The sequence below is a fragment of the Sceloporus occidentalis genome, unplaced genomic scaffold (genome assembly GCF_023333645.1).
Source record: "Sceloporus occidentalis isolate IW3139 unplaced genomic scaffold, rSceOcc1.0.p SCAF_148, whole genome shotgun sequence".
NCBI classification, from domain to species: domain Eukaryota; kingdom Metazoa; phylum Chordata; class Lepidosauria; order Squamata; family Phrynosomatidae; genus Sceloporus; species Sceloporus occidentalis.
In genome coordinates, this window is record NW_028317128.1 from 1,719,984 (window position 1) to 1,792,072 (window position 72,089).

The window sequence follows — 72,089 nt, forward strand, 5'->3', positions numbered from 1 at the left end:
ATGGGGTATGATGGGGTAAGATCCGTTTGGTTGGATGGGTGAGGCTGTGTTTATCCTCAGCATGCGCAACAACCATAAATCTAACAAAAAACCACAATGTTCAGAGAGTGAAGCCCACGCCCCGTTGTGTTATCTCCGCCTCCTCCTAGATCGTAAGCTCTTTTGAACAGGACCCTCCTCCGCCTTTCTTTCTGTCCAAATTGTTATGTGAAGCACTGCATGTCACGTCCATTGTACAGCGCTGCGGAATATGATGGTGCTATAACTCGATAAATAATCATCCTTTTTACTTTTCTGATTGTTTCCGGGATCTCAAAGACCTGAAAACACTTTATTTATCCAAAAAATAAATCCACCGTTATCAGAAGTTTACCAAAACACCTGATATTTCTATGTAAAATACCAGCATGTGGTGCACGATCCCGATGGGAGTACATTTCTACAACAGGAGCTGAGGACTCGGCCCGTGAGCTTACAATCTAGCCTTATGGCAGGAATGGTGGGCTCCTGAGGGGCCCGGCACGTGAGCTTACAATCTAAAAGGAATAAAATGGGTAAAGAAGGGGAACTAAATACAGAAGGCAAAGTTCCTTCTCGGACACCAACTTATTAACCATTTGTGTGCCAGCGGAAGGCATGCTGCCCTCTGTCTCCCTCTGCTATATATTTGATCATCGGATCGGCCCCCATCCGGCCCCCGCCTAGTTACCCGCTTCTCCTGCTGTAAAGACTCAAACCTTAATCAGTCGTTGGTCTCGTCTTAGATTCAGGAGCCGTATGTCTATCCCATGCATGTTTAATACCCTCGCTGTATTACCCTCTACCACTTCTGCTGGGAGGCTGTTCCTCTTATCTACCACCCTCTCAGTAGAGTAAAACTTCTTTCCATTCCATTTAAATATTCTTGTGTGTATCTATTTGTTTTCCCCTTTTTAAGGGTCTTTGCAATATCTGAGTGGTGTTTGCACTAAGCATGTAAAATGGGGTAAAATGGTTTGATTTTAATAATTCCCCAGAAAAATTATTAAACCAACCCATCCACCCAATTCCCAAAATTATCCTGAAATAACCAAATCATTTAGGATTCAGACTGTTTTATTTATTTCTCTTCTCTGTAATAATAAAAAAAATATAGATCTTATTTTCAACATAAATCAATGAAAATGTAGTGAAAAATAAGCAAATGAGTTATTTATGTGAAGATTACAATCAAATCTCCACATAAGTAACATTTTTTTTTACTCTCCACTAGAATTTATCGTTTAAACAATTTTATCTTTGTAACAATGACAAAAAAACATCAGTTTTACAGAAAAGGTTCTGTTTTTAGGATATTCTCACCAAACTATATTAAAGCATTTGATAGAACAATTTGCGGTCATTTGTTACAATTTAGGAAATAGTCCCAAAAGATATAGAATTAATTACCATTTTATATCTAGAGCTCCAGTAAAAAGTCAATTCTATTGTTTTCCTTGATAAAAAGCAGATAAATTTATGGAGGGGGCCTGGGGTAATAATTATTACCTAAAACTAGTAAAAATTTATTTCAATTCCCAGAGGCAAAAAACCCCTAAGATTTTATTGCAAACATCTGTACAGTCTTAAGGAAAACAAGACGGTGTATATATATATATACCCTGTATATACCCTGTAAGTGAAATATATACTCACACCTATATGTGTATATATATTATTTTTATTATTATTAAATAATTATTATTTTTTGTTTTTAATATTTTTTTTTTTTATTTTTCTTAATTTTTTTTTCTCTCTATTGTGGAAGAAAATACAAAAAAACTTGGCTAAATTAGGAGTATTTTTTAGTTTTGCTAATAAATATAAAATAAATATAAATATTAAAAAATACATAAAGTATTTTAAAAATGTAAAAAAATGAAAATAAAAATTGTGCCTCCAATATGAATTTGGACATTTTTTGAAGGATTTTGACATTTTTTCTTACAGACAGATAAACTTCATCCAGAACAGCTACACAAACAGCCAGCCATGTGAGAGGGGGGCTTTCTAAATAAATATTTGGGAAGGAAAAATCATTTTTAATTTTTAAATAATAGATTTCCTTTACGTTTTTTTTTTTGCTGTGGGGGAGGGTATATTGCGGAATATTGTAAAGTAAGATTTTTGGGTTGTTTTTTTGTAGAATGAATAAAAAAAATAAGTGATGTTTAAAATCCTGTCTACAATGGAGTTTAAATCCCCCGCAGATTAACACGTGTGAGTTTCTTTTACCCCTGGATTTGTCTAAACAAAGCTAGAACTGGATAGAATTTGTAGCATTTTCTGCTACAAAAAAATGACATTTTATGAGATCAAAATAAAATGTTACAAGACAAGGAAATTAAGTAAACATATAAAACACACGTTTGTTTCACACGGGAAATATTTGCATTTTTTTTTACCAATTTTTACGGTTATATATTTGGATTTCTACATTAAAATAATAATAATAATTTGGAAAAGTATACTTTTTTTAAATTTGGAGTCATATCTACAATTCCAGAAAAGTGCAACATTTTAACAATTGTCTATTTTTTCGGTGGATTTCTTCAGATGTAATACTTTGCACTAGGATTATTTTGAATTTTTTTCCCCCAAATCTCTGCTGTTTTTTTTTCTTCTGATGGTTATTATATTGCAAGGGATGGTTTTACTAAAAAATAGATTTCTCAGCCCTAATAATTCGCTTTATTTGCGTTGATCGATCGCTCGGTATTGGAAGTGTTAATGATAAGATATTATTGCCTGATATCAGGGCAGATGTGGAAAAAAATACCCCTCTCTGTCTGGGGAGCAACATTCTGTGCTTTACCCCAAGACCCCATAAGTACCCCCCCTCGGGGTAATTAGTCCAGGACTGGGCTCTGAGGGCCTGGGGTGAGTTGATAAATGCCCCCTCCCCGCCATGAGAGAGACAGGAGCCCCCCAACCACACCTGCTTTCAGCAGAGACCCCCAGAGTACCCTGTTGCCCTGATACGACAGCTGCAGGGGCATTAACCCCAGCGGTACCCTGGACCTGCTTTAACGTGAAACTGTTCAGTTTTGGTGAAAATCTTTTACTTTTCTTGTCTTAATTCTGAGCTGAAGAGCCGGCAGTGAAGGGGTTAAACATAAATGAGAGCTGAATTCCCCGATTTCCCGGCGTGGAAAGTGTTTTACCCCCACTGTGGGGTTTGCGTGGGCTGACCGTGGGGTTTTGGGGTAGATAAACTGCAGTATATGAGTAGTTTGTATTAATGCCTCTGGTGGGGTATTTCTTGGCTGGTGGGGCCCTCTTAATACCCCCTGACATTGCCCCAGATGACCTGTGTTAATGCCCATGATATGGGGGGCGATTATCCAACTCGCTGCCCCTCACATTAGCGCATAGAGGGCAATGCGGCCGGGCTGGGGCCGGTAATGCCCCATTAGATAATGCCATACACCGCACTGCAGGGGGGTTTATCACCCCGACCCAAGGGCCGACTGGGGGGTATCTGGGGGTAACTGCGGTTTTTGGTTAAATGAACTCAAATTCTACATTTATTCCCATATTATATAATTCTATCCAACCATCATCACACGCACTGTCACGCGTGGATCCATTAACGTAAGAAATACAAAATAAACATAAAATACATTATTTAATCATAGTCATAGTAATAGTAATATAACATTAATAATAATAATAATAATAATAATAATAATGATAATAATAATAATAATAGTTAAACACACCTCACATATGATATATATATATATACAGTATATACTCCCACTACACGCAAAACAATATATAGAGAATATTTGCAGATTCGGGGATAATCAGCCTGGAGGGTATTTAAGGAGTAAAATTAAAATATTTTACATTTATAGCCCCCTTACAGCCTCTCGCCCCAGGAGATAGAGTGCAAGCTTCTGGGGTTATTGGCTGATCTGCAGCAGGTAGGTGGGCTCGGGGCATTATTCTATTCTAATTGCCCCTCAGAATTCAGATCAATGACCCGATTCCTGTATAATCCGGATTTATGGACTCGATCCGGGGAATTACTGAAAAAAAAACCCATTTATGGATTTATTTATTTTCAACACAAACCGGTATGAATTCCCCCTTTTTTGGTAAATACATATTTTTTTCAGCTCAGAGGTTTCGAAGCTTATAGGAAATTATTTTTTTTAAACTCTGAAAAATGTGTAGATTTAGTGATTAACCCTTGGCATCCCAGCATTAAAATTCTGAATGTCATTTTTTCCCGAAATTTATTTCTTATCAGTCAAAAAGACACAAAAAGGAGGGATAATTGTATTTTAAAAGAATATCTGATTTATCGGAATGCGTTCATTTATATAATGTATAGAATGTATATAAGATGAAGATACAGTTTGGGCGTTTTGGGGTTTTTCATTTATTTAAACAGGTAGAAATCCCCGAAATTCGGCAGATCGGTAGATTTCAGGATTTAAGAGAAATCATTATGATGAATGGGAGACTGGGGTTATAAATGTTAATTTAATAAATTCGGACACTTTGTGTCAGTTAATGAATCCAGGGGGTAATAATACTGGGGGGGGGGGGTATCTGGGTGCTGTGCGGGGTATATAATCGGGTAGGGGCAGTATATGGGCAGTATATGGGTAGGTAGATATTTACCCCGCTCGGCCATTCCCTTTCTGTGTACATACATGTGTGTGTATCTGTTTGTATATACATGTGTGTGTATCTGTGTGTAGTTACATGTGTGTGTATCTGTGCGTAGATACATGTATGTGTATCTGTGAGTAGATACATGTGTGTATCTGTGTGTAGATACATGTATGTGTATCTGTGTGTAGATACATGTGTGTGAGTCTGTGTGTGAATCTACCATATGGGATGAGAGATAAATAATAGTTAATCGAGAGTAGTTAGAAAAGGCATTGGATGGGCTTTTGGGAGTAGTTAGGGCATTGGAGGGGGTATTAGGGGTAGTTAGGGCATTAGATAGGTTATTGGGGTAGTTAGGGCATTAGATTGGTTATTAGGGGTAGTTAGCGCATTGGAGGGGGTATTAAGGGGTAGTTAGGGCAGTAGAGGGGGGCAGCTGGTGGCTGTTATTAGTGAAGCCTGGGTTGGAGTATTATGTGAGTTATTCGAGCAGCAGATGGTCCAGAGGGGTATTTAGAGGGGTAGTTAGAGGAGTAGGCCTGTGTTGATGCCCTGGGGCAGTAGAGCTGAGGCGTGCTCTGGGGCGGTCACCGGATAGTCGGGGCAGTCGGATGGTGCCCTGGGGCAGTAGGGCTGAGAGTGATAGGGGTAAACAGGGTGTGTATGGAGCAAATGAAGAATCGGGGGACTTGTAAGTGATTAGAAGCGACCTTTAAAGCCCCAGGGCCAGGGTAATAATGCTGAGAACCTGCCCCGCCGGGGACCCCTAGCACCCAGAAGCCCCGGCACAGGGCAGTCCCTGCAGGCTCTCAGCGTGGAGGGACTTGGTTCCTTTCTGCTTCTCTGAGCTCCCCGGATCACTAAGGGTTAACGATGTGGCCAAGTGCAGGAGCGTTGGATCTGCCCCCTCTGCCGCCTCCTGCTCTCCCCCTATTGGGCTGGGGGGTAAGAGGCTCGGTCTGCCTGCCCCTGTCCTGCTCAGCCTCCCAGCCGTCTGCATCAATCAAAGCCAGCAGGGCAAGAGCCGGGGGTCCCACAAACTGCCTCCCTGCCCCGCGATCCCCCATGTAGGGAGGACTCGTCTTGCTTCGGGGCTCCTGCGCTTTGAGAGGGGGAAGCAGGGGCAGTTGTGGGGGGCAGATCATGAGTGACAGGAGGAGATCGGCAGCGACCCTCAGCTCCCGGGCTCACGCCTTCTCCGTGGAGGCTTTAATCGGGACAAACAAGAAGAGGAAGCTGCGGGACTGGGGCAACAAGGGGCTGGATCTGTCCATGGAGAGCCTGAGCCCCCCCGGGGACCTCGGGGAAGGAGAGGACCTCAACCCCGGTGAGTGCAGGGAATCTGCCCCAGGGCCGGGGCAAACGGCGGGGCCCTCGGGACTCCGTGGCAGTCCGTGTGTGTGACACGGGACGGGGCCGGGACATGCTAGCCACGGGCAGGTGGCATTTGGTGGTAGTTATTGCCCCACTCCCACGCTGCGTGGATCTGTTATAATGGAGCTGGGTACACTGTGCCAGGAACTGCCCCGCACGTCAGGGGCAATTATTCTGTGTTTGGGGTTTCTATATAAATACCCCTTCTTTATGTCCCAACCCCAGACCTGTAATCGCTGTGATAGATACCCACCAGAGAGGGGTACCTAGGAATCCCAGCAAGGCTGCCAATGCCCCTCAGGCAGGGCATGAACACGAGTGGGTGAGTGACATGCCCACGGCACACGCGCGTGACCCGTGTCTGATTTATTGTTTGCGCCGCTGTATGTATATAGCGCTGTATATATTTCTGTATATGCCCTGTCTGTATACTGCCCAGCTGGGCACCCGGGGCACTCGGTTTCTTTACATTCCTATGAACGGTAAGCGCTGTTATTATCATTAATAGTAGTAATAGCAGTATTAGCAGTATTTGTAGTATTAGTAGTTTTTGTAGTATTAGGAGTATTAGGAGTATTTGTAGTATTAGTAGTATTTGTAGTATTAGTAGTTTTTGTAGTATTAGCAGTATTAGTAGTATTAGCAGTATTAGGAGTATTTGTAGTATTAGTAGTATTTGTAGTATTAGTAGTTTTTGTAGTATTAGGAGTATTAGGAGTATTTGTAGTATTAGTAGTATTTGTAGTATTAGTAGTTTTTGTAGTATTAGGAGTATTAGGAGTATTTGTAGTATTAGTAGTATTTGTAGTATTAGTAGTTTTTGTAGTATTGGTAGTTTTTGTAGTAAAATTGTTGGCGTTATTTTGTTATTATAATAATTCTGATTATTAATATTAGTATTATTATTGGTCGTGGTGTTGAAATTATTTTTATTTTGATTATTATTATTATTGCATTTTCTCTCGGCCCGAATCCTTTCGTTTTCGGTCTTGATTCGGGAATCAGCAAAATTATCTGCAAAATACGGCCAATACACTCGTGACAGTGGGCAGGATGGCTTGGTTATGTACTTGGATATATACACGCGTGACCGTGGGGAGGATGGCTCGGTTATTTATTTAGATATATACACGCGTGACCGTGGGCAGGGTGCAGCGTGTTTATTGGGTTTAGCGATTCTTAATGTACAAGGAGCCCGTTATTTCAAAGACTCGGCGGAGGGCGTTATACGGAATATTTACCGTCCGTATTTTATATCGGTTTCTATTAAATTCGCGTGAAAAATAAATCTGTGAAAATAATCCGGTGGGTGAGAGAAAAACCGAAAATTTATGGATTTACCGTACATTAAATGTATATGTGCAAATACACTGTTTCTATATTAATACACTATATATCTAAATACGGCTACATACTCTTTATTATTAAACGATTATGTATACAAATTACTATATATAATATATAAGATATATAAAAATATATGTAGTAATTTGTATATATAAATATATATAGTATATAGCAAAATAAATATATATGTCGTGTATTAATATAGAAATATTTTATAGCAGTTTACATAAATATATAGTGTATAAATATATTAATATTATATAGCGTAGTTATATAGTGTGTATAGTGTATTATATACATTGTATATATCAGTGTATACATTTATAGTGTATTAATTTAGCAATACTATATAGTAGTATATATATTGTGTATTATTATATAAATTGCATATAGCAGTAGATATATATGTATACTATATAGCAGTGCATATATATATATCGTGTATTAATATATTAATATCATATTAATATTATATATATATATAGTGTATTACAGTATTATATAAATACTATAGCAGTATATATATATATATAGTGTATTAATAAATTAAAAATATATAGCAATATATATATATATATATATATATAGTGTGTTATTCTATGAATAGTGTATAGTAGTATATATACTAGTGTGTGTGTGTATATATATATAGTATTCACATATATCAATAGTAAATATATTATATATTTTGGGACACAATGAAACCAAGCAGCTCTCTTACTCAAATATTTAATATTAAAATGTTTTAAAACCCCCATAAAATCCGTGTATCTGCCCCGGGTGGGGTATTCTGCAGTAACTGCCCTGAGGCGGGTAGATGTTAACCCTGTGTGCCGGTGTATTTGGGGGGAGAGGGGTTCTTTCGGGTTGTACAGAATTCTTTGCTTTCACATACAGAAAACACTCGTGGGCCCCATGCTGTGGGCTGCTCGAGGGACAATTCCAGGACAAGTAATATATCCACGGAACTAAATACGTGGCATGTTACACGCGTGGGTGCCGTGTGAGATTATTTGAGTTGATGTCAAATGTATGTTTCATGTGAAAAGTGGGGATAATTCCGCGTGGGAATCTCTGCAATGATAATCTATAGTGCGTGGGTCGGGAATGGCGAGGATAACCGTATCTGTGTTATGGGCCGAGTGGGCCGAGTGGGTGCTCCGTCCGTGTAATAACTGTGTCGGTTCTGATTGTTGGTTGTGTATGTTAGTAGTGATAATTGTGTATATTCTTTACACGCGTGTGTACTATGGGGGTAATTGTATATATATATATATATAGATAGATAGATAATGATGTATTATTATTATTATTATTATTATTATTATTATTATTTATACGGTTATATTATGATGATGATGATGTAATTAGATGTATAGATCGCGGTGTGAGTGACAGCTGTGTATTATGTGTTATCACTGTGTCTGTATTGCGTATTTGTGTATTATGTGTTATCACTGTGTCTGTATTGTGAATTTGTGTGTTATCACTGTGTCTGTGTTGTGTATTTGTGTGTTATGTGTTATCACTGTGTCTGTGTTGTGTATTTGTGTGTTATGTGTTATCACTGTGTTGTGTATTTGTGTGTTATGTGTTATCACTGTGTCTGTATTGTGTATTTGTGTGTTATCACTGTGTCTGTGTTGTGTATTTGTGTGTTATGTGTTATCACTGTGTCTGTATTGTGTATTTGTGTGTTATGTGTTATCACTGTGTCTGTATTTGTGTATTTGTGTGTTTGTGTATGATGAGTGACAGCTGAGTGTGTATGTTGGTTACTTTATAACTGTATCTATATTGTAACTATATAGTAATAAATGTATCATATAGGGACTGCATGCTGTCTGTATTCAGAGACTTCGTGTTATTAACGGATATGAAGAGAAATCAATCAACATCTAACTATATATATATATCTACACCTATATCTAACTATACACACACACACCTATATCTAACTATATACACACACCTATATCTAACTATATACACACACCTATATCTAACTATATACACACACCTATATCTAACTATACACACACACACACACCTATATCTAACTATATACACACCTATATCTAACTATATACACACACCTATATCTAACTATATACACACACCTATATCTAACTATACACACACACACACACCTATATCTAACTATATACACACACCTATATCTAACTATATACACACACCTATATCTAACTATATACACACACCTATATCTAACTATATACACACACACCTATATATAACTATATACACACACCTATATCTAACTATATACACACACCTATATCTAACTATACACACACACACACACCTATATCTAACTATATACACACACCTATATCTAACTATATACACACACCTATATCTAACTATATACACACACCTATATCTAACTATATACACACACACCTATATATAACTATATACACACACCTATATCTAACTATATACACACACCTATATCTAACTATATACACACACCTATATCTAACTATATACACACACCTATATCTAACTATATACACACACCTATATCTAACTATATACACACACACCTATATCTAACTATATACACACACCTATATATAACTATATACACACACCTATATCTAACTATATACACACACCTATATCTAACTATATATATCTACACCTATATCTAACTATATACACACACCTATATCTAACTATATACACACACCTATATCTAACTATACACACACACCTATATCTAACTATATACACACACCTATATCTAACTATATATATCTACACCTATATATAACTATACCCCTTCTGTATAGGGGTATCATGGGATATACAAATGGCATCTAATTCTTTATCATATGAGCTGTGACTGTATAGAAGCAGGGCTTTTAACTGCATACAGGGGCAGAATGATATGGAATGATGTATATGGGGATATTATGGGATGTTTGAGTAGGTCTGGGTATTATGGGATGTATATATTATTTCATAGTGCAGTTACAGATATAGTGTATGTATATATATATATATATATATATATATATATATACTGTATATGTAGGGACCCTGCTTGTTATATGTTGGTATGTAGCAGTCAGTACACGTCCCCAGTTCTGGCTCCCATTATTTCTCGGCTCCTTCGCTTCTTCCTGTCACAGAGAATTTAATGAGAAATACTGGTTTTTATACCAATTCTGCGCCTTTCATGTAATGCATTTTGAACGCATGACAGTTGTGCACACGTATGTATAGTAATGCTGGGAGTCTGTGTATATACACAATAACTGCAAGAACATACGTGTGCAATGTACTTGTGCTTTGAATACACGTGTTTATGGTATCACTATGCAGGGAGCGTGTGCATCAAATACAACCTATTCACCCGGCAGTGTATGTATGTACGGTATATGTATGTACGGTATATGTGTGTACGTTCTGGGTATGTAGGTGTGGTGTATATATGTACGGTGTATGTATGTACGTTCTGGGTATGTAGGTATGGTGTATATATGTACGGTGTATGTATGTATGTACAGTGTATGTATGTACGGTATATGTGTGTACGTTCTGGGTATGTAGGTGTGGTGTATATATGTACGGTGTATGTATGTACGTTCTGGGTATGTAGGTATGGTGTATATATGTATGTACGGTGTATGTATGTATGTTCGGGTTATGTATGTACGGCGGATGTATGTACGGTATATGTGTGTACATTCTGGGTATGTAGGTATGGTGTATATATGTATGTACGGTGTATGTATGTACACCGTACATGTATGTTCGGGTTATGTATGTACGGTATATGTATGTATGTTCTGGCTAGGTATGTACGGTGTATATATGTATGTTGTGTGTTTGTATTTCTGTACACTATATTCTGTACAGCGCTGCGGAGTATGATGGCGCTATATAAACCAATAATAATATTTATTTAGGGCTAATTTTATTTTAACCCTTTACAGTATGCACTATAAAGAAGGTATATAATATCCCAGCAGACATGGTTGGGGTTTGTAGTGATATAGAAAGAAAGTCCCTGCCCCAAGAGCTTACAGTCTATAAACATGCAGCAAAATAAGAGGCACCAAGAGCAGCAAAAAATCCAAATTCAAAACATATAACAGCACACGCATGAACCTGCACACACACACGCGTCCAGGAAGCACATGTATGTAGAGCAGAGCCGCGCTCCAAGTACACGCATGTCGGAGGCAGACGATTGGTTCCCTGCTGCGTGTTCTGTGTGCTGCAGAATCATACATGTATCGATCGCACATCTTCGCGTGTTAGCGAGGTTCTCACGGCCTGGTCAGCGGCTGACCCATCACCGGCGGAAAAACGCCTCCAAACAAATGGCGCCAGCAGATTCCGTGGCGTTGTTACAATAATTATTTCTGGCTCCAGGTGGAGGAGACGGCCCTGACCCTGGGACCTTACAATCTATTTTCCCAATATTTGCCTCCGCGCAGATTTTTGTTGCTGTTCGGAAGAAACAAGAGATTTTTTAAAAATGTATTGCAATATCTCTAGAGCGTCAGCTCACAAGCCAAGCCCTTGCTACCCAATGTATCTTCTCATCGCAGTCTCTCAGTTCTAGTTCTGTCAAAGCCTTTGACTGTAGGGACTGTAAGAAGCGCTGTGGGACTTGCTGCTGCTATATAAATAAATGATTAATAATAATAATAATAATAAAATAATAATAAAGAAAGCAACACCTTCTAGATTGTAAGCTCACAAGCCGAGCCCTCGTTACCCAATGCATCGGCTCATCTTACTCCGTCAATTGAAGTTCTGTCAGATCCTTTGAATGTAGGGACTGTAAGAAGTGCTGCGGGAATTGTTGGCATTATAGAAATAAAAAATAATAATCGTAATAATAACAGTGACAATAATAACAGCAATAAGCGTAATAATAATAATAGTGATAATAATACAAATAATAATAGTGATGATAATAATAACAGTACTAATAGTAATAATAATGGTGATAATTACAGTAATAATAATAGTAATAATAATAATGTTGATAATTATACTAGTAATAATAGCAATAATAACAGTAATAAGCGTAATAATAATAGTGATAATAATACAAATAATAATAGTAATAAAAATGGTGATGATGATAACAACAGTAATAATAGTAATAATTATGGTGATAATGTTGATAATTATAGTAATAATAATAGTGATAATAATAGTAATAATAATGATAATAATGTTGATAATTATAGTGATAATAATAGTAATAATAATGATAATAATGTTGATAATTATAGTGATAATAATAGTAATAATAATGATATATTGTATACATGCAGCAGGGTCCGCACTCGGCACGCTGGGGTTTTCCCGGTTTGGAAGATTTTTATTTTTAGCGGGAAGACAGAAGTAATTGTAACATTAACCCCGTCCGTATTCAACCGGCTGCCGGGTTACTCCCCTCCTCGAAAAGAGTTTTTGGAACGGTCCGATTACCGCGACCTGCCTGAAAATAATTCGCAATATCCCAATATCGCCATTTTATTCACCAAACGATAAAGAATGAAGATTCCTCCTTATTTATACAGAAAGGGATTTAACAGAACACAGGAGGGGAGAAACGTAACGAGACGAGGCCGGAAACCAACACCGGGGGGTCGGAGGCTGACGTGGGACTGAGAGGATGGTGGATAAGTGGAGCAGCCTCCCAGCAGAGGTGGTAGAGGGTAATACAGTGAGGGAACAGACATACGGCTCCTGAATCTTATTCTTGGAAGGCTATCGATTTTCACGCTATTTTTATTGAAAAATGTTATTCCAGCGCAGAAACGCACGCCGCGGGGTCGTCCCCAGAAAAGTTCCAAGGAGTCTTAAGATGTTTGTAATGCCGCCGAGCGACCAAAATAGACGCGGCGTCGAGACCTCAGATGGCCCTTCCTCAGAACCCAAGGAAACCTCAGAGGTCTCGCAGTCGTACGCGGCTCCTACGTCTCTCTCTCCGAGCGTCGCAGATAATGCGAAAATACAAAGAAATAAAGTGACCAAAAACAGCGCAAAATGTAGATTTTATTTTTTTTACTGTTTATTTATTGGAAAACATTTTTTTTTCTTTTGCAACTTTATTCATAACGCACAATGTGAACAGGATGAGGCATTAATGAAGCGCTGCCTAAATTGTTGGCGCTATAGAAATAAAAGATAATCATAATAATAATAATAATATTAATAATAATGAATTCATCGGCACTTCCTGCAATTAAATGAAATAAAAAAAAAGTTTATTACAAAAAATGAAAGGAATATTCCGGGGCCGCGACTCGCCGCTTGTGACGCACGTTATTCGTTGGCATAAAATGTTGTATACATTTTTTATTAAATTATCAGTTATTAATAGCAATATTTTGATATCACAAATATTAAATGAGGTGGTAGAAGGGGATTTAAACATGCATGGAGTAGACATATGGCTCCTAGATATAGAGAGGTTGGCGGATTAGTGGAACAGCCTCCCAGCAGAGGTGGTAGAGGGTAATACAGTGAGGGGATTAAACATGCATGGGATAGACATCCGGCTCCTGAATCTAAGACGAAACCGACGACTGATTAAGGTTTGAGTCGTTACAGCAGGAGAAACGGGCGACTAGACGGGGGCCGGATGGGGCCGATCTGCCGGCGGGTTCTGGGTTTAAATAACCCAAGAATTCTCTGCTTTCAATAAACCCCAACCCCCCCCAAAAAAATGTTTTACTCTGAAGAAAAAACTGCTTAAAAATACAACTTTTCTCACTTAAACAATCAGTAAAACTTTTAACCTGTTATTGGATCATTTTGGGTTCTTTTCCTCTTTATTTTATCTATAAATACATATTTATTATGCATTGTGGACGCCGCCGTAGTTGAGTTCTCCATTGGCTGAGAGTGTTCGGTGGAGTCATCCTCAGCCGCCCTGCCCCCGCTCTGTGCGGTCTCCACCCCAGAAAATTAAAAAATGAATTAACTTAAAAATGAAAAAATATAGAAACGCAGAAAAATTGATATTTTATATTCTCACAATGCGAATAATAGAGGCTCCCAGAGACATTATTATTATTATTACTATTATTATTACTATTATTATTACTTTTATTAATGATCTATAATTATTATTATTACTATTATTATTACTTTTATTAATGGTCTATAATTATTATTATTACTATTATTATTACTTTTATTAATGGTCTATAATTATTATTATTACTATTATTATTACTTTTATTAATGGTCTATAATTATTATTTCTTTTTTTATTATTTATAATAATTCTTATAATTCTTCTGATATAAAACATCGGAAATATTTTTTTGCATTTTCAAGCTATTTTTATATTAGAATGTATTCCAGCTCAGAAATGTACGTCGCAGGATTGTTGGCAAAGAAGTCTTGAGATGTTTGTGAGGCGGCTTAGAGACCTCAGAGGTCCTCCCTTCAGATGCAGAGGTCTCGGACTCGTATTCCAGAGCAGAGATCATTATCGCTATTCCGGGGGTCGATCGGATGAACCTGAGTTGTTTCCGACGCGTTTCCCCGTGATATTCCCATCTGGAATATTTCTGGGCCCCCGGGGGCCATGGCCTGCGATGGGTTAATGGGAGAACCCGGAACACGCACCCCGTCCGCACTCTTCCCTGATAACCGCTCTCCATCCCCGCTCCACATGAACTCCCCGCTCTGATGTCTGCCGGGAGCCGGCAGCGCTTTCTGGAAATATAGAAATGCGTTTCAACCCCCCCCCAATTCCGGGCCGTTCAGCGCCTGCCCCCCCCTTCTGCTGGCCATTGGGATATGACGTCATATCCTGCGCTCCACTTTTTGGGGGGGGTGCCCATTGTGCGATGGGGCTGCGGGGAGCCGGATCGCCCCCAACATTTTCTCCTATATTTTTAAATGCATTAAGAAGATAAATCCCTATAAATATTAACCATTTCATCTACCTTTATGTACCCGCCATCCCTACCTAATCGTGAAGCCCCCCGGAGATCAGAACGTGGCACATAATCCCGTAACTATGGATACCGTCAGCCGCAAAAGGCGTCTTTATTTGCAGTGATACTCCGGCCCTTAGGGTCCAAAGTCTGGAATCCCGATTGCAGCGAACCCCGGATTTACTGCGGGGGAGTAATGGGGGCTAACGGACCCCCGCAGAGCGTTACGTGAGATTCCCCTGTGAGAGTCCTGTGATTCGTGCAGCCGGCTCGGCAGCAGATAAATAACGCACCTGTTCGCTGCTCCGCCGACCCGCCGCTGGCGTCTTTCCAGTTCACCAAACTGGGCAGAGAGAGGAGACCAATCCAGCTGGACACGGAGCGGACGGCGGCCGCTGGTCTTCAAGCTCATGCTAAGAGATGTCCTTAAAGTCGGATAAGCTTTATTGAGAGGGCAGCTTTACTTTATTTTACTTGGAGGGTGGTAGATAAGTGGAACAGCTTCCCTGCAGATGTGGTAGAGGGTAATACAGTGAGGGGATTAAACATGCATGGGATAGGCATATGGCTCCTGAATCTAGATAAGTGTAACAGTCTACCAGCAGAGGTGGTAGAGGGTAATACAGTGAGGGTATTAAACATGCATGGGATAGACATCCGGCTCCTGAATCTAAGACGAGACCAACGACTGATTAAGGTTTGAGTCTTTACAGCAGGAGAAACGGGCGACTAGACGGGGGCTGAATGGGGCCGATGTGCGGCTGGGTGATGCTCTCGCTGTCAGGCGCCCGTCTGCCACCTTTTCACCGGTTACATGAAATACAAACACACAGGGAACATGCGCTGATTCACACGCTATGATTAATGCCCTCGCAGGGCCGCGGGGGTCCGTAGTACATTCCTGTACGTGTCCTCTTGCCCCCAGCCCCCCCCCCACACTACTCACCCCACGTGCATTTACAGGGCAATTAACAGGATATTTTAGCTTCTCCTTAAACACAACTCAGGGAAACGGGGCGGAAAAATATATAATACGGGATCAACGAGAACCTCAGAAAACCCTCCTTCTGACATTCGTTGTTTTGGCTGTGAGTCCTAGAGGTTTGTTTTGGCTGCCGGTCCTGGCGATAGATTTTGGCTACGGACCCTGGTGATGGAGTTTGGCTGCCGGTCCCAGTGGTGGGTTTTGGCTGCTGGTCCTAGGGGTGGGTTTTGGCTGCGAATCCTAGAGGTGGGTTTTGGTTACTGGTCCTAGAGGTTTGTTTTGGCTGCCGGTCCCGGCGATAGATTTTGGCTGCTGGTCCTAGGGGTGGGTTTTGGCTGCCGGTCCTAGAGGTTCGTTTGGCCGGAGCCCTAGCGGTGGGTCGTCCTGGTGTTTTGGACACGGCTTTCTCCCACATTTTGGCGCTGATCCGTGTGACACGCGTGTTCTGTCGTATGTGGAGTCCGTTTTTTTTTCCAGTTTTTACTCAAATAAAATAAAAAACATATTTTTGGGATATCGTTAGAAGGCAGCCCGAGAAAGGGTTAATGTGCCTTTTGGTGGATGAGTGTTAGCTCACAGGGTCGGCCTTTTGGCTCGTAATGGGTGGGTGATGGACTCCCTCATGGAGGTATGAAGCCCCCCGCCCCGGGGTAATTACCTCCGTTATATTCTGTGCAGTCTGTACTGCATCCGCCGCTCACAGACCCCCCAATCTCCCCCTCTGACAGGTTAATGGGACTGAGATTCTGCCCCGGTGGTGGCAGCGGAGGGTGACGGGGCAGGTAGAGGGGAGAAGGCCGTGTGGTACAATGAACCCTGTGGCCCCCAGTATAACAGCACTTTACTGCCTTGTGACTGTGTACCTAGGAGTTTACAATCTAATGCCAAAAATGGCAGTTTAACCTCTATCTGCCCAGTCAGGTAAAATCTTTAACTCTTTAACGCCATACAGGTGACATAAAAAAAAGTCTGGAGTGACATCACTGAACCCCAACTTTCTGATTGGATGTCTGTATCAGCCAATGGAGTTCGGGGGGGGGGGGGGTACTCTGCCGCTCTCTGTTGTGGTGGCTTCAGCTGAGAGGGGGATTCAGAATCTGCCTCCACACTGGGGTTTTTACCCGCCACGGGGTATCTAGCGCTGTTCAGTTCCCGTTTGCCCCTCTGATCCTCTCGCCAGCGTCTGAATGTAATTTATATCTCCACAGGATCCCAAAATTCCCCAGCAAGAAACCCCCCACCGACCCCGGCAGCTGTTAGGCGAGGGCGGGGGGGAAAATGGCTGCCTCTCCTTCCGGACTATTTTGGGAGATGGTGGCTTTAACTCTTTATTTCTCAGATTATGTTTTACGGAGTTAATTGTTATGGGAAAGAAAAATTACCACAGGAGGCCGCAATATAAATGATTATTTCATATTCCACAGCGCTGTACAATGGGGGTCGCTGGGCTTATCAGTTACATTTAGGAGCCGCCTTTATTAAGAAAGATCTTTCCTCAACAGGGGAATAAAAGGGTTAAACTGAATAAATCTGATTATTACGACACTTTACTTCACAATCAAAAAATATTCCTTATTGTGCCGTACGTGGGAGCCGCCATCTTGCTGCCCCGTCACGGGGTATAAATCGCCCCGTCGCCCTGAGGTATCTGTGATAATAGCGTTGCGGCTGGAAACAATCTCTAGCGCTAGAGGCTCATTCGCCATCCGCTAAAACAACGTGGGGAGAGAACAGGAAGCGGCTTCCAACTTCCTGCTCGGGCTGACAGAGGGAAAGAACAGGAAGCGGCTTCCAACTTCCTGCTCGGGCTGACGGGAGGATTCTGATACACTCTGCACTGAAGGATCATGGGAAACAGAGGAAAATTTGCATACCCCCCCCGGGCTGTGCTATTGATTGATGCCAGAGCTGGGATTTTTTCTATTCTTTCTGTACCGAGACCCTCAGCGTTCGACTCTCCCTGAGCTGGGGTCTCCGCACTATAATATGGCATAAGCTGCACATGAGGTTGTTAGACAGACATCACTATGCAGCCAATTGGAGATCCGGTCTCCGCCCAACTTACCTCCCATTGGCTACGCGGTGTTCTGATTTGGCGCGCAGACCCGCCGTCATCCAGGTTTATTATTTTTATGAATGTAACCAGAATTTCCTCTAAAAAGCAGAGATCTCAGCCCCCCATAAACCTTAATCAGTCGTTGGTCTCGTCTTAGATTCAGGAGCCGTATGTCTATCCCATGCATGTTTAATACCCTCGCTGTATTACCCTCTACCACCTCTGCTGGGAGGCTGTTCTACTTATCTACCACATTCTCAGTACAGTAAGGACAACACACAAAGCATGACATTTCAGATGAATTATATTATATATATTATATATGATTATATTATATGTCGGCTTTAATACAAGGAGAACAGAGAAATGTAGCCGTCGCCCGTTAATCGGTTTTACTATCGCGCTGCGTTTGGTTGGTGGCCGCGGAGGTAGCTTCCTATTCTCTGGCTGAGGACCGGTAAGGTTCGGCAGTCACATGACCCCGTGCCAGATGCGTGCGCGGCCTGACGGTTTAAAGTCTTTTTTTTTTTTTTTTTACAAAATGGAAAATGAATCTGCAAACGATTATTTCCTAAATTCTCAGCGCCGCAAAAAACATTTCCCAATAACCCAAAAATTCACTTCAAATAATCCTAAAGAAATGCGATTCTTTGAAAACATGTGGCCTGGACTGACCCTCCACCAATCACACGGAGACGTCGCACTTTCTTAATGGAAGATTCCTGAAAGCGTCTGTGTGACCTTACACGGGGGAACCCCAGCCCTGTATATACTAATAAACCCTCCCCCCACTATACAGTAATACCCCCAGCCCTGTATACAGTAATAACCCCCCAGCCCTGTATACAGTAATAACCCCCCAGTGCTGTATATAGTAATATAACCCCCAGCGCTGTATACAGTAATATAACCCCCAGCGCTGTATACAGTAATAACCCCAAGTGCTGTATACAGTAATATAACCCCCAGCGCTGTATACAGTAATAACCCCCCAGCGCTGTATACAGTAATATAACCCCCCAGCGCTGTATACAGTAATATAACCCCCCAGTGCTGTATACAGTAATATAAGCCCCAGCGCTGTATACAGTAATATAACCCCCAGCACTGTATACAGCAATATAACCCCCCAGGGCTGTATACAGTAATAACCCCCCAGCGCTGTATACAGTAATAACCCCCCAGTGCTGTATACAGTAATATAACCCCCAGCACTGTATACAGTAATATAACCCCCCCAGCGCTGTATACAGTAATATAACCCCCAGCGCTGTATACAGTAATATAACCCCAGCGCTGTATACAGTAATATAACCCCCAGCGCTGTATACAGTAATATAACCCCCAGCGCTGTATACAGTAATATAACCCCCAGCGCTGTATACAGTAATATAACCCCCAGCGCTGTATACAGTAATATAACCCCAGCGCTGTATACAGTAATATAACCCCCCAGCACTGTATACAGTAATATAACCCCCAGCGATGTATACAGTAATATAACCCCCCAGCGCTGTATACAGTAATATAACCCCCCAGCACTGTATACAGTAATATAACCCCCAGCGATGTATACAGTAATATAACCCCCCAGCGCTGTATACAGTAATATAACCCCCCAGCACTGTATACAGTAATGTTGGTCGGTGACAAGAACCTGGTTTTATCTCATTTTGTTCCAATAAACTCCCTTTATCTGCAGATCTGGAGCCGCCGGTGCTGTCAGTCATGTGATATTTTGGATGACTTTCCCAGCTCGAACACCACACTGAGCTGATGCTTTATGGCGATGCTAATGAAGTCCGTTCCTCCGTAGACTTTGACAGACAGCACGGAGTGTGATCCGCCATGTTGCATTTTATTGTTAGTGTCACTTTAAGTGCACAGAGTTATGACATCACCGGGGTGGGTGTATTTACTCTATAAAAGGGGGCTAAAAGTCAGGGCCGCGTGTGAAGCATTACCCGGCTCACATCACAGGCTACAAGCTCTTAATTCCATGGAAACTACTTGCAGGTGCTGCGATTTTTACTGACTGACATAAAAATTATTTACAGATGAATCGCAGCGATTCCAACCCTAGATTCTTTTTTCTTTTTTTTTTTTTGTTAACTTCAGGTGAACGTGAAATGTTAAGGAAACTGAAAAAGAAATAAGATGAGCTCCTGTGGTGGCAGCACTGGGGGTTATATTACTGTATACAGCGCTGGGGGTTATATTACTGTATACAGCGCTGGGGGTTATATTACTGTATACAGCGCTGGGGGTTATTACTGTATACAGCGCTGGGGGTTATATTACTGTATACAGCGCTGGGGGTTATATTACTGTATACAGCGCTGGGGGTTATATTACTGTATACAGCGCTGGGGTTATATTACTGTATACAGCGCTGGGGGTTATATTACTGTATACAGCGCTGGGGGTTATATTACTGTATACAGCGCTGGGGTTATATTACTGTATACAGCGCTGGGGGTTATATTACTGTATACAGCGCTGGGGGTTATTACTGTATACAGCGCTGGGGGTTATATTACTGTATACAGTGCTGGGGGTTATATTACTGTATACAGTGCTGGGGGTTATATTACTGTATACAGCACTGGGGGTTATATTACTATATACAGCGCTGGGGGGTTATATTACTGTATACAGCGCTGGGGGGTTATATTACTGTATACAGCGCTGGGGGTTATATTACTGTATACAGCGCTGGGGGTTATATTACTGTATACAGCGCAGGGGTTATATTACTGTATACAGCGCTGGGGGTTATATTACTGTATACAGCGCTGGGGGTTATATTACTGTATACAGCGCTGGGGGTTATTACTGTATACAGCGCTGGGGGTTATATTACTGTATACAGTGCTGGGGGTTATATTACTGTATACAGTGCTGGGGGTTATATTACTGTATACAGCACTGGGGGTTATATTACTATATACAGCGCTGGGGGGTTATATTACTGTATACAGCGCTGGGGGGTTATATTACTGTATACAGCGCTGGGGGTTATATTACTGTATACAGCGCTGGGGGTTATATTACTGTATACAGCGCGGGGGTTATATTACTGTATACAGCGCTGGGGGTTATATTACTGTATACAGCGCTGGGGGCTTATATTACTGTATACAGCGCTGGGGGGGTTATATTACTGTATACAGCGCTGGGGGGTTATATTACTGTATACAGCGCTGGGGGTTATATTACTGTATACAGCGCTGGGGGGTTATATTACTGTATACAGCGCTGGGGGCTTATATTACTGTATACAGCGCTGGGGGGGTTATATTACTGTATACAGCGCGGGGGTTATATTACTGTATACAGCGCTGGGGGTTATATTACTGTATACAGCGCTGGGGGTTATATTACTGTATACAGTGCGGGGGTTATATTACTGTATACAGCGCTGGGGGTTATATTACTGTATACAGCGCTGGGGGTTATATTACTGTATACAGCGCTGGGGGTTATTACTGTATACAGTGCTGGGGGTTATATTACTGTATACAGCGCTGGGGGTTATATTACTGTATACAGCACTGGGGGTTATATTACTATATACAGCGCTGGGGGGTTATATTACTGTATACAGCGCTGGGGGGTTATATTACTGTATACAGCGCTGGGGGTTATATTACTGTATACAGCGCTGGGGGTTATATTACTGTATACAGCGCTGGGGGTTATTACTGTATACAGCGCTGGGGGTTATATTACTGTATACAGTGCTGGGGGTTATATTACTGTATACAGTGCTGGGGGTTATATTACTGTATACAGCACTGGGGGTTATATTACTATATACAGCGCTGGGGGGTTATATTACTGTATACAGCGCTGGGGGGTTATATTACTGTATACAGCGCTGGGGGTTATATTACTGTATACAGCGCTGGGGGTTATATTACTGTATACAGCGCTGGGGTTATATTACTGTATACAGCGCTGGGGGTTATATTACTGTATACAGCGCTGGGGGTTATATTACTGTATACAGCGCTGGGGGTTATTACTGTATACAGCGCTGGGGGTTATATTACTGTATACAGTGCTGGGGGTTATATTACTGTATACAGTGCTGGGGGTTATATTACTGTATACAGCACTGGGGGTTATATTACTATATACAGCGCTGGGGGGTTATATTACTGTATACAGCGCTGGGGGGTTATATTACTGTATACAGCGCTGGGGGTTATATTACTGTATACAGCGCTGGGGGTTATATTACTGTATACAGCGCAGGGGTTATATTACTGTATACAGCGCTGGGGGTTATATTACTGTATACAGCGCTGGGGGTTATATTACTGTATACAGCGCTGGGGGTTATTACTGTATACAGCGCTGGGGGTTATATTACTGTATACAGTGCTGGGGGTTATATTACTGTATACAGTGCTGGGGGTTATATTACTGTATACAGCACTGGGGGTTATATTACTGTATACAGCGCTGGGGGGTTATATTACTGTATACAGCGCTGGGGGGTTATATTACTGTATACAGCGCTGGGGGTTATATTACTGTATACAGCGCTGGGGGTTATATTACTGTATACAGCGCGGGGGTTATATTACTGTATACAGCGCTGGGGGTTATATTACTGTATACAGCGCTGGGGGCTTATATTACTGTATACAGCGCTGGGGGGGTTATATTACTGTATACAGCGCTGGGGGGTTATATTACTGTATACAGCGCTGGGGGTTATATTACTGTATACAGCGCTGGGGGGTTATATTACTGTATACAGCGCTGGGGGCTTATATTACTGTATACAGCGCTGGGGGGGTTATATTACTGTATACAGCGCGGGGGTTATATTACTGTATACAGCGCTGGGGGTTATATTACTGTATACAGCGCTGGGGGTTATATTACTGTATACAGTGCGGGGGTTATATTACTGTATACAGCGCTGGGGGTTATATTACTGTATACAGCGCTGGGGGTTATATTACTGTATACAGCGCTGGGGGTTATTACTGTATACAGTGCTGGGGGTTATATTACTGTATACAGCGCTGGGGGTTATATTACTGTATACAGCACTGGGGGTTATATTACTATATACAGCGCTGGGGGGTTATATTACTGTATACAGCGCTGGGGGGTTATATTACTGTATACAGCGCTGGGGGTTATATTACTGTATACAGCGCTGGGGGTTATATTACTGTATACAGCGCGGGGGTTATATTACTGTATACAGCGCTGGGGGTTATATTACTGTATACAGCGCTGGGGGCTTATATTACTGTATACAGCGCTGGGGGGGTTATATTACTGTATACAGCGCTGGGGGGTTATATTACTGTATACAGCGCTGGGGGTTATATTACTGTATACAGCGCTGGGGGGTTATATTACTGTATACAGCGCTGGGGGCTTATATTACTGTATACAGCGCTGGGGGGGTTATATTACTGTATACAGCGCGGGGGTTATATTACTGTATACAGCGCTGGGGGTTATATTACTGTATACAGCGCTGGGGGTTATATTACTGTATACAGCGCTGGGGGGTTATATTACTGTATCCAGCGCTGGGGGGTTATATTACTGTATACAGCGCTGGGGGTTATATTACTGTATACAGCGCTGGGGGGTTATATTACTGTATACAGTGCTGGGGGTTATATTACTGTATACAGCGCTGGGGGGTTATATTACTGTATACAGCGCTGGGGTGTTATATTACTATATACAGCGCTGGGGGGTTATATTACTGTATACAGCGCTGGGGGGGTTATATTACTGTATACAGCGCTGGGGGTTATATTACTGTATACAGCGCTGGGGGTTATATTACTATATACAGGGCGGGGGTTATATTACTGTATACAGCGCTGGGGGTTATATTACTGTATACAGCGCTGGGGGCTTATATTACTGTATACAGCGCTGGGGGGGTTATATTACTGTATACAGCGCTGGGGTGTTATATTACTATATACAGCGCTGGGGGGTTATATTACTGTATACAGCGCTGGGGGGGTTATATTACTGTATACAGCGCTGGGGGTTATATTACTGTATACAGCGCTGGGGGTTATATTACTGTATACAGCGCGGGGGTTATATTACTGTATACAGCGCTGGGGGTTATATTACTGTATACAGCGCTGGGGGCTTATATTACTGTATACAGCGCTGGGGGGGTTATATTACTGTATACAGCGCTGGGGGGTTATATTACTGTATACAGCGCTGGGGGCTTATATTACTGTATACAGCGCTGGGGGGGTTATATTACTGTATACAGCGCTGGGGGTTATATTACTGTATACAGCGCTGGGGGTTATATTACTGTATACAGCGCTGGGGGGTTATATTACTGTATCCAGCGCTGGGGGGTTATATTACTGTATACAGCGCTGGGGGTTATATTACTGTATACAGCGCTGGGGGGTTATATTACTGTATACAGGGCTGGGGGTTATATTACTGTATACAGCGCTGGGGGGTTATATTACTGTATACAGCGCTGGGGGTTATATTACTGTATACAGCGCTGGGGGTTATATTACTGTATACAGCGCTGGGGGGGTTATATTACTGTATACAGCGCTGGGGGGGTTATATTACTGTATACAGCGCTGGGGATTATATTACTGTATACAGCGCTGGGGGGGTTATATTACTGTATACAGCGCTGGGGGTTATATTACTGTATACAGCGCTGGGGGTTATATTACTGTATACAGCGCTGGGGGTTATATTACTGTATACAGTGCTGGGGGATATATTACTGTATACAGCGCTGGGGGATATATTACTGTATACAGCGCTGGGGTTATATTACTGTATACAGTGCTGGGGGGTTATATTACTGTATACAGCGCTGGGGATTATATTACTGTATACAGCGCTGGGGGGTATATTACTGTATACAGCACCGGGGGTTATATTACTGTATACAGCGCTGGGCGTTATATTACTGTATACAGCGCTGGGGGTTATATTACTGTATACAGCGCTGGGGGGTTATATTACTGTATACAGCGCTGGGGGGTTATATTACTGTATACAGCGCTGGGGGTTATATTACTGGATGTATAGATCAAAACGTCATCCATAAAGGGCTCTAAACGTATCTTTCGATGAAGGGAATGCTGTGCGGCTCCAAGACTGCATGAGAGCGTAACGCAGCTCCATACACTAGAGGGAGCTCTCTTGTTATTTAGAGGGTAATATTGCTCTATACATTATAAGGAGCCCTGTCATTGGTCGGTACACGCATGGTTGATTTTATAGGTTCCCTACTGAATAAAAACCTACATAGTTTCTTTTTACCGGCCTGAGTTTCTTAGCACAAACTGAGTCAATAAAATAACTGAGTGAAGGACGAGGCCAGATCCAGCAGAGCATTTACTTCCAGACACCAAAGAGGACATCTCATGTAAAAAATGTTGCTCGCTGATTGGTGTGTGTGTTTTGTGTGGTAGGTGTGATGGGAGCTGTGTGTGTGTTTTGTGTGGTAGGTGTGATGGGAGCTGTGTGTGTGGTAGGTGTGGTAGGTGTGATGGTGGTGTGTGTGTTTTGTGTGGTAGGTGTGATGGTGGTGTGTGTGTTTTGTGTGGTAGGTGTGATGGGAGCTGTGTGTGTGTTTTGTGTGGTAGGTGTGATGGTGGTGTGTGTGTTTTGTGTGGTAGGTGTGATGGTGGTGTGTGTGTTTTGTGTGGTAGGTGTGATGGGAGCGGTGTGTGTGTTTTGTGTGGTAGGTGTGATGGTGGTGTGTGTGTTTTGTGTGGTAGGTGTGATGGGAGCGGTGTGTGTGTTTTGTGTGATAGGTGTGATGGTGGTGTGTGTTTTGTGTGGTAGGTGTGATGGGACATACCATTAAAGGGGTTGGAAGGAGAGTCGTGTGGGGAGCGGGAATAGCGAAGCACTTCCCTGGAGAACGAGGACGGAGACCCGGAGGAGCCGCACTTCACTCGGAGACTCCGGGTCAAACCAAGCATGGCGGCTTAAGCCACTTTACTCAGCTTAAGAAGCACACCTGGGGAGTCTCAGGGACCCTTCCCCAATCTCAGGGTAAAGGGGCAGATTGTCAGGGTCACACAGTCTGGAGCCGCATACTCTATGATCTGATAATATTGAAGACTCCTAATCAGCTCATTAAGTAGCATATCGCCCATAGTATATTACGGGTGATATCGCTGCTTGAATGCAGGTGACTCAATTAAGTGTATCGTTAAATAATAAGTCAGGTTTCCATGACAACCCTTATTAGACCGATTTCAGTAACACCTTGACGAGTTGCTACATAAAATCTGCATGATGGGGTATTTAAGGGTTAATAGAAAGCACCTCAGGGGTCACTCATTTAGAAAGTTCCCAGGGATGCTAATAAGTGCATCACGTGACACACACTGTTACCATGGATACCTGTAATGGCACATAATGTATTGCACTTTGTCAGGGTAGAACGGTATTAAATACCCCAGGCAGATCTCTGCAACACAGTTAATGCCCCATATTGCCCCTCTAATGTCTGCACAGTTACCCCACTTCACGTAGAATCTGTCTGGCCCCTGGGCTGGTACTGTAAATGGGGTAACTTATACCCCAGGCAGATCCAGTGACACATACCCCGGGGAGATCCAGTGACACTTACCCTGGGGAGATTCAGTGACACTTACCCCAGAGAGATCCAGTGACACTTACCCCGGGGAGATCCAGTGACACTTACCCCAGAGAGATCCAGTGACACTTACCCCAGAGAGATCCAGTGACACTTACCCCGGGGAGATCCAGTGACACTTACCCCGGGCAGATCCAGTGACACTTACCCCAGAGAGATCCAGTGACACTTACCCCAGAGAGATCCAGTGACACTTACCCCGGGGAGATCCAGTGACACTTACCCCAGAGAGATCCAGTTACACTAACCCCGGGGAGATCCAGTGACACTTACCCCGGGGAGATCCAGTGACACGAACCCCAGGGAGATCCAGTGACACATACCCCGGGGAGATCCAGTGACACTTACCCCGGGAAGACCCAGTGACACATACCCCGGGGAGATCCAGTGACACTTACCCCGGGGAGATCCAGTGATACTTACCCCGGGGAGATCCAGTGACACGAACCCCAGGGAGATCCAGTGACACATACCCCGGGGAGATCCAGTGACACTTACCCCGGGGAGATCCAGTGATACTTACCCCGGGGAGATCCAGTGACACGAACCCCAGGGAGATCCAGGGGCAGAGAGGCTGAGAATAGGGACGCAGTTGCCAAAACTGTCCAGCAGAGGGTGAGACCCTCACATGGAAGCTCAGCAGGGGACGCGCATGTCTGTGGGGGGGGGGCACATCAGGTTAACCCCTTCCCTCCCAGGGAAATCACCTGCCTGTATAAGGCACCAAACAACTAATGGCGTGAAATAGACAGCCGCTGCTATTAACCCCTAGGGCACCTAGAAACTGTTTTAATAAGACATTGACCCATTTATGTAGTTACTTGAGAGGGGTCAGAGGCCCCCGAATACACCCAGTAAACACGGATTTACATATAAACAGTTTATATACAGTGTAAGAGTAGAGGGGCAGAGGCTGAGAATTTATTTTACTTTAATGAGAGGGTGGTAGATAAATGGAACAGCCTCCCAGCACAGGTGGTAGAGGGTAATACAGTGAGGGTATTAAACATGCATGGGATAGACATACGGCTCCTGAATCTAAGACGAGACCAACGACTGATTAAGGTTTGCGTCGTTATTGACTAGACAGGGGCCGGATGGGGCCGATCTGCCGGTGGGCTCTGGGTTTCTATGTGATTATATATATATATCTGTACACAATGTATGTCAGTCATCTTTTGGAAACAAACATTAAAATTATTCACATCCGAATGCACTTGTAAAAATGGCACCAACATATACCGTAGACTCCTGCATTGTCTGAATACTAGCAGGGAGCAGAGGGAACTCTATACAGGCTTCACACGTCATATCGAATCTGACCGCGGGGTTAAATGTGTTGGATGTTCATCCCAGTGTCAGGGGATAGACACTTTCTAGACTACTCTTTTAGGACTATTAGAGACGGCCGGGACCAATCTGCTCCTCGGAGGCGTGGATTTGGGTGGAGGGTCCCCTCTATGGCCAATACGGAACGTGGATCTATTTTACTTTTGGGGATATTTTTACTTCTTCTGATGCCAGGAGAAACCCAGGGGACGGGGAGGAGCGAGCGTGGCTCGAAACGGACGTCCCACCAGGGTCGTGACCCCTCCCCCGAGGAGAAACCGCACGAAGACGTCCTGCCGACCCAAGAGACGGCGCAGGAAACCGCGTTGGGAAATGTGCGAGCGATCCATGCGCGGCTGGGGGTCGCTTTGATCGAGGGGCGCCTCGGATTTCTGCGTTCCAGATTTTTTCCCGCCGGGTCCTGATCGGGGATTTAAAACGATTTCCACTTTTTGGGATTTTGTAGAAGACGTTTACTCCGCGCAGATATCTTAAATTGTTTGGAAATGTTTTAAAAGCCACTAAAAAGCTTTAAAATCTCATTATGTCGGGTTTGAGTTTTTAGAACTTCTGATATTTTCTGTCTCTTTTTAGCGTGGCCAGTCCCCTTTTCCCCCTATGATGAATCCCCCCATCCCTCTTTCCCAGTTGGTGCTTTTGCTCCCAGTATGTTATGGTTGGTATCCCTGCTTGAATGCAGGTGACTCTATTGGGTGTATGTTTAAATAATGACAAGTCAAGGTTTCCACGACAACCGTATTAGAGCCATTTGGGTAACACGTTTGGCGACTCGCAACATAGAATCTTTGCGATGGGTTATGAAAGGGTTAATACTTCAGGAGTCTCAGGGGCCGCTCCCGGGGCTGCTGGGAGTTGGCAGACTTTGTCTGTGCATGATGGGAGTTGTAGTCCGCAGCAGCTGATGCGCCAGTAGCAGAAAAGTGAAGTGATACAGACGTTAAACAGCAAATGCACAGGGGGGGGCGCTCAGCGTAAGGGGGCAGATTCCGGGCCCTGAGACCCCCAGAGTGTGACGACGTTACTACCCACTCTCCAAACTAAACAGATACATTAACTGGGGGAGAAGCTGCAGCCCTGGTCAGACATTTCTTGCTACTGATTGGCCCCTGGAATCAGCCAATCAGTGTCAAGAAATTACTACCTGGAAATCAATGGCAAAAGTTCTCACCAGTGCTGATGGGGGTCTCAATAGACCCCAAACTGCTGGAGCTGACCAGGCTTAACTACCAGCCCAGGGGCGCGCCTTCATCTCTTTACTACCCTAACAAAGTACTGACCCCGTAATGTACACAGGGGCCCCGAGGAGCTCATACAGGGGTCCCCTCCCTGCACTGCCTTAAATATCAGCCCCCATCCGGCCCCCGTCTAGTCGCCCGTTTCTCCTGCTGTAACGACTCAAACCTTAATCAGTAGTCGGTCTCATCTTAGATTCAGGAGCCGGATGTCTATCCCATGCATGTTTAATACCCTCACTGTATTACCCTCTACCACCTCTGCTGGGAGGCTGTTTAACTTCTATCACGCTTTTATTAAGGTAAAACAATAGGTAAATAAATTATTATAAATAAATTAACCCTTGCATGTCCTCCCGCGGGGGCTGAAAGGGAAGAACAATAACTGGCTTTTGTGTCCTAACCCGAAAGGAATGAAAGGCGGTCGGGTCGTGCGAGAGTCGGCCGCAGGACTCGGGGGATTAATGGCTGGATGTTTATCGGATGTCGGAGGTTTCATTGTTTGCAGAGTCGCGGGGAAGATGCGGTGGGGAGGGAGATGCCAGTCTGCAGTCAGGAGGCTCCCGACCAGGCGCTAACCGCGTCCAGATGCTCGCTACGCATGCGCATCTCCGTCCGCGCAGACATTGACGCGCTTCATGCGCGGCGGCGTTTCTGTAACATGCCATTTGTTTCTCTATAGCGCCAGCAGATTCCGTAGCGCAGTCACCACACAATTTACATTAAGATGGATGGGGAGCCCTTACTAAAAATGACTGCACTTTTACTGCATTTGTACTTCACTGTACGGCAGTTATTTTTGTACGGAGGAACAAATGCAATAAAGCTGCGGTACATTGAAGTACAAATGCAGTAAAAGTGCCGAAAAAACGGCAGTATTTCAGGGTGACGGGTACAATGGGCATCGTTTCCGTTAGTTACTGTATCCGTGGCACCCTGTCCATGGTGCTGATGGCATGGATTAAAGGAATCATAACAGTAGCAGAGTATCAGGAGAGGGGAGAGGGGCATCATGGGAGGAAAGAGGGGGATCGACTTGAGGAATACAGGGGTTTGGGGAACAAAGAGGGACTGGCCAAACTAAACCGGGGCACTTGGGAGGTATTCTTCTGCTCTAATTCCCAGTGGCAAGGATTCTCTAAAATGAGTTGTGGTTACAGGGAGCCGCTCTCTGGCCCTCCTTGGGTGAAGCAATGGGCAGGCGCTGATGTTGGGGATGGGGTATTAGATGGTCCTGCAGGGGCAGATATTGGGTTATGGGTATTATAGAGGGGCTAATGTGTATATATTATATATATATTACATTATATCATATTAACCCTCTCTGTACCGTGTGTCTCATTGATCCTCAGCCCTTCTAGATGATGTGGTTCCGAGGTCGAGCCGTGGGACCTACTGATTTACATAAAGGGATAGAGGACAGGAGGGAGGTGAAAAGTGTGACTGAGTGGGTGGCAACAGCTTCCCAGCAGAGGTGGTAGAGGGTAATACAGTGAGGGTATTAAACATGCATGGGGTAGACATACGGCTCCTGAATCTAAGACGAGACCAACGACCGATTAAGGTTTGAGTCTTTACAGCAGGAGAGACGGGCGACTAGACGGGGGCCGGATGGGGTCGATCTGCCGGCCGGTTCCAGGTTTTTCAATTGTTCGGTTCCAGAAGGCGAATGACTTGTTGTTTCCCGGTTCCCCGCTGACCTGTGTTTGTGGCCCCCGTGTAGATTCCGAGCACAGCACCGGCTCCGACACGGAGGTCTTGGCCGAGCGGACGTCCTGCTCCTACGAGTCATGCGCAGACCTGGCCTCTTCCCGAGTCCCAGACGCCCCGTCGCTGTCCGCGTCCTCGATGGAGGAGATCCAGGTGGAGCTCCAGTGCGCAGACCTATGGAAGAGGTTCCACGACATCGGCACGGAGATGATCATCACCAAGGCAGGCAGGTCCGTAGCTAACGACGTTCACTGGTTAATTGTGTGACATAAAACAGTTTCTGTGGCAACAGCCTATCAGTGCGTGTTCCTGTGTCACATGACAATTAACTGTTCCCGGCACAAATTAAGTCCCTGATCACCAAAAAACAAGTATGGAGAATAATGTCCTGTGGGGTAACGGGGCCGCTCATGAGCCAATCAGCAGAAAACATGTCCGATCCCCGCTAACCTGCACTCGGCACTGGTGGATCATGGGAAATGGTGGAAAAATTAGCATGCCACCCCCCCACTGGTGGAAGTCAGGCCCAGAAAATATAAATCTGAATAACTAAAATCTGATTTTAAATAAAAACCCCTTCCTGATATCTGATAATCAGCCCATAAGCAATACATTCAAGCAGATGGCTCAAAGAGCTTACAATCTATTCTCAAAAGCCTTCTGTGGTAGATCCCCCTAAAAGGTTTTGGAAGAGGGTTAGAGAATCGCTAATCTCTGTGCCTGGGCGGCTGCGCTAATTATTTAGAGCTTTGGGAATGGGTCTGGAGGATCCAGGAGGTCAAAGGTCGGGAAGCAGAAGACAAAACTATGGCCGCGGAAGTTAAACCCGTTAACCTCGATCCTTAATAATCCTCCTTCCATTAACTCTATAACCAGACGACTGAATGCCACCCCCGCGGCACGCGTGTCGGGCCCCGGACCTCGTGTGTTTCTGTACAGAATAGGGACAGACCCTGGATTTATGAAGTATATTTGAAGAACAAATCAGCCATAACTTAGAGACATATGAAAACGCATAGTTCCTGATAACACTGTGGCCCCTGACATTATGTTGGGGCCAACTGGGAGAGCACTGGTATAAGTCCAAATAATGCTAAATAATATTTGAAGTATGAAATTAACCATTTCCGTGATGTTAGAGTAGCTGTGTGTGTAGATATGTGTAAAGTGTTATAGTCGGTGCTGTTTATGTATGTGTAAGATGCTAGAGTGGCTGTGTGTGTATTATGCGCAAGGTGTTAGAGTAGGTACATGTGTGGATGTATGCACAAGGTGTTAGAGTAGGTACATGTGTGTGGATGTATACACAAGGTGTTAGAGTAGGTACATGTGTGTGTGGATGTATACACAAGGTGTTAGAGTAGGTACATGTGTGTGTGGATGTATGCACAAGGTATTAGAGTAGGTACATGTGTGGATGTATGCACAAGGTGTTAGAGTAGGTACATGTGTGGATGTATGCACAAGGTGTTAGAGTAGGTACATGTGTGTGGATGTATGCACAAGGTGTTAAAGTAGGTACATGTGTGGATGTATGCACAAGGTGTTAGAGTAGGTACATGTGTGTGTTCATATGTATGTGTAAATGCAGAGCTGCCCCTGGTCCATTACGCGTGTCTCTATTTCCGTGGACACGTGTTTCTGGGAAGCACTGAATCCTGTTTTATATAATTATCGTTATGATTATACTACTTTATCTACTTCGCTTTCCTCTTCCCAGGAGGATGTTCCCCGCCATGAGGGTGAAAATCTCTGGCCTGGACCCTCACCAGCAATATTACATCGCTATGGATATCGTGCCCGTTGACAACAAGCGTTACAGGTAACACGGATAACACCATGTATAACACATTAACCCTTCCACTGCCCTGGCGATTCGGCCCGGTTACTTACAAATATAAAAAAGCCTCGAGTGTACTTGGGCGTAAAGCGGTAGAAATTGTGCAATCACCATGGGAACCAGAGAAATGGTTCTGCTGACTGTTCCACTTTTACCATTTGGCACCGATGCTCAAGGGCCAAATGAAAAATATACATCTAAAAAGACTCTTTTCTCTTCTAGGTACGTGTATCACAGCTCCAAGTGGATGGTAGCCGGGAACGCCGACTCCCCGGTGCCCCCGCGGGCATACATCCACCCCGACTCTCTGGCCTCAGGTGACACGTGGATGAGGCAGGTGGTCAGTTTCGACAAACTCAAGCTCACCAACAATGAACTGGATGATCAGGGCCATGTAAGTGGGTTCCGCGGGAGCTCAACATCACCATAGGCTGCGGAACATTGGGTGGATAGTCTTGATTTGCACCAGTTTGCACTGGGAGCTGCCCCTCCCCCCAGCGCTGTATACAGTAATATACCCCATTGCTGTCAGTCATGTAATATTTTGGGTGACTTTCCCGGCTCAAACACCACACTGAGCTGATGCTTTATGGCATTGATAATGAAGTCCGTTCCTCTATAGACTTTCATTAGTCAGAGTGTCCGGGTGGGTGATTAAGACTGAGCCAGTCTATTGTTTCCTACAGGCCGTATGATAAGGAGCCGGGGGTTTTAGTAGATTGGGGCTCAGATAACAGAGCGAGCCTCTTGCTGTACATTTGCCCCATCTGCCCCACATCTACTGGGAAAAGAGCCCAGGAGGCTCCTGCCGTATGTTTCCGGTATCCGGCGCCGGGCAGGACTTCACATAAACTGTAGAAACTTTATTGTGCAGGTTAATAACGGCTTTTCATGTTGGGGGCACAGAATGTTCCGGGGGGTAATTAAATGAATACCTTGTTACAGATAATCCTGCACTCCATGCACAAGTACCAGCCGCGGGTTCATGTCATACGCAAGGATTTCAGCAGCGACCTCTCCCCCACCAAGCCCGTCCCGGCAGGAGACGGAGTGAAAACCTTCAGCTTCCCCGAGACCGTCTTCACCACCGTGACAGCCTATCAGAACCAGCAGGTGAGCCCAGAACCCATGACAGCCTATCAGAACCAGCCGGTGAGCCCCAAACCCATGACAGCCTATCAGAACCAGCCGGTGAGCCCCAAACCCATGACAGCCTATCAGAACCAGCCGGTGAGCCCCAAACCCATGACAGCCTATCAGAACCAGCTGGTGAGCCCCGAACCCATGACAGCCTATCAGAACCAGCAGGTGAGCCCCGAACACATGACAGCCTATCAGAACCAGCAGGTGAGCCCCAAACCCATGACAGCCTATCAGAACCAGCAGGTGAGCCCCGAACCCATGACAGCCTATCAGAACCAGCTGGTGAGCCCCGAACCCATGACAGCCTATCAGAACCAGCTGGTGAGCCCCGAACCCATGACAGCCTATCAGAACCAGCTGGTGAGCCCCGAACCCATGACAGCCTATCAGAACCAGCAGGTGAGCCCCGAACACATGACAGCCTATCAGAACCAGCAGGTGAGCCCCAAACCCATGACAGCCTATCAGAACCAGCAGGTGAGCCCCGAACCCATGACAGCCTATCAGAACCAGCTGGTGAGCCCCGAACCCATGACAGCCTATCAGAACCAGCTGGTGAGCCCCGAACCCATGACAGCCTATCAGAACCAGCTGGTGAGCCCCGAACCCATGACAGCCTATCAGAACCAGCAGGTGAGCCCCGAACACATGACAGCCTATCAGAACCAGCAGGTGAGCCCCAAACCCATGACAGCCTATCAGAACCAGCCGGTGAGCCCCGAACCCATGACAGCCTATCAGAACCAGCAGGTGAGCCCCGAACACATGACAGCCTATCAGAACCAGCAGGTGAGCCCCACACCCATGACAGCCTATCAGAACCAGCAGGTGAGCCCCGCCGAACTCGGCGCCGGCAGAACCTCCGCTCCGTTATCGTTTCCAAATGCGCCGTTGTCCGCGGCCCCCGTCCATAAATCACTACTTCGCTCTGTCAGGGATTTGTGCGCGAAGAATAATTTTGGATATTGTTTCCAGATTACGAGGCTGAAGATTGACAGGAACCCGTTTGCCAAAGGATTTCGGGACTCTGGAAGGAACCGGTAAGATCGAAATCCCGTCTCTCACTCCCAGCCTTTCTCATTCTGGCAACAAACATGAAAAGCGAGCCCCTAATTGGCTGTCGGATAAATGATAGATTCTCTGCCTTTTGATTGATTCATTTGGCAAACAGGAGAAGAAATTGGCTCATCGTAAATCCACTCGCAGACCCCCCCCCCCCCGTCCAAATCATCATCCGTACAAATACCCCTCTAAAGCAAGTCGTGTGCTTCCCATGCATGTTTACATCCCCTCAATAGATTAGCCTCTACCACATCTGCCGGGACACTGTTCAATTTATCAGCTACCCTCTCATTTTAATATTTTTGCTGCACATTACGGCTTCGAAGGCCAGGAAGCAAATACATCCCTTTATTGCTTATCGCTTAGGAGGAGAAATGTGACAACGAGAGACCGGAATCTAACACTAGAGGGCCAGAGGCTGAGATGGAATGGAAGGAAGTTTTACTTTATCGAGAGGGTGGTAGATAAGTGGAACAGCCTCCCAGCAGAGGTGGTAGAGTTTAATACAGTGAGGATATTAAACATGCATGGGACAGACATACGGCTCCTGAATCTAAGATTTGCCGGCGGGTTCTGAGTTTCTGTGAAAAGTTTAACCCACGAGGTACAGCGCAGGACCGGCATTAGCCGCTAAGAGCCGTCGTTCTATTAGGGGCTGCAGTGCAGTAAGACCCTGTTCGGTTTATTTAATAAGCAGGACTCTGCCTTTCCGTGAGCGCCGTCGAGCGGATCAGCGCTTTGTAACGGAAACGACAAATATTCTTTGGTTCTACAACGTGTTCTTTCGCCCCGATTGTCTTTGAAAGAGCCGCGGTCTGTCTGTTCTGAATAAACGCGGGCGAGAAGATGCCCTGCGGTGGCATCTGAATCGTCTTCGTGTAGAAAATGCCACGTTCTCAAAACAGAAAAATTGAAGGAATCTTTGAAATTGAGACAAATTGCCCTGAAATGTTTTCCTTGTCGGCTCCAATCAGTTGAAGCAGAGCAGGCGGATCCGGCGCGGGATTATTCCACGGCCAATCCGGGCCAAGCCATTCGAATGACCCTTTCAATGCCAGACGGCTGCCACCAAAACGCTTGGACCAATAACATTAGCAGGGCTGTACTCAGCGCTCGGCGCCCAGAGGGTTAAGTCATTATTCTGGTAATTGGGGTCTCATCCTTCAGACTCCCAAACCGCCCGACATAGCGGATTCCGGCAGAGAACCGGCGACTCCTTCCCAGGATTCCGCCAAAAACTCCCGAGAAGCGAGCGCCTGCGATTCTGTAAAATGTATCTTTTTAAAATACTTGGATAAACTCAAAATTGGAAACTTTAAACCTTAACGGTGTCACGAGAAATATCCTTATCATACTGCCTGTGGGAACTAAAAAGAACGGCTTGGTCTTAATCACCCAGTAGGACTCTCTGACTAATGAAAGTGTATGGAGGAAGGGACTTCGTTAGCATTATATATCGCCGTCATACTCCGCAGCGCTGCACAATGTGTCATTATTATTTATATATCGCCGTCATACTCTGCAGCGCTGCACAATGTGTGTTATTATTTATATATCGCCGTCATACTCTGCAGCGCTGCACAATGTGTGTTATTATTTATATATCGCCGTCATACTCTGCAGCGCTGTACAATGTGTGTTATTATTATTTATATATCGCCGTCATACTCCGCAGCGCTGTACAATGTGTGTTATTATTATTTATATATCGCCGTCATACTCCTCAGCGCTGTACAATGTGTGTTATTATTATTTATATATCGCCGCCATACTCCGCAGCGCTGTACAATGTGTGTTATTATTATTTATATATCACCGTCATACTCCGCAGTGCTGTACAATGTGTGTTATTATTATTTATATATCGCCGTCATACTCCTCAGCGCTGTACAATGTGTGTTATTATTATTTATATATCGCCGCCATACTCCGCAGCGCTGTACAATGTGTGTTATTATTTATATATCGCCGTCATACTCCGCAGCGCTGTACAGTGTGTGTTATTATTATTATTTATATATCGCCGTCATACTCCGCAGCGCTGTACAATGTGTGTTATTATTATTTATATATCGCCATCATACTCCGCAGCGCTGTACAATGTGTGTTATTATTATTTATATATCGCCGTCATACTCCGCAGCGCTGTACAATAAGTTAACAGGACAAGTAGTGCTTTTGGACAGAAGCAAATGGTAAGGAGGGCCCCCACTCAAAGAACTGACCCCGCAGCAGGATGGCGCTGCGCATGCTCGGTTCCCGCGGCTCGGCGCGTTGCTGTAGGCTGCTGTCGTAGCGCATGCAGACACGTGCTTCCCGTTATCGTTAAACGACCAACATCTTGTTCTATTTTCCGCGCAGTAGAACTTTTTGATTTACTGACTGATATTAAAAACGTGGAGAACGAGGAGAGGGAACATGAAACGATTCGAACGTCGCGTTCCCATAAAAAGGACAAAACTGTCTTTAAAACGATCCAAATGTGCTTTTATTTCACCCAGATCCACGTGTGCAGCCCTCGGCGCCGGCTTTGGGTGCTGGACCAGCTCCGCTCCTCACATCTTTCGGCAAATAAACCACGGAGGAGATCCGATTAAAAATACTTTTCCCAAAATATCGCTCTATTTCTTTTTTACCCCAGTTATAATTTTTGCCCCATAATATAATGTTTTCAGCCATTTGTATGATTCTCGCTCTGTTATCTGATCCCCGATCTACTAAACACCCCGATTCCTTATCATACTGCCTGTGGGGAGCAATAGAATGCCTCAGTCTTAATTGCTCACCTGGACTCTCTGACTGATGAAAGTCTATGGAGGAAGGGACTTCATTAGCATTGCCATAAAGCATCAGCTTAGTGTGGTGTTTGAGCCGGGAAAGTCACGGCTACAGAAAATACAGCACGGACCCCCGCGCTCCGGCCTGCGACTGCCGGCTGCCCCCCCCGCTCCGGACACACAGACACCGACTGCCCCCCCGCTCCGGCCTGCAGAGTATCTCTGCTCCTGCGACTGCCTGCTGCCGGACCCTGACGCAGTAACTCTGATCCTTACAGAGAGGCACTCAGCCTCCACTCCACTGATCCCGTCCCGCGACCAGAGGAAGGAAGCTCACTCGGCCATCACTGATCACGCTCTCCAAACGGAGTCTGTGTCTCTGCTGCGGGACCCCATGCGCTAAGTGGCCCCCGCATTGCCCAGCACCGTGTCCCTGCCGTGCAAGCCAATATATAAATGGCGCAGCAGCATATGGGGATCCCTCGCTGACAGGGGCCCTGCGGCGGATGCCCCTTAAACCCCTTCATAGTCGGGGGGTCATGTGACGTATATTTTTCTCAGCAGCAAGGTCACCCTGAGCAAGCACAATTGGGTGAGTCCGGCCCCCACGGCCCGGGCAAACCATAATTACCCCTGGGATATATGGCGGCATCGAGTGTCCTTGGCTCTGGCGGCAGCGGCTTAACCGCGTCTACATCAGACATCCGAGAGAGACGGAAAAAGCGCAGAAATTCCACCCGCCCGGCCTCTTGATCCTAACTATTATTCCGCCATGAAACGCGATTCGTCCCGATTTATCTTCAGGCCGGAGGACGTTCCGCCCCGGAAACCCAAATGAGCTCCCTCCAAAATACCGCGGCTCGCTATCTCTGTGATTATCTCGCCCTCTCCAGCGGGGGTCGGAGGATATTAAGGATGTGGGATGAGGGCGACTCGGTGCGCGTTAATGGGTCTTGTGGTGCGATCAACAGAAACATTCCATTGGTTTCCATGGCGACTGCTCCACATTCATCACTCAGCCCCAGAATTGCCCCTGTTTTGCTTGTATAAATAGGGCAATACCTAGCGCCCCCCCCAGAGCTCTTTACAGCAGGACAAAACGGGCGACTAGACGGGGGCCGGATGGGGCCGATCGGCCAGCGGGTTCTGTTTAAATATAACGGTTCTTTTCCCATTTGAGTATTTTTTTAAATTTAGCTTTTTATTCTGCCAATGAAAATAATTTGCCGGCATAACGCTAAGGGTTAAAGAAATGAGCAATGCGGTCTTTCCTTACTCAAAGGGTTAAAGGGTGAGACAGTCTATGAACCTGGCACGAGAGATCTCCACGCCGCGAGACCTCGCTGTCAGCCCGTCAGAGAGATAGCTCTCGTTGAGTGCTGCCTGTCTCCTATCTGTCTGTAATTTGTCTCTTATCTGTCTCGTTTGTCTCATTGTCCGTCTCTTTTCCAGGACCGGCCTGGAAGCCATCATGGAGACGTACGCCTTCTGGAGGCCACCGGTCCGCACTCTCACCTTTGAAGATTTTACGACTATGCAGAAACAGCAAGGTGAGTCTGAGCCGAGCGGTGCCGCCCCCCCCCCCCCGGGAGGCAGTTAGCTGTTCACGGTGGGACGTTGGGGGGGGGGTTTGCTTTCCATGTGTCGGCCAGGTGAGGCCGACAAGATGAGAAACATACACACGGGGTGAAAAAACAGGCGCTGAAAAGTGGATTTATGTGTGTTTTTGGCGAGGGTGAGGCTCTACATATCGGGCCAATTCCCGGTTCTTGATCGCTGGGATGTTGCACCTTAAACATCTGATAAATCAGAAGCAGTTGGTTGTCGGAGGTTTACAGGGAAAAAAAGAGGACAACAGACCCGAAACACACCGCGGGAGTGAGAAATAATAAATAAATAATAATAATATATAACAGATAATAATAAATTATAGTATATAATAATGAATAATATATAATATATAATAATAACGAATAATATATAATAATAATGAATTATATATAATATATAATAATACTGAATGATATATAATAATAATGAATAATAATATGTAATATATAATAATAATGAATAATAATATATAATAATAATGTATAATATATAATAAATAATAATAATAATTAATAGTATATAATATATATATTATTGAATAATAATATATAAAATAATGAATAATAATATATTATATATAATAATGATAATAAATATATAATATTAATAAATGATTAATATATACCGTATTGGCTCGGATATAGGCCGCCCCCGTATATAGGCCGCACCCTAAAAGTTTGGTGCTTTTTTAAAGAAAACGTTTTTTTCTTTAAAAAAGCACCAAAAAAACATGCTGCCACTCCCCTCCCCCCCCCGAGATATGCTGCCACTGTCCTCCCCCCCCACCCCCGAGATATGCTGCCACTCTGCCCCCCCCCCCGACATCTACCCAATACGCGTATACAACTTCCGGTGCCGGGACAGAGGTAAAACGCATCGTGCGGACGGTCACCGGCTGCGGCGATGCGGGTAAACAACCTCCGCAGCCGGTGACCGTCCGCAAGATGCGCTTAGACAACCTCTCGTGCCGGCACCCCCCCCCCCCCCCCCGAGGAAAGTGCTGGCAGGGGAGGCTGTCTGAGCGTATCGGAGAATAGGATGCGGGGGATCTGTATCCTAACCCCGCTGCCTGCCTGACATGCAGTCCCGGGCGTCGGGCGCTAGACCCCGAATATAGGCCGCACCCCCACTTTAAAGACTTAAAGTGGGGGGAAAAAGTGCGGCTTATATTCGAGCCAATACGGTATTCATATACTGTATATAATAATAATATATAGAGATTATATGGTAACTCAATTGCTGTGGTGCGATGCGTGAGAAATACCTACCAGCGGCGAGGATACTTTGTGAATGAAAGAAAGTTACAAAGTATCCCATAAATCAAATGCTACAATCCGCGCCTCGCGACGTCGAGGTCCATTCAAGACTCTTAGTGGGAGGACAATGGAGGTTAGTGAGGCTAGTGGAGGCTAGTAAAAGCTCGTGGAGGCTAGTGATGGCTGGGGATGGCAAGAAGGGGTGTGTGAAGGCTTGTGCAGGCTAGTAAAGGGTTGTGGAGGCTAGTCATGGCTGTAGGAGGCTAGTGTAGGATAGTCATGGCTGTAGGAGGCTAGTGTAGGATAGTCATGGCTGTAGGAGGCTAGTGGGGGCTAGTATAGTCTAGTGGAAAAATGGGACAAAAAGATAGTCTTCCAATAGAAGGGATGACGTACGGTAACTGCGAGTGAATTAGCCCGGCTCCGTAACCCGCGTCTCAGGTGCTTTCTGATGCTTTGATGTTAGGTCTGTTAATGATGGAGTCGGGGTGGCTCGGGGCCGCCTCGCAGATGTGAGATGGAGGCTGACCTTTTTGGTCTCTTGGCTGAGGACTCATTAATCTCATGATCAAGGGATGTTAAATAAGGGTAAAAATCCAGAAAGCAGCCGGCTGAGCATCACATGCCCCTCACCTGCCTCCCGGGCTCCCCTCCATGTCGTGGCAGGGGGCAGGTTGCACATGCTGGGCGAGTGGCTGTGAACGGATTATTAACCCTGAGAGAGTGACAGGCGGGGGTGCCAGGCCCTACCGTGCATCGGTCACCCCAGTAGGCATTAAAAGGTTAATAAAGCATTTCTGTCAAAGGGTAACTACCATTCCCATCATGCACTGCCAGCTATAACGATGCATTAAAGGTGGGATTAGAATTCCGTATACACGCAGCAGGCAGTCCTCGCTAGAAATAAAGCCCCTGCCCCTCGAAGATCTGAACCTAATGCCCCATACCATGCATGCCTAGAACAAGCCAGTTAACGGTTTCATTGCCGGATTCTGGCCATAGACTTGGGGTGGGGGTTAAGGAATATGGCTATTAGAGGCTCGCGGTGCATCCATTGCCGGAGGTTTGGCGGCAGCACCATCATGGACGGCGTTTCCCGTCTCTCATCATGTCTTTCCTTGTGTTCCAGGTGGCAGCACGGGGACATCTCCCACCACGTCCAGCACAGGGACGCCATCGCCCTCCGCTTCCTCTCACCTGCTGTCCCCATCGTGCTCCCCGCCAACCTTCCACCTGACGCCCAACTCCTTCAACGTCGGCTGTCGGGAGAACCAGCTGTGCAACCTGAATCTTTCCGAGTACCCGGCCTGTGCCAGGAGCAACATGGCCGCCCTCCAGAGCTACCCGGGCCTGAGTGACAACGGATATAACCGGCTGCAGAGTGGAAACTCCTCTGGTACCCAAGCCTCCGACACCTTTATGCCCCAGAGGACTTCATCCTTGATCTCCGGCATGGCCACCCCATCCTCGCTGCCCAGCAACAGCAAGATGGACGCCTACGGAGGCCAACTGGGTTCATATCCATCCTCTCAGTTCCAGTATGTGATGCAGGCAGGAAACCCTTCCTCCGGCTCGTCTTCGTCACACATGTTCGGGGCCGGCAGCCATATGCAGCAGAGCTCGTACAACGCGTTCTCCATCCACAACCCTTACAACCTCTACGGATACAACTTCCCGGCCTCCCCGCGCCTGGCAGCGAGCCCCGAGAAACTGACTGCGTCCCAAGGCACTTTACTTTGCTCTTCCCCGTCCAACGTCGCTTTTGGCGAGAGGCAGTACCTCTCTACGGGCATGGAGGCAATGCACATGATTGGCAACCCCTCGGCCAATCAACAGGCAGCAAACACCTGTGACAGCAGACAGTATGGATCTGTCCCTGGATCTTCTTCACAGATGTCGGTGCACATGGTGTAAGCGGGAGCAGATCCCCGTTGGACGGACCCAACCGAGAGTGCCTTAAAAAAACGACATTAACAGCATGGATACCCCTCCCCCGCCCGGGGCCGGAGGCACAAACTAGCTCTTACCTCCTTGGATTACAAAGAGATGAGAAACTAGCACTCCGCGTCTGAACTCGGCTTACCGCGGTCTATCCTCGCCTTAATGCTTTCTAGACTTTTACGATTTCACCCAAAGACTATCTGGAAGGAACCGTATACCTTCACGGACCGTGTACCCCTCGTCATGGCGCGTGTGCTGTCCGTCTCAGTGGGGCAAGATAGGAAAGTCTCAGGCTAAGAATCTCTTTTATCTCGAATACCCCTTATCTAGAATATCCCTTCATCTACAACATCCCTTCATCTAGAACATCCCTTCATCTAGAACATCCCTTCATCTAGAATATCCTTTATCTAAAATTTTCTTTATCTAGAACATCCCTTCATCTAGAATTTCCTTTACCTAGAATTTTCTCTAGCTAGAATTTCCCTTATCTAGAATTTTCTTTATCCAGAACTTCCATTATCTAGAAGCTGGGAGACTTGGATAAACTCCCCGTTGAGACGGACATCATGCCCCCGGGGAAGGGTCTTGTAATTGCAATAAGCTTGTGTGGTTTGGGAGGAAAGCGTTTATTTTTATGATCTTTATCAGGTCTTTAAGCTTTTAACCCCACGGAACGGACGGAATCTCTCCCGACTTCTCTCCGGAGGCCATTTTTGCTCTGGATGATGGCGATGAACTTGTGACTCGAGGCGTAGGAGCGGCTGCTGTGAGACGAGCCGACAGATTAGGCGTGATGGTGAAATGAGTTGGCGGGAGGGGCGGGGGGGTGAAACGCCCGGATTTAGTAAGATCTCGAGTGCATTGATCTGGAAAGCGGGGAGGAATCGTCGGGATTTCCGCCTTCACCGATGCAGAGGAGGCTCGTTTAACAGCCAAAGCTGCCAAAAACATACCCAAAAATAACTGGGCTGTATTAACCATGTCAGTGCCGAACGATTGGTCAACCGTCCCGGCTCTCCTGGCGCTCAAAAGTCTCAAATTCTGCCGCCGGCGTTCACCTAAATTAGTGGCGCTGCGTCGGCAGCATGCAGTCGTAGAGAACCGTCGGGGGGATAAATTAAATAATAAATAATATTAAATCCATTTCCTTATAGATCCTGTGCTTCACGCCCGCCGCGGTGTGGAGTGGAAGGGGGTTGCTGGGTAAAATTTGTGGGGCAAAAACATCTTCTTTCCCCCTTACCAGACCAGGGAGCTTTCTAAACAAGCGGCCCCTGAGACTCAAATATTAACCCTTTAATAGCCCACCATGAAGATCCTATGTAGTGAGTCGTCAAATGCGTTACCCAAATTACTTTAATACCGGTCGTCATGGAAACATTGACTTGTCTTTATTTAAAGATTCACTTCATTGAGTCACCTGCATTCAAGCAGGGATATCAGCCATAACTTTCCGGGGCAAAAGAACCAACTGGAACCAACTGGGGGTCTTATATATGATCCCAGCGCGGGGGGAATAAGAATAAGAATAAGGTATGCCTATTACTTGTGACTCCATCCACAACCATGTAAAAAGAAGCACCTTAAAAAGAAAGAGGAGTTGGAGAAAGCACCGAAATGCACCAAAATTCCCCAAACGCATCAGAATTCCCATCCACCTCATCGTTGTTTTATGCGCTCGGAACAAAAATATCCCAACCTGACTTTATCTGAATCCTGAAGTTTTACTTTTTTTTGCTGAAGTTTGAAATAAATTCAGTCAAAGAGAAACTTTTCCTCTCTTGTAACCAAAGTAATCAAATCCGTAACAATTCGCACCGGAACGGAGAAAACGATGAATTCAGACAGAATTTACAAAGCGTTTCTGTTCATGATGATTGATAGCGATGAGAGGCAGGTGTGATGGCTCCAGTGTCACAGGGAAGGGTTGCCTGTTCTCTTCTCCGAGGGACATCGGAGGGACACCTAATAATTCCCGTGTCATCTGGCCGTGGCCGTGATATATTTCTGGCGTCTGCAAACCATTGGGAAGGATATGTAGAGGAACCAATATATCTGAGTACCATCAAAGGCCATCATCCAATAGATCAAAACCCCGATATCGAGCTGGTCTGATGTGGCTGAGCTCTTTCATCTTCCAGATGCTGCGGAGTAATTGGTGGCTCAGACCCCGAGTGATGTGGCCTTAAACCGTCATCATACACGGACCTGATACATACCCAACACGTGAGGTCGATGTTCTTACATCACAGTGTTTACCCCCCACACTGCTAAACGTTAAAGTGCCATCACCCATCCACCTGGAAAGATTCAATACTCTTGGTCCGTAGTGCCCTCCATACAATGCCCTCCATTAACTACAGTAGGAAATTCCCGTGTTGGTGGAGACCATATCGGTGGCCTCTCTAACGGATTTCCTCCACCATCACCTGGAGTCTTCAGTCCGCGGAGCTCGGTGGCCTATGACCAACGTCCCATAAGACAGACGGTTTCATCCATTCTATCAGATCAAGGCTACAACAAAGATGTCGGATGCTTCTGGCTGACATGGAATAATGGGACTTACAATGAGGTGGCCACCAATTTTAAAATAATTCAAGGACCCATGGGGGTAGTCAGGATTGGTTTGGAGGCTAATGTTTTCACTAGAGGAACCTGGGTCCATCTCTTGGGCAGGGTGGTCCTCACAAGCAAGTCCCTCTGCACCTCCGAGTCCACCGAAAGCTGGGAGTACCGCAAAACCAAGTCAGATTTACTGGCTTCCCCGATATTGGCTGCAGTCCCTACTGACCTGAGAGAAGCCGTGACCCAGCCAAGCACTCAGTTGAGCTCAGCTGAGCGTCCCTCTGAGTTTCCGCTACCTCTCTGGTCAGTTAGAAACACGCGTTAAGCTGCCGTTCCTGACATAACCATAAAACTGCGAAGGGTCCCCACCGGCACCAGTCCCGAGAAACCTGTACAGGTTCATGCCAGCCCCATTTGCCACCTTTGGCTTGAAAATGCCACCAAACATACCCCCTGGGTTGTCTCGTGAACCACTGTTTCTATGACTAAAAAGCTAAATATATATATATCTAAAAAATGGATTTGTGTGACAAAATATGGCATAATACTCTGCGTTGTTTTTGGAAGTGCTGTAGATAAGTGTATTTAACTGCACGGAGAGATTAGCGTGTATCATAGACTGCGTATAGATTTAACTCTGTGTATAAGTGCCAAGCACAGGCAGAAACTCAATAAATCTTCTCGCTCTCTTCTTTTTATTGTAATTTTTGTTCTTTCCTTTTTTTCCCCTAAATTAATAAAATTTGACTTATTCCCTTATCTGAGACCCAAATCCCAGAAAGCTCCGACCTTGAAGGCATAGTGCATGTCCGATCCAACCTATATGGTAAAATATTTCCCCAAATATCAACGCCTTGGCTATATGGGATTAATTATTAGTCCCCAGTATTAATTAAAGGCTAGTATTAGTCCTAATTATAATGGGGAGTGTGTAGTAATTGGGGACTAGGTATTAATTCCAATTATTATTAGGACTAGATATTAAGTAAAAGGGTAATATTGGTCCTAATTATTATTGGAGCTAAGTACTAATTAAAAGGCTGGTATCAATCATTCTTATCGGGGCTAAGTATTAATTAAGGGTACTATCAGTCCTCGTTATTGATGGGATTAAGTATTAAAAGGATTATTATTCATGCCCCATATATTTGCCCCACTGTCCTGATTTAGGTACCATGACCACGAAGCCACGACGCCTAAAATCTCGGCCGCGTAACGATGGATGACCCGGAATTTCCGCTGTGAAAAAAACCTGAGAAATAATTCTACACGAGAGACGGCTTTTCACTCTCGGATCGGCTTTTTGGGGACGATTCCGCGCCCTTGAAGTTATTTTTCTGCTTTGTTGGATTTTTATGTTGATTTTATTTAATGTTTGAGGAATCAGCAGGATACGCTCAGCTTCCATCACATCGTCTTATAATATACAGCCAGCGCCGGGTACACGATATAAAAAACATATACAACAACCCATCACTAACGCCATCAGGAGCCATTCCCCCCCCGTTTGTTTATCTGATGCACCTACACCCGTCTATTAATGTCAACTGACGCCCCAGGGCAGAACATGGCCTTCTGGGTTGTTATGGGGGCTTAAACTCTTTCTCACAATCTGGGCCCCAACCGAATGCAATGCAACAGCACAATAATGCCCCCCCTTTCCTCCCCTGATGCCCCACTTTCTGCGTCTGATGCCCCACTTTCTGCGTCTGATGCCCCTCCTTCCTTCCCTGATGCCCCTCTTTCCTCCCCTGATGCCCCTCTCTCCTCCCCTAATGCCTTTATTTCCTCCCCTTTGTCCTTCTTCCCTCCCTTTGATGCCCTGCTTTCCTCCCCTAATGGGGTCTACAGCCCTAAAAGCCCCAATAATGTTAATAGAAACGGCTTTATAAATTAAAACCATTCTTCTTCTTCTAAATACTCCACCCAGTGACACAGATAGCCCCTCCCCAGCCACGCCTGTAACCACACCCCCTGAATAAAAGTGCTCCTCACGCACCGTCATGTTGGGAGTCGGGCTGTTTGAGACTCACCGTCGGGCTGACTCTGTGAACTCGCGCATTCTCATAACTCCCCTCTTGGTATTTATTACCGTCGGCTGCCTCCGTTTCTGATTTTAATACCGTTTGGCTCTTTTTTGTCAGTAGTCAGAATATTTAAAACTTCCCGGCCTGTAGTCCAAGAACGATCATTTATAATAAGCGGAGGATACAATGTATGTACCGGCATGAGAATAGAATGTATGTGTAATAAAGAAATGACATCATTTCCTGTTCCTCGCTGTTATTTCTATTGGTCGCTGACAGATGGCGCTTTATAATGTTTTGTGTTACGGGCGTATAGTGGAGCAAAAATTATGCTTTTAATAAGAGTATTTTTAACGTGTTTTTTAAAGAGGCCGTCCTGCCAAATGTTTCCGATTAAAAATTAGTTTTGAAAAATATGGCACTGTTCTCTTTCTTAAAACAGTAGAATGTCTCAGTCTTAACAACCCAACTGGACTCTCTGATTAATGAAAGTCTATGGAGGAACCAACTTCATTAGCATTGCCATAAAGCATTAGCTCAGTGCGGGAAAGTCACCCAAAATATCACATGACTGACAGCAACGGCGGCTCAAGGTCTGCAGATAAAGGGAGTTTATTGGGACAAAATGAGATAAAACCAGGTTTTTGTCACCGACCGACATTACTGTATACAGCGCTGGGGGGGTAATATTACTGTATACAGCACTGGGGGGGTAATATTACTGTATACAGCACTGGGGGGTATATTACTGTATACAGCGCTGGGGGGTATTACTGTTTGCAGTTGGGGGTATTTTGTAGGAAAATAGAATTCATGGACAGAATCCCCCCCCCCGGTGACCATGTCCGCCATACCTTTATATAGGGTAGGTTACCGCGAGTGGACGGTAATTAATGAGTATTAGGCGCACCCCCTTTGTCACAGATCTATATGAAGAAATATCTGGTTCTCCCAGTAGAATCCCGGATATTCCCGCCCCATCCCAGTAACCCGCAGGCGGCGCGGCCAGGTGGGGGTGCCGCGCGCTGACGTTGTGTGCCAGGACGCCCCGCGCTCGCCGTGTGACGCACGCTGCTCTGCTCACTGTCTCTAGCAGCTCTTCACGAGGTCTAAAAGGGCTTTTTATTTTCTGTTATTTTGAATGGAATCCTCATCAAAAGCTCGTCCAGATGGTTTTATAACGTGTGCGTAAAACGCTGCCGGCTCCGCCAGGCCTGGAATCTGTCATCTTCCTATAAAGTCCTCTCCAGCCACCTCGGCGATCCCATTTGGCAGCGGTTGGGAATGGGATTGTCCGCCGTTTCTTCTCCATAGATTTTCCCATCTCTCTCTCGCTTCCTTTGCCGGCGGCCCACGCCTGTTCCTCTGATATTTCTTGCTTGCGTAGCCAATAACCCAAGGCTTTTTTTTTGGATTTTCTGACAGGCGCCAAACAAAAATTACAAATGGAGCCGGAGCGTTACACGACATGCACAGCGCCCCCAAATATATTATAGAACGAATAAACACAAGGTGCCGAATTTGGCCCCCCCCAAAACGGCCAGTGATATGATAACCGACAGCTATTATTGGCTTCGCTTGGACTTGCGGCCCCCACGCACTGCTGGAACCGCCAGGGTCTGTGTTGCATCAGAGTGGCGCACCTTCCCCACCTTGCCCCAGGGCCCACCAACTTCACCACAAAACATATGCAACCTTTGCCCCCAAACAGCTTGTGAGTGCCACCTGCCCTGACCAAGGTCCGGCTGCAAACTCCATATGTATTCTGTACATTATACCTGCGAAACATGGCGGAATGAAGATGGAACATGACTTTGTGTGATGTCACATTGACTCCCACCAGGGGCATTGCTGGGGAAGACTAAGAAGGGTATTACCCCAAGTGTTTTGGTGGGAAGCTAGGAATGGAGACTTTGGGTATAAAGTATAGTCTTTCCTGAGTTGTTAGAGCTGCTTCATCCTTCAGCGTGATGGAGATCCTTAAACCGTGGACTTTAGTTCTGTGACAAAGCTTTACCACGCATCTCAAGCCCCATGGTTCTGTAGGTTGGTGCAGAGATATAGCTGTCCAAGGCCAAGGAGAAACTGGGCACTGGAATCAGCCAAGTCATAGAGATCCAAAATCTGGTCAGAAACAGAACCCAGGTCAGAACCAGGAATCTACATCATCAAACCAAATCAAATACCAAGAAACTGGGTCAGGACACAAATCTACCAAAGTCACAACACAAGAAGTCAACCGAACAAAGGGCAAGACTGAAGTCCCAGCATTTAGAAAGGGTAATCAAGACTGAAAACGAGGTCATCTGAGGCCACAAGAGGTCATCCTGGTGACAATGACATCCCGTGTGTGCGCAATCTCGTCCTCCACATCGACCTGCTTCCTTGGACCATCCATGTAACTGGGGTCGGATTGAGAGGCTCCTGGTGGATAGTGTCTCCACCGTCGAAGAGGTGGCCAGATGCGAAGGACATTGTGACCATGACGGTAAATCCTTACCCATGTGGCTTCATTGAATCCAATGCTCAGATCACCCCCCTCCTCAGGTAATATAGGTGGGCATCCCATAGGGTTTGACTGCTTTGCAAACCCCCCCCCCAAAAAAAACGATGTTACTGTCTCTTTAATGAAAGAACAAGAAGTTAAGATGGCCACTACCATGTTATACACATAAGGGGGGGGGGGTTCTAATACACGTTATGTTTATTTAATCTGTACAGAACCATAACATGTATGAAAAGTGACAGGCCTCGGCCCATGTTACATCATAGAAATGACAGCCACGTTTGCGTCCCGTTGGCGCATGTCCAGCCGGAACGGACCACTGCAAGGAAGTTTTTTCTGAGATCACAGGAGGCAGAATGCCAGGAGGTGGAAACATTAATTTCTCTGTGGAAACTCTGCGGGTCTCCTCGGTAAATGGCGAGAGAGGAGGCATGAGGGCGACGTGATGTCACACCGAGATTTATATTAATCATCTTTTACCAAAACCACATCAAAGAAACCATTAAACCGCTTTATTATAAAACGGCAAGCGGTCCTGGGGAGACCGGCTCAGCTTGGAGGCCGTCACATCATTTCACGGAGAACTATATCCAACCCGCTATGAGATATCGCTTACATTATTAGACAGCCCCGAGGCTTAGACTGCAAATAACACTCATATTTATACTAAATGCCCCAAGTAACCTAATATGCGATCGGTCACTTTGCCTGCGTTGTGTATGATTATTCCTCCCCATTAAGTTATCTCTCCCCTGTTGTTAAGTTGCTGATTGTTGCTGACTGGTTCTGGTAGCCGTTGTAAAGATGGAGGGAGGAGAAGGGTGAGAACTTCAGGACAGGAAATTGGAGGGGTAATACTGGCTCTGCCACAGGCTGCCACCAGTCCCAGCTTCCCTGCTGTTAAGTTGCTGATTGGTTCAGGCAGGGTTTGTAAGTGTGTAGGGGGAGGGGTTAGGGAAGGGTATGGGGTGCTGGAAAGTGTACACCCGCAATCAAATACTGTGTCTTAAAAAAACATAGGGTGCTCTGTGGGTGGAGCATGTTATGACATCACATGTAAAGCTGGCAGAACAAGCTGTGAGGTCACACGTGAGGCAGAGGTTTGCAAGTGATGTCATATGCGGTTGTAATTAAGGCAAATTAACCCAATGCATTTGCGCAGGATATATTGGGGCAACAAATCTACCCTTCAGCCCCCAGACGGTCCACACTCACCCAAACACTCATGCTCGCCGGTTTCTGAATCCCACTAACCTGCTGAGCTCTACCTCTGTCCCGAAAAGCAGGACAGAGGGAGCGGCGGGAGTAGGGTCTCAAAATCGGGACAGTTGGGAATCATCCAGACCAAGAAATAAACGTCTGCATCGGGTAAAAGTGCTTTATTTTCACAAACATCTGCTTATTAATCAATGAGCTCTTTGTCCCAACCCCCCCCTCGCGGCGGCTGCCCCCCGACCCCCCCACCTTGGCGGCTTTTCCCCCCCGCGGGTGACTCCAGTTTTCCGTGAGATTTCTTGCTCTCCTGAGGTGACATTCATGGCTCTCGGCCCTCGCAGTAACTGCCCCGGGGGGAGCCGTTCGTGGGTTTTATAGACCGGATCGCGCAAATTCTCTGCTCATTAGCAAAAGCTTTCATGTCGACATCCCCCAAACTCCTGCAACAGTCCTGTTTTATTTATACACTAACTATGTGACAGGCCAGGGCCTTGACGCAGGCGTCCGCGTGGGCCGCGTGGAGCCCGTAGTAATGCCACCGATTACCGGTCCCTTCTGTCCATGCGCAGAGTCTGATATCACACCGCTGGCCGACAATATGGAGAAATACGCTCCAAGTGTCCCTATTTAGTTTGTACAGTCTTGCTTTGTCCCCAAAATCCCTGTGACCCTCTCCCCCTCATGCCCCCCCTGTTCCCCTCCCCCCCTCTTTAAAATTAATATTAACAATTCAGGGACAGGAGAGAAGTGAGAGGCTGCCTCCTGTAGCCGGCTGGGTGACAGGGACATTACAATATCTCGACTAATGCCCCTACGGGTCTGTAAAGCACCAAGCGCACTGTCAGCACCCGGCACAAGTGACGTCCCATTACTCCACATGAAATGACCTCTGGGGCTGGAAAAAGCTCTGATGTGACTACATTTTCTGCTCCATTAAGTAGATTAAGCGCGAGGCTGGTGGGGGGGGAGAGGAGGTCAGAGAGACGGAGGGAGAAGAAACAGGTGCAGGCCGAGGGACAGCGGCCAAGGAATGTCGGTCCCTCTAATGTTTTGGGGCTTAACACTTAAAAACAAGGCGATGACAGGGACGGGACGAGGTCCTCTCCACAGCCTAATCTTTTCAGGGGTCATTTGATTATTAGGGGGGCCATGAGCCAAGTTTCGAGGTGTAAGGGCCACAATGTCACAGGGGCCACAGGGGGGGCTGTAATCTAGGCAGGGCGAAGCATCCGTCCAAAGCCACCACTGATCCAGGAGACCCCATCAGGAGATGTGGTGGAAGAGACGGAGAGTTACAGTAACGTTACGAGACTTGAGTCTGCACTCAGTTCCACTGGAATTATTCACTCTTTGTGTTGATTTGGGCCAACTATCCTTTTTTGTCTTTGGCCCCCAGACCCAAGAGCCGGGCCCTGTGCCCCCAGACTCAAAAGCCCTGTGCCCATGCATGTTGGAGCATGATGGGATGAGGGCCAGGGGTATGGAAGGCATTTAACCCTTCTATGTATTATTCCTATACTTAGATGACAATGCCCAATAGGCGTGGCACAAACGTCTTTTATTGCCCACCAAACATTCATTGAGGACCCCGGGGGGATTCTTTTTTTCTGTTCTCCAAATCTTTGCCGCCGAAAACTTAATTTCCATCTAACGCTTCACACTAACCCCTTACGCCGGCTACAAACAACCTCTACGCAGCCCGCAAAACCCCGAGTTATTTCTTCTTTAAAACTGATTTGGGGAGAGAGAGAGTGAGGATGGGAGAGAGACCGGGGGGTGAGAAGAGAGAGAGACCGGGTGGTGAGAAGAGAGAGAGAGAGAGAGAAGAGTGGGGAGAGAAGAGAGAGGGGATAAAGGTCTCTTTATAATGCCATGAGTCACGATGCTGCTGGTGGCAACGCGGGGGTTAATGCCCTTGAAGTGACTGCCCCATGTGCGGGTTCCGGAATGTCCCGTCTCTCCGGGATGGCATGTTCTCGGTGACAGCTGGGATTTTTATGGGACGGCTCTGATGACAGTTTGAAGGAGGCAGAGAGCGCGGCGCGCACTGGAGGCTGTTTGTCATCTGAATACGAGGTATTGTTGATTAATGACATTTCCACGCAGGCCGGTGCCTTCCATCCATCCGTCTATCTATCCATCCATCCGTCTATCCGTCTCTCCATCCGTCTATCCATCTATCCATCCGTCTATCCGTCTCTCCATCCATCTATCCGTCTCTCCATCCATCCGTCTATCTATCCATCCATCCGTCTCTCCATCCATCTATCCATCCGTCTATCCATCCATCTACCTATCCATCCATCCATCTATCCATCCGTCTATCTATCCATCCATCCGTCTCTCCATCCGTCTATCCATCCATCCATCTATCCATCCGTCTCTCCATCCGTCTATCTATCCATCCATCTATCCGTCTCTCCATCCTTCCATCTATCCATGCGTCTCTCCATCCTTCCATCTAGCCATCCATCTATCCATCTGTCTATCCATCCGTCTATCTATCCGTCTCTCCATCCTTCTATCTATCCATCCATCTATCCATCCGTCTCTCCATCGGTCTATCTATCCATCCATTTATCCATCTCTCCATCCATCTATTCATCCGTCTATCTATCCATCCCTCTATCTATCCATCCATCTACCTATCCATCCATCCGTCTATCTATCCATCCATCCGTCTCTCCATCCGTCTATCCATCCATCCATCTATCCATCCATCTATCCATCCGTCTCTCCATCTCTCCATCCATCTACCTATCCATCCATCCATCTATCCATCCGTCTATCTATCCATCCATCTGTCTATCCATCCGTCTATCCGTCTCTCCGTCCGTCTATCTATCCATCTGTCTATCAGTCTCTCCATCCGTCTATCTATCCATCCGTCTATCCGTCTCTCCATCCTTCCATCTATCCATCCGTCTCTCCATCCTTCCATCCATCTGTCTATCCATCCGTCTATCTATCCGTCTATCCATCCTTCTATCTATCCATCCATCTGTCCATACGTCTCTCCATCGGTCTATCTATCCATCTGTCACGATCCCGGCCGTAGTACGGTCCGGGAGGACTCACCGCATCGCGCTCCCGTGCGGGGTGCGTCGCCCGAGTACCCGCGGCGTCACAGCCCCGTCCGGGATGCGTCGCCCGGGTGCTCGTGGCGTCGCGCTCCCGTGCGGAGTGCGTCGCCTGAGTACCCGCGGCGTCACAGCCCCGTCCGGGACGTGTCGCCCGGGTGCCCGTGGCGTCGCGCTCCGGTGCGAAGTGCATCTCCCGAGTACCCCCGAGTGGCGGGTACTCGGTACTTACCCCTCCCGGGTCGATCCAGCCATGCAAGGTCCTCTTCCGCGGCGGTTCACAAGAATGAACCGCCGCACAGTAATGGACACCTCCAGTATCCCAAGACACGCCCCCCTGCCGTTCTCTTACCCCTATGGAGAAGAAACGCGCCCATTGGACGTCCTCATAGTTGGAGGCGGGATCTGGAAGGGCGGCAGGTTTAAAAGCAGAGCACTGATGCCAGTTCAGTGCTCAGTTGTTTTTACAACTAGCTGTTGTTCTTACCTGGTGCTTACCTGTTACTTACCTGTTATATTGATTCCTGTTACCGACCTTGGCTTGATCCCTGACCACGTTGACCTCTCAGCTCCTGACCTGGATTGTTTGACCATTCTCTGCCTGCTGCCTGCTACCGACCTTTGCTTGATTCCTGACCACGTTAACCTCTCAGCTCCTGACCCGGATTGTTCGACCATTCTCTGCCTGCTGCCTGTTACCGACCTTGGCTTGATCTCTGACCACGTTGACCTCTCAGCTCCTGACCCGGATTGTTTTTGACCATTCTCTGCCTGATACCTGGTTCCGATCTCGGCTTGTTTCCTAACCTCGTTACTCCTCTGCTCCTGACCTGGACTATCTGACCACATAGAGACTGGTCCATTTGTATCCTGCATCCTGGTTTCCACACCTTTGCAAACGTAACATAACAACTGAGCCCGCATGGAAACCGCAGGATTAGCTGATGCTGTCGCTGCTCTCGCCCAACAGATGGCGACAATTACACAATCCCTTCATGAGATCCAAACCGGACAACATCAACAGCAACAACAGATTGTGCAAATTCAAGGTGCTCTCCAAGTACCTGGCAACCTGCCTCCAGCACCAGTCGAAGTGCCTGAACCACCAGTACTTCACGGAGCAACAGCGCTGGAACCGCAAGTGCCCTTGCCAGACAAGTACACTGGAGACCGCACAAAGTACCAGACTTTTATGACCTCATGCCAAATATTGTTCCGTCTCAAACCCAGAACTTATGCTAATGACTACATCAAAATTCACACGGTCATAGCCCTCTTGTCTGAAGAACCCCAACTCTGGGCCCATCATCTGATCCGTAACAATAGTCCGGTGCTTGACACATGGAACACTTTCCGGCAGGCCATGGATGCACTATACGCCGATACGTTCCAGACCACGTCCGCTACCAGTGCCTTAAGAGCCCTTCGCCAAGGGAAACGTCCAGTAGAGAACTACGTAGCCGAATTCCGACGTGTCTCCCTCGAGACAACATGGAATGAGGCGGCTTTACACGACCAGTTCCGGCTGGGTCTGTCGGATTCGATACGAGATGAACTTGCTCGCTCCGCTATCCCGTCATCTTTGGAAGACTTCGCCACATTGTGTATACAAATCGACCGGAGGTTAAGAGAAAGAAAGGCCGAACGCTTAGCCTCTCCTTCTCACACCTGGTCCACCGCCAGACCACCACCAAAAACCACACCCAAAGAGACCCCAGAAGAACCTATGCAGTTGGGACTCATCCGAGGCCCGTTGTCAGGTGCCGAGAAGGACCGACGTCGGTCTCTTGATCTCTGTCTGTATTGTGGTACCCCAGGCCACTACGCCAACGAGTGCCAAAACAAGAGACGACCATCTCGGGGTAAGCTACCCTCATTATCCATTCCGGCCACCCATGGTGTTTCTCCACATTTACCACATCATCTGTCCCTCTCCATTACCTTACAGTGGAAGGGGAATACCGTCGCTCTCGCAGCTATGATTGACTCGGGTGCCAGCAGTAACATACTCGACACAGACGTGACCCGCCAACACGGCATACCCGTCCAGAAGAAGACCACACCTCTACTGCTTCAGTTAGTGGACGGACGTCCTCTACAGTCCGGTCCCATCACCACAGAGACATCACCCTTGCACATGCACGTTGATCCTGATCATACGGAGTACATATCATTCGATGTTATACCCTCTCCTGTGTTTCCAGTTATCTTGGGACTCCCCTGGTTACGAACTCAAAACCCTCACATTGACTGGACATCCAACTCTGTGTCGTTTCATATCAATAAAGACCCTTGTTCACACAAACCGCCTCCGTCCATCAATATAGCACACGACTACAGCTCCCTTCCGATACCCACGATTCCGAGTCATTACAGCCGATTTGCTGATGTGTTCGAGAAAAAAGCAGCCAACAGATTGCCACCCCACAGGGAGTACGACTGTCCGATCGACTTGTTCCCAGGAGCCCCTATTCCGTTCGGCCGTTTGTATCCTATGTCCGAACCTGAACTCGTCACCCTCAAGGCCTACATCGACGAGAATCTAGCCAAAGGCTTTATCCGACCATCCACCTCCCCCGCTGGAGCAGGGATTTTCTTTGTTCCCAAGAAGGACGGAGGATTACGTCCTTGTGTCGACTATCGGGAACTAAACAAAGTGACAGTAAAGAATCGATATCCTCTGCCGTTGATCCCAGAACTTATGGAACGAGTTGGCACTGCCTCCTACTTCACCAAGATTGACCTGAGAGGCGCATACAATCTGGTGAGAATAAAAGAGGAGCATGAGTGGAAGACAGCATTCCGATCCCGGTATGGACATTTCGAGTATCTAGTAATGCCTTACGGGCTATGCAACGCCCCAGCCACGTTCCAGCATTTTATGAACGACGTGTTCAGAGACATGTTAGATCGTTTTGTTGTGGTCTATCTCGATGATATACTGATCTACTCACCATCGCTAGTTGAACACAGAGAACACGTTTCCAGGGTACTGGAACGTCTTCGAGAAAACGAACTATACGCAAAACCCGAGAAGTGCGTGTTTGAAACACAGACCGTGGAGTTCTTGGGCTTCATTTTGACACCTACACGAGTAGAGATGGATCCAAAGAAGGTTCAGGCCATCCTACAGTGGCCTGCCCCGAGGGATCGAAAGAGCGTTCAAAGGTTTGTCGGCTTTGCGAACTTTTATCGGAAGTTTATCCGCAACTTCTCTAAAGTCATACAGCCCATCACCGCTCTCACGTCCGTCAAACGAAAATTCTACTGGTCTGAAGACGCACAGAGAGCATTTCTTTTTCTGAAGGAGCGATTCACATCAGCCCCCATATTGATCCATCCGATGCACCAAAAGCCATATACGTTGGAGGTTGATGCCTCTGACACGGCGGTCGGTGCTGTTCTCTCGCAAAGGGCCGATGTCGACAACCAACTCCACCCGGTGGCCTTCTTCTCGCGTACTATGACTCCTGCAGAACGGAATTACGGAGTCGGAGAAAAAGAGATGTTAGCCATGAAATTAGCACTAGAAGAGTGGAGACATCTGTTGGAGGGGACGCAACACCCCATTACCGTTTTCACCGACCACAAAAATATGGAGTATTACAGGACCGCCAAACGGCTGAAACCTAGACTCGCAAGATGGTCCTTATTCTTCACCAGGTTCCAACTTCATATAACCTATAGACCAGGCGCAAAGAACACCAAGGCGGACTCACTGTCCCGCATGTGTGACGTATCCTCGTCTCGTCAACAAGACGAGGAGACCGTGTTAAAGCCCGGGCATTTTTTGGCTGGTACCCACTCTTTCTGGGACTTGTTCCACTTCCAAGCATCTGACACCGTCCCTCCAGAGAACCTCCAATTACGCAAGAGGAACGGGTACTACTACCGCGGAGACCTGCTTTATGTACCTCCTGCCGCACGTCTCCAAGTTCTACAATACTGCCATGACACACCAGCAGCAGGACATGGTGGTATGACTCAGACTATGGACCTGATAAACAGATCGTTTTGGTGGCCCACAGTACGCAACGACGTCCTTCGATTCGTTCGATCCTGTACTGTTTGCGCCAGGGCCAAAGGCACTCGGAACAAGCCGGCTGGTCTTCTATGCCCACTCCCGGTCCCCGCGACACCCTGGACAGACCTGTCAATTGACTTCATCACAGACCTACCGGTATCACATCATCACACCACCCTCATGGTGGTAGTTGACAGATTCACGAAGATGGGCCACTTCATACCAGCCAAACGCTTACCCTCAGCTGCTGAAACAGCCTCTCTTTTTATACGCAACATATTTCGTTTACATGGATTACCAGAGACTGTTGTGTCAGATAGGGGAACCCAATTTACGTCAAAAATATGGAAGGCCTTCTGTGACACACTCCACATCCACCGCTCCATGTCTACATCATTCCATCCACAAAGCAACGGCCAAACGGAGCGGACTAATCAAACGCTAGAGCAATACCTCCGCTGCTTTACCACCCATCTCCAAGATGACTGGTATGAGATGCTCCCCATCGCCGAATTTGCATACAACAACCATATCCACTCCTCTACGCGTTTGTCTCCCTTCTTTTCGATGTACGGACTACATCCATCCATGCTTCCTGGTTCTCCGATCCGTAGTGTGGTCCCTTCTGTGACGGAACGCGTAAAGAACATACTCGAGACACACAAAATGTTACGCAACACCCTCCATAGGGCACAAGAGCGATATAAGGCACAAGCAGACAGACGGCGTTCCGCTGCCCCGGTCTACAAACCAGGAGACAAGGTATGGTTATCAACCATCCATCTCAAACTGTGTTGTCCCACTAAAAAATTAGGACCTAAATACGTAGGACCGTATGTCGTGTTAAGCACACCCTCATCAGTAACTGTTAAACTACAATTACCCCAGACGATGAGGATCCATCCCATCTTTCACGTATCTTTGCTAAAGCCTTATCACGCTAATCCTTTCCCGGGACGCAGTCCCGACCCTCCAGCTCCGGTTACCATAGACGATACGGAGGAATATGAGATAGCCAGCATCTTGGATTCCAGACGATATCGAGGACGTCTTCAATACCTCATCCAGTGGAAAGGATATGATGTCAGTCACAATTCATGGGAAGACGCCCGTGGACTACACGCTGAAGACCTGATAAAGGCATTTCATTCTGGTCATCCCAGTCGCCCTGGACCCTTGAGGGGCCGGAGGCCCCTCCTCAGGAGGGGAGCCTGTCACGATCCCGGCCGTAGTACGGTCCGGGAGGACTCACCGCATCGCGCTCCCGTGCGGGGTGCGTCGCCCGAGTACCCGCGGCGTCACAGCCCCGTCCGGGATGCGTCGCCCGGGTGCTCGTGGCGTCGCGCTCCCGTGCGGAGTGCGTCGCCTGAGTACCCGCGGCGTCACAGCCCCGTCCGGGACGTGTCGCCCGGGTGCCCGTGGCGTCGCGCTCCGGTGCGAAGTGCATCTCCCGAGTACCCCCGAGTGGCGGGTACTCGGTACTTACCCCTCCCGGGTCGATCCAGCCATGCAAGGTCCTCTTCCGCGGCGGTTCACAAGAATGAACCGCCGCACAGTAATGGACACCTCCAGTATCCCAAGACACGCCCCCCTGCCGTTCTCTTACCCCTATGGAGAAGAAACGCGCCCATTGGACGTCCTCATAGTTGGAGGCGGGATCTGGAAGGGCGGCAGGTTTAAAAGCAGAGCACTGATGCCAGTTCAGTGCTCAGTTGTTTTTACAACTAGCTGTTGTTCTTACCTGGTGCTTACCTGTTACTTACCTGTTATATTGATTCCTGTTACCGACCTTGGCTTGATCCCTGACCACGTTGACCTCTCAGCTCCTGACCTGGATTGTTTGACCATTCTCTGCCTGCTGCCTGCTACCGACCTTTGCTTGATTCCTGACCACGTTAACCTCTCAGCTCCTGACCCGGATTGTTCGACCATTCTCTGCCTGCTGCCTGTTACCGACCTTGGCTTGATCTCTGACCACGTTGACCTCTCAGCTCCTGACCCGGATTGTTTTTGACCATTCTCTGCCTGATACCTGGTTCCGATCTCGGCTTGTTTCCTAACCTCGTTACTCCTCTGCTCCTGACCTGGACTATCTGACCACATAGAGACTGGTCCATTTGTATCCTGCATCCTGGTTTCCACACCTTTGCAAACGTAACACCATCTCTCCATCCATCTATCCATCCGTCTATCTATCCATCCATTTATCCATCTCTCCATCCATCTATCCATCCGTCTCTCCATCGGTCTATCTATCCATCTCTCCATCCATCCGTCTATCTATCCATCCATTTATCCATCTCTCCATCCATCTATCCATCCGTCTATCTATCCATCCCTCTATCTATCCATCCATCTACCTATCCATCCATCCGTCTATCTATCCATCCATCCGTCTCTCCATCCGTCTATCCATCCATCCATCTATCCATCCATCTATCCATCCGTCTCTCCATCCATCTACCTATCCATCCATCCATCTATCCATCCGTCTATCTATCCATCCATCTGTCTATCCATCCGTCTATCCGTCTCTCCGTCCGTCTATCTATCCATCTGTCTATCCGTCTCTCCATCCGTCTATCTATCCATCCGTCTATCCGTCTCTCCATCCTTCCATCTATCCATCCGTCTCTCCATCCTTCCATCCATCTGTCTATTCATCCGTCTATCTATCCGTCTATCCATCCTTCTATCTATCCATCCATCTATCCATACGTCTCTCCATCGGTCTATCTATCCATCTCTCCATCCATCTCTCCATCCGTCTATCTATCCATCCATTTATCCATCTCTCCATCCATCTATCCATCCGTCTCTCCATCGGTCTATCTATCCATCTCTCCATCCATCTATCCATCCGTCTATCTATCCATCCATTTATCCATCTCTCCATCCATCTATCCATCCGTCTATCTATCCATCCATTTATCCATCTCTCCATCCATCTATCCATCCGTCTCTCCATCGGTCTATCTATCCATCTCTCCATCCATCTATCCATCCGTCTATCTATCCATCCCTCTATCTATCCATCCATCCGTCTCTCTATCCATCCCTCTATCTATCCATCCGTCTCTATCCATCCCTCTATCTATCCATCCGTCTCTCCATCCGTCTATCTCTCTATCTCCCCGCATTACCCAAGACTCGGCCTGATGTTATTTCCCACGCATAAGCAGCAACAGATCACCTGCTTGTTGGGACTGCCCCGGTGCATTAGGACTGTTGGTTGTGAGATTTTAGGCTGATAACCGGATAGGAACGTAGCGGAAACGCTTGGCGCCACAAATGTGATCCCTAAGCAGGAAATAATAATATTTAGATTTTGTACAAATCTTTACCAAAAATAACCTAAAAAAACCTCAATTTACCCTCCAAAAATTTTTATGGAAAATTTCATAAAAAAACATAAAAAAAATAATAGAAACCGATTCCTGCGTCTGGAAGAGGATGTTTAGAGAGCGGAGAGCGCGGCTCTAGAGCCACAAATATACGGGGGGCTATAAATTAGCAGCCTGTCCAGAAACCCCCGCAGCTCTGCTCTGTAAAACAAACGAACTGCCTAATCGGGGCCGTCCGCGTTTAACGAGCCCCCGCTGGCCGCGCGCCACGCCGCACGCCCCCCCCCTCGCGGGCCTGTTTATTTTTGGGAAAATGGAAACTTGTTAATCTCACGCCGTCCTTTGAATGGAGGTTCTATGAGGAGGAAGGCGAAATATTTGCCGGAGTCTGACGGGGAAAAAAAGAGAGAGAAAAGCAAAAGTCTCGGGGGGTCAGGAATGATTTAAGGGCAACGGCGGGGGGGGGGGGCGAGAAAAACATTTAGGATCCGACATGTCGGGAGGGCTCGTAAAATCGATAGGCGAAGGTGTTAATAATACATTTAAAATACTAAATAGTAAAAATGTAAAAAAACAGAAAGACAGAAAGAAAGACGTCATTCTCAGGTGATCCAGAAAACTTTCCAGAGCGGGGTCTGGAGTGCCGGCTGACTCCGCGTGCGATTGCTTAGCGTTCTGTTCTAGGCGCCGGCACTTTAAGGCTAGTGGCCGCCGGACGGCGTAGGAGCTTCCGCCAGCAGGATACGAGAGGGGCGCTCATTATCGGACACAACCATCCAATGACAATCTATAAAGTTTCCGTGAAGCCCAGTTTGAGTCCATCGATACGGAGAATGAAACCTCTTTAAACAGATTGAAAACCAACTATTTACTAATTTAGAATCTTTCCAACAAAATGTATTTATTTACAAAACTCTCCAACTTCCTTATACCCCTCCCCCATCTCTGATCTACATTCAATCTTTCTATATATATATATATATATATATATATATGTTTTATGATAAACACCATGTGCGATATACTTCCTACTCACGCAGCATATACTCCTCATTTCACTACTTCATTTAGAATCCCCGAAGAAAACCCACTTTTATCTCCTTTTGTCCCAAAAACTCCCTTTATCTGCAGATCTGGAGCCGCCGTTGCTGTCAGTCATGTGATATTTGGGGGGACTTTCCCGGCTCAAACACCGCACTGAGCTGATGCTTTATGGCGATGCTAATGAAGTCCGTTCCTCCATAGACTTTCATTAGTCAGAGAGCTGCCTGAAAATTATGATTAAAATAATTTAAAACATTTAAAAAAAAACTATTTTGAAACAGAACACTATGTAATATTTTAAGAGCTTTTTAAAAAAATTAAATTGGTAGAATATTCTACGACGGGGGGGGTCGCCTGTAGCGTCTTTGTATTTGTATTTGCGCAGATCCTGAGTTAACGCAGAAGCAGAGTAACCCATGTAAATGAGCCGTCATTAAAATACCCCCCCCATATGCCCTCTTTCCTGTCCCCACCTTTTTCCCTTAAAAAAAATTGAAATAGGGGAGGAAAAAAAAAGGCGAATGCCCATTAAATCTTTTCTTGGAAGGGATATTACATGTCCTCGTGAGCTGGATTTATTACCTGTGTGGAGAAATGGCACGGCCAAAAGGAAATTACTGCCTCTTTCTGTAGCTTGGGGCAAAATACACAATTGTTAAAGTGAAATATTATCATTTTCCGAAGGTTGCTAGCTTTATTACAGCTCTTTAAAGGTGGGACGCGGGTAACCCTTTCAGGGCCACGGGGGCCGAATAGAGCAGCGGGGGGAAACACCGTACCGCTCCCCCCGTTTGGCCCGGGAAGGGTTAAGGGTGACTTGCCGCAAATCTCGCTTAAGCCGACATTAGACAAATATTACAAAACTGACAAATGACTGCGCGGCCTTCCTGGGATCCCCGGCCAAAACCGTGAGCGCGGCTCGGACCAAACCAATGGGGATCGGCGGGGGTGGCGGAACCGAACCTGCGATGAAAGCTCCGGGAGAGACGCTATTTGTTATGAATTTTCTTGGAAAGTATGAGCCCGGGAGATGCGGCCCCGGGGGCCCGGAGGCCACCCGCTTTACTTTTAATTTTCATTTCAGACTTTTCTTGGCTCTGGTTACAAAAAAAATTCATAAAATAAAATGTGGTGTGAATACATCTTTACATAACCGGACATTTTTTTTTATGCAGAATCACATCCTTTCTCATTCGGGGGGATCATTTTTTTAAGACGGACGGTTCCACCAGACATCCTTTAATCAGCAGATGCTAAAAATGTGCATTTTCTGTTATAAAACACCCTAAATGTATTAATTTTTATTGTAGATCCGACACCTAAAGAAAGCAAAAGCGCAAAATGCTTTGTTAATTTTCCAATGTATGTTTTTGCTGTGTTATAAATTATACATTTATGTCTCTTGTGCGTAGAACACATCTCAACCCAAAAATACCCCACAATATGTCAAATGTCCTGAGGCTGTGGGGTACTTTTATTTTAGGGGTATTTTTTTTACGCAGCCTTTTTATGTGAGTTTATATAATATATAATATGAGGAATATACAGGGATATAACGGGTTATAAGGATGGGATTAGTTATATGGGGGGAGAGTATATAATATATAATATGAGGAATATACAGGATATAACGGGTTATAAGGACGGGATTAGCTATACGGCCGGAGAGTATATAATATATAATATGAGGAATATACAGGGATATAACGGGTTATAAGGACGGGATTAGTTATACGGCCGGAGAGTATATAATATATAATATGAGGAATATACAGGGATATAACGGGTTATAAGGATGGGATTAGTTATATGGGGGGAGAGTATATAATATATAATATGAGGAGTATACAGGGATATATAACGGGTTATAAGGACGGGATTAGTTATATGGCCGGAGAGTATATAATATATAATATGAGGAATATACAGGGATATAACGGGTTATAAGGATGGGATTAGTTATACTGCCGCAGAGTATATAATATGAGGAATATACAGGGATATAACGGGTTATAAGGATGGGATTAGTTATACGGGGGAGAGTATATAATATATAATATGAGGAATATCAGATTCCGCGTAATAATTCAGATTCCGTATAATAATTCAGATCCTGCGTAATAATGCAGATTCCGTGAATGTCTTTTCTCCTGGGAATTCTTGCGCTGTTCCCTGGATCGCAGGATTCTCTCCTTTGTTCCGTGACCCGTCACGAGCCACCTGTGCCTGCCTGCTAGCCGCGTCTGTAAATAGCACAAAGCATTTTTGGTGTTGGGGTCCTTGCTATGCCGCGCATGCCAGTAACGCAGAGCCGCGTTCCCCCGAGCCGCTGGCGCTTCTGCCCGGAGTATTTTAAGTTCTCTGGTGGCAGCCATTAATCAGGGTCTGTTTAAGGCATTTGGGGGGGATCAATCAAGTCATTTTTAACTCTGTGTTCCAGGAGGCCCCAAACGGCCAAAAGTCCCGGGATAGTTTCCTATCGTCATGGAATGATTAACCCCTGTTGTAAGCTCCAGTGTGCAGGGCCCTCCTGTAAGTCAAATTGCTATATTATCTGTTAAGTTCTGTTTACCCATTGTACAATGCTGTAGAATATGATGGTGCTATATAAAACAGTTTATATGGAGTAGAGAATAGATTATAATTATTTATAACGGTCGTTATGGAAACCATGGCTTGTCAGGAGGTGGAGATATTCTGAATGAAGTCTGATTCCAGCTGTGATATAGCAGGGAGAAAAGCACCAATTGTGACGCTCAGATATCATTAGATCAGAGGAGACTGGGGCAAAAACCCTGAGAATCTGCCCCTTCACACCGAGACTGGGGTAAAAACCCTGAGAATCTGCCCATCACCCAAAGATTGGGGCAAAAACCTTGAGAATCTGCCCATTCATCCCGAGACTGGGGTAAAAACCCTGAGAATCTGCCCATCACCCAAAGATTGGGGTAAAAACCCTGAGAATCTGTCCATTCACCCCGAGACTGGGGTAAAAACCCTGAGAATCTGCCCATTCACTCTGTGAATGGGGTAAAAACCCTGAAACTCGGGGCAAACCCTTGCAGCTCCCGGCACGAGAAGCATTAATGGGACTTTGGATATGTGAGCGGAGACCGATGTGCGGACGGGGAGGAGGCGCGCCGCCGGAAATATATCCGACCCAACTGCTGCAGGTCAGAGAGGTGAGAATAACAGATAAAAGCATTAAATCCAGCGAGGATCGCCTCCCCCCGGACGCTCAGCACAGTATAGATTCCCTCGTAGCTCAATGAATGGCCGCTTTCAGGAAAAGGCTGTTTTCGTGACCCCCGGCTTGTTCCTCCCCGTTTGATGTGCGGCGGAAGTCATTTGCGAGACGTGTTTTCAGCCCCTGTTTACATTCTTGCTCCTCGAGGCACATCTCGTCTGTCAGCAGCTGTGACGCCGTCTGTCAGCGAATTTACCTTCTTAAACATTAAATCTCTCCCTCAAGGTGAAGAGAAACGGACATTTCACACGTCGGCGCCGTCCGCGGGGGCCGCACAGCTTCCTCCACCCGGCGATGCCATAAAACTGCCCGGTATTCATACACCTGGGGGCTTCATACCTGAAACGGCTCTCTCGCCTGTTTTATGTAGCAGAATAGAAACCCCAGAACCCACCGGCAGATCGGCCCCCGGCGGCCCCCGTCTAATCGCATGTTTCTCCTGCTGTAAATCAGTCGTTGGTCTCGTCTTAAATTCAGGAGCCGTATGTCTATCCCATGCATGTTTAATACCCTCACTGTATTACCCTCTACCACCTCTGCTGGGAGGCTGTTACACTTATCTACCACACTGAGCAGGAATGAGGCAGTGGATTTAATCATATATCGTAACACGATTGAATTGCCAGAGGGACGGCCACCATCCTTTCCTCTTCTGAGGGCCACAAGAGCCAAGGCTCTGGGAACCACGTCTCCTTCCCTCGAGAGATCCTCGTGGACCGGCTCGTCCTGCATGCGCTGATCAACTCGTCCGTTTGTCTATCACTTCAAACTAATAGCTGTGATTAAGTGGCGAGTGCGGGTGATTAAGTGGCGAGTGCGGGTGATAATACGGCTCGGCGTCCGGAGGATTCACACTCTGACGCTTGGAAGCCACGGCGACGGACACTCGCTTATTCAAAGAGTCGGCTGCCTCCCCGGACACCCAGGCTGAAGCTTTGCTTCCAACACAGATACTCGGTCTGAAAAGGGTTAATTTAAACTTCTCTGCAGCTGATAAACCAGGATAAAGTCTTCAATGGGGAAGGAAATATCAAGTTACTGAGAGGGTGGTGGATTAGTGGAACAGCCTCCCAGCAGAGGTGGTAGAGGGTAATACAGTGAGGGTTATCAAACACGCATGGGATAGACATACGGCTCCTGAATCTAAGACGAGACCAACGACTGATTAAGGTTTGAGTCTTTACAGCAGGAGAAATGGCGACTAGACGGGGGCCGGATGGGTCTCTAAATATAAAGATACCCGAATATGTATAAAATTGGAGAAAAAATAAAAACGATGTGTTTTATCACAATTATTAAGATAACTTTCATTTGGTGAATTAGTAGCCGGAATCAGTAGCCCGTCTAAGTACCCCCCCCCCCCGCGTTGTGTCTCCTTTTCTAAAGTAACACGTTGGGTGGGAAAGTATCTCAGATCTCAGGCCAGCGGGGGGGGGGGGGGGTCGATCCGCTGCCTCTCGCTGCTCCACATTTTATTTACTTTCATGAAAAGTGAGCAAATTAGTTTTACTCGACCTTACATGACCTCATAAAACCGACTACTGAAAACAATCCAAATACTGAGAATTACAGACCTGCAAGTCCAGCATCCGCTGTGAGGAAACTCCTTGCACAGAAGAGGTTAAAAGGGAGAGTATGGGGAGGGGGGTAGAAAATATTGGTGCCAACCAGGGGCATAACCAGAAACCCACAGGACCCCGGTGCTGTCCCTGGACCCCTATAATTTCACCAAGCAACAGGCCCCTCAGTGCCATTTTATCCCCCAAACCGCCTGTCTGTGCCATCTTAGCCCCAAAACCCCAGCGAGTAGGGAGAGAGAGTGCGAGACATCATTCGATTGGATGATCTCTACACTCTCTGTGCTGCTAACGGCAGGTGTTACCCACAGCTCGCGGCTTTTAAAGGGCCGGTCGCAGGGGCTCCCCGGGCCCCCTGGAGCGACTCTCTGGGAAAACATCTCCTTCACAGCTTTCAGCGTAAATACGTGTATTTTTGCTCTTTTAATATGTGCGATTGTTTTGGAGATATTTGTTTTGAAAGTAAAAGAAGCTGGTGACAGCCTGTGGCAGAGCCAGCATCATCTGATCGATTTCCAGTCTGCCTGAACCAATCAGCAACAATCAGGAACTTTACAAGTGGGAGGAATAATCCCGCTGATCGTGAGAACAGGAAGTTCCGACGGCCGCTTCCATTGGCACACATATAAGGGGGGGTTAAATGCGTACATTCTGTGTATTTGGTGAATAGGCCGCGGGGTCTGGAGGGTGACGGGTCCGCTGTGACGGTTTGTATGGAAATCCTGATTTTGCTGGTGTTGAAGTCACGCTATAAATTACCCCGCAGTCTGACCTTTACCCCCCGCAGCTGCCGTCAGGATCCGAACCTAATACCTTCAGCCTGCGCCAAGTCATTTGGGGGCATCTGCCGGGGAGTCAGAAATATCCCCGCCATCCATCAGGGCAGGACGGCACCTAGAGACTCGCCTCTGTTTACCCGAAACAGGTCTGTCGGTCGCTAGAGAAATGTCCCGAACACACCGAGCTGTCACTCACCGGCCTGGCAGTCTCGCCGCGGGGCAGGAGCGTTTGGGACAAGCAGGACGTTTCGCTGTCACCTGCCGGGACCGTCCGACGGCCTCTTAAATTAGCTCCTGACTTATTGTTAGAGCGAGAGAAGCCACGTCCGCAGGTTGGAGGGACTTCTGTGCCTCGGGAAGGAGACGGGGATTAGTACCCCGGGGGAAATGATTAAATGGAACACATCGATGCGCAATATACGGATGCAAGCGGGACGAGGTGACGGGTTGTTTCATGAATTTATAATGTAATAGAATTTTACTTTACAGAGAGAGGAGTAGATAAATGGAGCAGCCTCCCAGGAGAAGTGGTAGAGGCTAATCCAGTGAGGGATTAAGAGACCAAAGACTGATTAAGGTTTGAGTCTTTACAGCAGGAGATGCGGGCGACTAGACGGGGGCCGAATGGGGCCAATCTGCCGGGAATATCTACAAGTACTTTTTAAACGACGTATTAACACATGGATTGACGGGTCACATGATCGGTTTCCTTCCCACCGGTAGCTGTATATTTAACACCGTAATTGCTGTTAGAATGAATTTCCGAGGTTAGGAAATAAAATAAAGGATCGGGTTGGTCTGATTGGTTGTGGATTAAGCGCCGCTGTATCATTGGCCCCGGGGCCGCGTCGTGGGCCCTCTCCTGTAAATTGGTGATAAGATGTTTCTATATGAACCAACGGGAAATCCTATAGGATCCTAGAGGTTTCTCAATGTATGAATGGCACAGTCCTCCAACCTCATGCCCACTCATGCTGTGTGAAGTCTGGCTGGGAATACTGGGAGTTATACAGAAGCTGGGATGGGAGACATTGCCTTTCCTGAAATCTTTACTGTATGACAGGGAAACCCGCGTTATGACCCATTGTACGGCACTACGGAATTTGATGGCGCTATATAAAACAATAAATAATAATAATAATAATGACATCACGGGATCGGCAGAATGTCGGTTCGGGGCCGATGCCGCCTCCCGTTGGTCACGTCGGCGCCTGTTTCTCTGTGAGAGCTGATAAGGAGCCGGTGAGTACCCGGCCGCCGAGGTGACAGACGCTCCTCACAGATCATGTGTTAATCAGACACTAAACACGGATTTCACGGGGTTAGCGCCTAATAACAACAACTTGGTCTAACGCAACACCTTCCCCACCCCGAGCGCCTGATAATGCCAGCTGGCACCCACCCTGCGGGGAGGGAGGGGGATCGGGCCGCACTGGAATCCAGGGGCAATTTATTGGGGGGGGGGCAAATATGTAGGGAATAAGCTGGAGGCAATTTAGAAAAGCCCAGATCAGAGTGATCTGTGAAGAACAACGATCTGCGGAGTATTACAGCAATACCTGCACACCGGCAGAGGTGGCCAACCCGATACACACCGGCGGAGGAGACCAACCCTGTACACACCGGCAGACTGTGACTAACCCGGTACACACCGGCAGAGGAGACCAACCCGGTACACACTGGCAGACTGGGACCAACCCGGTACACACCGGCAGAGGAGACCAACCCGATACACACCGGCGGAGGAGACCAACCCGGTACACACCGGCAGAGGAGACCAACCCGATACACACCGGCGGAGGAGACCAACACGGTACACACCGGCAGACTGGGACTAACCCGGTGAGGACTCCGGGGCACCGACCCGACCTGAAATACTCTTAAGTCATCATTTCCATTGACTTTTGTGAATACGCGAGGCGCTCGGTTGAAGTAAACTGTGTTGGTTCGACATCTACGACTTGTCTCTCCCTCTGGCTCGATTCGGCTTGACGTTAGTGAATAGCCCCCCGATGACCTGCCTGATGCATTAAACTGGGTCGGTGCGAGGCGGGGGACACGCCGGCAACTCCGCGGTCAGCGGCCACGTTCACCTACTGCACTCCTGGAACGTATTAATAGAACTGGAATCTGACACTGGAATGAAACAGCTGCCGGTCCATATAGCGCCGACCCCTCGGGTATTCAGATCGTTAACCCTATAACTTCCAGGGAAGGGAGAGACACAGCGGGGTATGGGTGTCCTGGCCTCCTTAGGCTTTATGAGTAGATTGTGGGGAGAGATTCGGGAATTCCTCAACAACTAAACCTAAAACAATGCGCAGGAAGGCTGGGTACTCTGTATCCGACTTATCAAACATATTATCAAAGATTAGGGTTCTTTCCAAAGTTTGGGGGGCCGAGGTTGCCGGTGATATGGTGGGGAACATATATATTCTATATTTATAGTGGACACGGTCACCCTTTCACCGCAGCTTCATTCATTTATTGCAGCTGATTGTGCTTTATGTAAGCGCTTTAGAGACTTCGTTTAAAATTCACCCGATGGAAACTGAGATCGGTGGCAGCCTGTGGCAGAGCCAGCATTATCTGATCAATTTCTTGAGCTTAACTTGCGAGGTCATGAGTGTCCCTGTTAGTTTACATTTTGTGAGTTTTAGGCGAGGGTGTACAAGCTCTTTTTTTTCTGTTTTAACCACTTATCTCCCACCCTCTCAGTAAAGTAAAACTTCCTTCCGTTCCATCTCAGTCTCCGACCCTCTAGTGTTAGATTCCGGTCTCTTGTTGTAACTTTTCTCTTGTTGTGAATAAATCTGCTATTTGACCCAAAACGCGCAACCATTCAGTCCACGCCGGTGCAGACTCCGCAGACCCGTTATTGTGGTTGAGTTGCATGATGGATCGGGACGGCGTGTTCCGGATCAGCTGTAATTGCCTGTAAACTCTGTGCGCAGGGCAGCATGTGGGTGGCGGGGTACTAACGGATTTATGGCAAACCTCGGAACGTCTCTTGTTTTTTTACGAGTGACCTTAAATGTTCACCGTTATTACCATAAAAAAGTCCCTGCCGGCCGGCGTCCGATTCCAGGTAATTACCGGCTAATCAGCAGACGGAGGAATTACACGGCCTCCAGCAATGTGCAATGAAATGTATTTATGCAAATTCCAAAACAATGAAACTTTAGCTGGTAAGTGGTGTAACACGAGTCCCGGCCACGGACCCCCCCCTCCCGCGCTCCGTGTCCTCTCGTTGGTGCTTCGATGTGATGTTACTGATAGGAGGTGAAAGGATTGGGTTTGAAAACTACTTTTTATTTAAACCACGTCCTGTAATCGACTTTTCCTTCCAAGCAGTTTGATGACAGGTCACAGTATACAAGGAAACGCGCGCCATGTTCGGGGCGAAGCCTCGGGGCGATGATTCGGTGGAGCTCATTAGTGTTATTTGGAGATTGAGTTGGGGTGATTTGTTTGGATGAAGGAACCAAGGCCATGCTTGGGGTGATTTGTACAAAAGCATTGGTAGTGATGTCATGGACAGCCGCCAGCACGTTGAACGTGGTCCAGTAGACCTCCTGCCAGCACTCACATTGAACGATAGTGACAACGCACGTGTCAGGCTGAAGGGTTGCTGGTAGCGGAATTGCTGATGTAAATTGTACAGGCTCTCGTAGCGCGAGGTTCTGGGCTCTGCTGTGGACCTGCAGTCCATGGAGTCAATTGGCCATTT

At 46.5% G+C, this 72,089-nt stretch overlaps 2 protein-coding genes across 3 annotated transcripts; both read left to right on the forward strand.

Annotated features, from left to right (window-relative positions):
• The first annotated feature begins 5,790 nt into the window (after positions 1-5,790).
• On the forward strand, positions 5,791-42,921 carry TBX15 (T-box transcription factor 15). Of its 2 annotated transcripts, XM_089500114.1 has the most exons (9): positions 5,791-5,974; positions 26,437-26,461; positions 31,330-31,548; positions 33,039-33,140; positions 33,381-33,552; positions 34,104-34,271; positions 35,277-35,341; positions 39,593-39,690; positions 42,137-42,921. In XM_089500114.1, exons 1-9 carry the CDS (start codon positions 5,791-5,793, stop codon positions 42,919-42,921), a joined length of 1,818 nt encoding a protein of 605 aa, XP_089356240.1. The 2 variants fall into 2 exon arrangements, with proteins under 2 accessions (XP_089356240.1, XP_089356241.1); XM_089500115.1 differs by lacking the exon at positions 26,437-26,461 and having other exon boundaries at positions 31,332-31,548.
• Positions 42,922-58,752: 15,831 nt separating this feature from the next.
• LOC149280774 (uncharacterized) lies at positions 58,753-61,546 on the forward strand. Its single transcript, XM_089500144.1, has 3 exons — positions 58,753-58,937; positions 60,474-61,040; positions 61,114-61,546. The coding sequence occupies exons 1-3, from the start codon at positions 58,753-58,755 to the stop codon at positions 61,544-61,546; spliced, it is 1,185 nt and encodes a 394-aa protein (XP_089356270.1).
• The last annotated feature ends 10,543 nt before the right edge of the window (positions 61,547-72,089 follow it).

Coding starts and splice junctions, on each gene's coding strand:
- TBX15 (XM_089500114.1), top strand. CDS start 5,791: ATGAGTGACAGGAGGAGATCGGCAGCGACCCTCAGCTCCCGGGCTCAC. Junction 26,462..31,329: donor CACAGTCTGGAGCCGCATAC/TCTATGATCTGA, acceptor TGGCCCCCGTGT/AGATTCCGAGCACAGCACCG. Junction 31,549..33,038: donor ATCATCACCAAGGCAGGCAG/GTCCGTAGCTAA, acceptor TCCTCTTCCCAG/GAGGATGTTCCCCGCCATGA.
- LOC149280774 (XM_089500144.1), top strand. CDS start 58,753: ATGTCTACATCATTCCATCCACAAAGCAACGGCCAAACGGAGCGGACT. Junction 58,938..60,473: donor TTGTCTCCCTTCTTTTCGAT/GTACGGACTACA, acceptor CTGACCACATAG/AGACTGGTCCATTTGTATCC. Junction 61,041..61,113: donor CTGTCTATTCATCCGTCTAT/CTATCCGTCTAT, acceptor TATCTATCCATC/TCTCCATCCATCTCTCCATC.